Source organism: Passer domesticus, chromosome 6 (genome assembly GCF_036417665.1).
Source record: "Passer domesticus isolate bPasDom1 chromosome 6, bPasDom1.hap1, whole genome shotgun sequence".
NCBI lineage: Eukaryota > Metazoa > Chordata > Aves > Passeriformes > Passeridae > Passer > Passer domesticus.
In genome coordinates, this window is record NC_087479.1 from 19,625,693 (window position 1) to 19,697,781 (window position 72,089).

At 34.7% G+C, this 72,089-nt stretch overlaps 3 long non-coding RNA genes across 4 annotated transcripts; 1 reads left to right on the forward strand and 2 right to left on the reverse strand.

Moving 5' to 3' along the window:
- Window positions 1-3,338: 3,338 nt before the first annotated feature.
- On the reverse strand, window positions 3,339-57,979 carry LOC135302098 (uncharacterized). 2 transcript variants are annotated; one of them, XR_010363793.1, is made up of 4 exons: window positions 57,846-57,951; window positions 55,221-55,259; window positions 43,495-43,633; window positions 3,339-4,253 (listed from the first exon to the last, which is right to left on the reverse strand). It is a non-coding gene; the product is annotated as an uncharacterized LOC135302098 (long non-coding RNA). The 2 variants fall into 2 exon arrangements; XR_010363792.1 differs by lacking the exon at window positions 55,221-55,259 and having other exon boundaries at window positions 57,846-57,979.
- On the reverse strand, window positions 11,008-12,849 carry LOC135302096 (uncharacterized). The gene is made up of 3 exons (XR_010363790.1): window positions 12,751-12,849; window positions 11,823-11,870; window positions 11,008-11,735 (listed from the first exon to the last, which is right to left on the reverse strand). It is a non-coding gene; the product is annotated as an uncharacterized LOC135302096 (long non-coding RNA).
- Window positions 24,012-30,456, forward strand: LOC135302097 (uncharacterized). Its single transcript, XR_010363791.1, has 3 exons — window positions 24,012-24,254; window positions 27,037-27,109; window positions 28,525-30,456. It is a non-coding gene; the product is annotated as an uncharacterized LOC135302097 (long non-coding RNA).
- Window positions 57,980-72,089: the final 14,110 nt, after the last annotated feature.

Below are 72,089 nucleotides of genomic sequence, written 5' to 3' on the forward strand. Positions count from 1 at the left end.
AGCTCTCAGTCCTTCCAGATCCCACAGGTCAGCTCAGGTCGATTTTAAGTGCAACACATCTTTGAAGTTAGCTCAGTATACTCTACTGTGCACTTAATACACACCACAGATGAGTAGTTCCCAGTGGAAAAAAATAGCCTGAAGAACAAGAAAGCAAGCTGGATATGGCATCAAGAAACCATGGCGTATCTGGGATATTTTCAGCCAAATAAACAAGTTTCATTCTGTACCATGTGACTGTGTATATCTCCACAGTTTTTACATGTTTTCAGCCCACATCCTCTATTTTTGTGTCTGGTATGGTAATCCAGTTATCTCATATTTCCCATATTGTCCAACACAGAATCTGTTTCTTTTTGCACATATCATGGAAATGTTATTTTCTTTGTTTAGTTCCCACGTTTCCTGGTTTCCATCTCCTTTTGCTCCTAAAATGCAAGTTAGCCTCTTACTTAGATTGTCCTGTTAAATGATTGATTTCATGAAGTGGCACAGGGAGCAATAATGTAATCCAGTGGATAGAGGAAAAAAAAATCCAGCTGGTCTCAGCTATACTAGGAGACAAAAAGGAAAATATGTCGAATTCCAAAGCATTAATATCTGTCATTCCTCATGCCAGGATTCCAAAGAGGGGGGAACTTAATATATTTCAAAACAATTGTCTGCCAGTGTGGATGCCCATTGTTCTTCCTGCTCCCCCACACATGTCAAACACAAACTGCTCTGTAACTTTTTTTGATATCATACGTCTAGAATGTTTTTGTTATTAGTTACAGCAGGTATGGCAGCCCTGAGATTTACAAGAAAAATTAATTATTATTAACAATAGCATAAAAGAGATGAGTGAAATAGTAATGTGTACCTAAGGGAGGATTGGCTTGACTTCATTTTCATCATGAAGTTGGGATTTATGAAATAAATAGGTATAATTTTTGTGAAGTCAGCTAAAAAATGTTAATCTTTATTTTACTCTGAAGGCACATTTAAGAAAAGGGAAAAAAGCATGCTCTCACTTGAAGTTTACTCCCCTGCAGTGATATTCAAGGAGAGAAAAAGGCTTAATCACCAAGAAAGTAAAGCTTTAAAGAATTCAGTTATGTATGCATTATTCACAAAAACGCAGTCAGTGATTTCATAAGCAACCAGACAATTAAGGAGTTCAACAAAAACTCAACAGGGACCTTTAATGGGGTCAAAGATTGGATTTCTAAAAAGGTTCTGAGTCACGACTTCCTTAGCTGCTTTCTTCATGGGAAGGAGAAATAGAGAAGGTGAGAGACTGAGAAGGGAAGGCAATAAGAAAGAGAGCGAGGGAGGAATAAAAATATATATAAAAAGCAAAATTTACTTACTGGAAGATTTATATTATGAAAATTTAAAATACATTATCCTAATATGAGACTAATTGTGATGTTCTGCACCTTTAGTTATACAGCTGACTGAACTAGAAAATTAAATATTTCATAAATTTAAATTATTGACTAGTTTCTTGGAAACAATTTCAATGTTTAAAAGAAAATTGAGAGAAAAAAACATGCATTTTTTACATTTGCATGATATTTTTCTCTTCCTAATACATCAGAAAGAAACTCATTCAGAGGGATATCATCCTGTCATTTCTTCTTGCTCTGATACTAAAACCAATAGCAGTCTGTGGTTCAAGATTGCAAATTGTGACTGAAAATGTCCAGGCTGAGGGTTTGTAACTATTCTTTCTGGACTTTTCAGGTTATTGGTGACACATGCATTTTGAATTTTACGGAGTGTCGTGCAATAGTCCTCTCCTCTCTGGAGATAACTCTAAAGTAATTGGAATTGCTGCATATGACCTGATGCTGCTAACACCAGCCAGAAGAATGGAGCTCTACCTTAGAGATTAGACCACCAGGAGTACAAACAAGATAGAAGAATCAAAATAACTATGAGAAAGGAAACAGGTGAGCAAAATGTGCAATAGAAAAAAAACCCCAAAACTAAACAGACAAAAGATGCAGATGCCCTCTAAGGAATACTCTGAAGCATCTCTTTCCCTCCAGATTTCAGTCTAGCACAGTCTATGTAACGCATAATATATGGTTTGGAGGGTTTATTTATTTCTTTATTTAAACTTATTTTCAAATGCTTCATTTCAGTGATATATTACTATGACCGATGTGTCTTATTTTGATAGGCAGATCTAGGTATTTCCCATGAAGTCCCAGATAAGACTGGGATGATTTTTTAAAGGATATTCTGCCCATTTGCTAATTCTGCATGACTTTATCATTCTTTTGCCAAAACAGGTACTCTTAACTTAGGGTTCCACCAGGAAAACCTTTTATTTTATTATTTAGGTGCTTAACACTGAAGGTAGTTGGAGCTTTAGGTTTTTCTGTGGGATATGAATGAAGATTAATGGGCTACTAGAGGGATAATGGTTCTACTTCTGTGTATTGACTGTCTGTCAGATCTGTTTTTGAAGAATATTACTCTCTTATCAACATCATTTTCCCTTTTAGAAATGGAAAATTTAAAGCAGTTATCAGGGTGGCTAAAAAGGCATCTCCATATCTTCAGCTAGTACAAACTAGGGGTGTAGGAAGAAGAAAGAAGCATTGTCATGTAACCAAGGGAAATGTGCCCCCATGCCCCCCATCCCTTTCTGAAGCCACAGCCTTAATCAACCCTTCTTGAGGGATGCCCTGGAATGTGTCATATGCACAATGTCACATGCACACAGATGTCTGTCATGATGCCTGGTACCTCCAGGGACACAGAGGACAGCAGCAGGTGTGGTACCTCTTCCAAAATGAGGAATTAATTTGCGTTACTTTCTCTCCATGGCTGTGTTTCATATTTTGACAAATGGTTATCATTGGTAATCACAACTGCTTGTTGGCATTCATCTCAGAAAAATTACACCACATCGGATTTTCTTCATAACATGATGGTATCAGGCTGGCTGGTGAAACTGTTTAGCTAGCTACTGGTTTTGCTTTCCAGGCCTGTGCCAGCCATTATTTCATAGCAAATTTGTGAAGGTGAGTGATTTAAACTGGTGGCTAAGAAGCTGCTATTCCTAAAGCCACTGAAGCAAAGAATTCACCACAAACCTATTCTTTAATGACTTTTTCAAGGACCTGGATGGTTTTAGCAGCCCAGACTTCTGTACCTCCACAGCCATAATGCAAGCACTATCCAAAAGAGTTTGTTTGTTGATAGTTGAAAATCACTGATCAAACTGTTGTCCCTGTCAGTAATTGTCAAAATTTCAAACAAAACACTCCTGCCCCATAAGACACAAAAAAAAAAAAAAAAAAAAAAAAAAAAAAAAAAAAAAAAAAAAAAGGTATCACTCTACAGGGTCAAAACCCCCCTAATTAACACTATTGTCTACTTAGGGTTTTAAAAGTATGTTAAAAGGCAAAAGACAAACAACTGAATAGATTCTATATTGAAGATGATTATTCTGAAATTTGAGAAAATGCACTTCAAGCAGTGACAATGTAGATAACTTTACAGATTTTGTCTGTGGCTCAATTTAATATAAGAAATATATGCAATGGGAACTTAATATAAGAAATTAATATACAACGGCTCAGACCTGCTGCTCTTATTACAGGTGCATTAGTAACATGTTTTGCTAATTAAGTTTAACATTTCTATTTCTCTCCCAGCCCAGAGTATTTCATGTAGCTTGATGAAAAATCTGGTTATCCAGAGGTCAGCCAGATGGATTTTTAAGACCAAGCACAACAGTACGATGCAGACAGATAAACAGGACAATATTCTGGATGTATAGAAAGATTCAAATGTTGTATTTCACTACAGAAAAGCAAGCCTAGCCCTCTTCTCTCCTGGGAAACATACATATAGTCTCTTACATTACATTCCTCACTAAAATCAACTTAAGAATTGCATATGAAAGTAATATTAAGAAGATAAGCTTAAAAACACCAATACTTTGTACAAGACTTTAATGAAAGTATGAAAAGCTAAAAGTATTGGACAGCTTTTCTTCAGTGTTCATCCATAATGGCTTTGATGTAGGTTTTGATATGACAGTCACACATCATCACCGTTGTTCAGTGGCAAGTAAGGATATCTTAGAAATTAAAAACCTAGTAAAGAGAAACACCCATGGTGCTGTGTCTTGCAAGCAATCTTCTCTTGGCAAATGTGAGAGCATCTCACAAGCATGACTTCATCTTCTTTTTGAGGTGCTTACTTACATCTCCTTCCAGATCAGGTGAATAGTTCACTTTCAGTAATTGCTAAGAACCACAGAGATGAAAAGGAAAAAAGAGAAACAAAACAAAGAATCTGAGAATGGCATAAGAATCTGGAACAGTCATAAAAATGGTCATCAGAGCTGTAAACAAACAGTTTTACAGAGACAGCTTTAAGTTGAAGTGCCAAGCAGTAAAATAGCTCAGAGACACATTTGTTCACTCCGTTTTCTCTCACTAGGGCAGAATCTGAGAAGTGGTGAATGAATTCCTTGTATTGCTTTGTTTGCATGCATGACTTTTGCTTTATCTATTAAACTGTGCTTATCTTACCCTTGAGTTTTCTTACTTCTCTTCTGATTGCCTTCCACATTGTTACAATCTGGTTTAAACCCAGAAAAGCAAAGAAAGCTATATCTCTGTGTTCAAACAGGAAAGAACTTTGAATGTTCAAAATATACCCAAAAATGAGATTAAAACCAAATGAGGTTAGATCTTGGTGCCATAAAATTGATGTATTTAACAGTAAAAGAGGCATAGAGAAAGACTGAGAAAAGGAGACAGAAAAAGAAGTGTGCATGGGAGGCAGGGGGACAGGGAGAGTGACAGGGGTTGGGTGGAAGTATATCACCCACCTGAGGGTCCCAACGATGTCTCATTGCTCCACTCTGGTCTTCTTGGTGACCAGGTTCCCCAGTTGCTGCTGCCATACAGCACCACATGCCACCACACTCTGCCACACACTGAAGAGTTCAAATTCAGGACCAGGTGTAAATGACCTCGTGCCCCCCTGCATGGGGCCAGTTTGACACTGTCCCTTGCAACACAGAGGGTCTCTTGCATCTTTTGGGTGCTCTGGTTCAGGGTCTGGGGACCCCTTTGAGGGTCATGACATATCCTCTGTGGAGGATAAGCTTTTCCCAGGTGAAGGAACCCTCAGCTGGGTTGGTCTGCACAGGATTGGGTGGTCACTGCCTCTTACCAGAGCCTTTTCCAGCACCCAAAGTCTCTCACCGCCACCCTTTGGTGCCAGGATCTGTGTGAGCCTGGCAGCCGATAGCCCTGGGTCTGTCATCTCCTCCCTGAAGATGTTAGGCTTGTGCTTTGTTAATGTCCCCACCCCTGAGCTGTTACTTTATCCTGTCTTTATCCTATCCTATCCTATCATGCGCTAAAGATGTAGGGCCTCACTTTGAAGGCCTATTCAGAGTGTGATGGTATCCTTTGCAGCTTTTGTAATACAGTTCTAGTATAATAGGCAAAAAAAAAATCATTAAAACATTAAAGTCATAAACTAATATTTCAGTCTCTGACACACATTCCATCAAGGGAAGTGAGTGAGCAGCTGTGTGGCTCTCAGTTGTGGGGTGGGCTTAACCCATGAGTGTCTTATATATTTAAGATTTTCAGAGTTAGAATTATTTTTATGAGTCATAAAATCTACATTTTAAGACCCTGTTTCAGAATTGTACTTTTAAATATGTGAGAAGTTCTGTGACATTAACTTTTAAGTAAAATATGTATTATATTTGTCATTCAAAGTGCCACAGCATCACCACCTGATAACCACATTATCTGCTTTAAAACTACATATTTTTACCACAATTGCTAAACACTGGAATAGTGAAATCAAATGTGTTCCTCAGGCATTCAAATCTAACTCTTTGTCTGAATATAGAGAAAACCTTTCTGCCTCCACCATTTCAGAAAAGCACCACAATATTAAGAAGCCATGTATTCAAATTGCACAGTTTAGTCACTAATTTTATGAAAATTAGTGGGGTCAACAAAAGACTAAATTCTGATATTTGCATGCATTAAAAAAATTTCAATATTAAGTCTACCAATATCAAAAAGCATTACATAATTCATAAAGCAATGCTTAATACAATAGTTTTGAAACTGTTACAGAATAAAATTACTGTGTGCAATTTCGAGTAGCAGAAAATACCACTGGAAAAACCCCATTTGTGTAGCAAATCACTTGATATAAAATTTGTTTAATATTTTTAATGGCGGTATTTTTGTAGTGTTGAATCAGGCATAGGCCAAGATGTGAAAATGTAATAAATTAGTACTTGGGGATTGTAAGACTCAGCATCAGTTTCTCCTAAGAAGGTTAGAAGTGGGAAAGATCATGGGAAATAGTACTGGATAGGTTCAATTATTTTTTGCTGCAGTCCTATAATTGTAGCCAGCCTTTGAGTAGTTATAGATTGTCCAAGAATATCTGCACCCCCATACAACTCATAATCAACATTTTCCAGTAAGCTTACTAAAGTAAATCTAACAAATGTAAAGTACCATAAAACACCAGGTGTGGTGGTTATGCTGTCCCACAGAAAGACTGCAAAATTTTTCAAGGTCATCATTCCCATGTCCACAGTAGCTGAGAATTTGCTAAACCAGAACAGCTGCCCCCTCCCACCACATTTGGATTAGATTAATACAGGTCAAATCACAAACATTGATCCAGTCCTTTGTGTCTTAAACATAAACCTCCATAACAGCCAATGTAACCACTGATATCACATATTCAGTGATAATGAACAAAAAATCAATTACAAAATTTACTCCTGCAGCACTTGAATCTTAAAACATCTTTTATCTTTTTCAACACAAGTTTGAAAGATCTTTGTAGTTCCAGCTGTAGTTCCAGAGTTCTTCTAATTTCCAATTTTAACTTTATACCTGAGCCTCTCATGTACTTGGTCAGGTATCTGTACTGACTTTTAGGTTTAAGTAGTTCTATTCACATCTATGCCTTCACATCTGAATGAATTAGTCAACCCCAAATTTGGGGGGTTTTTTTGTTTTGTTTTTTTTTTTTTTTTTTGGCTGAGGCTGTGTAAGCCAAATTCTAAACCTCTCTTGCTCAGATAAATATTGCATTCCCCTAATTACCATAATAGCTGTTTCCTACACCTGCTCCTTTATTATTAATCTTTCTTGAAAATAGGTGACCAGAACTGTATGTGGCATTGTGAACAAGGTCTTAATCAGTGCCTTGTAAAATGAAATTAGTAATAACCTGGCCCTGCTTAAAACATCTTTTAACCTTTTCCAGAAATTCAAAATGCTCTTTTACTATTTAAGCACCACAGCTATTTGGTCATTTCTTAGGTCCTCACTTATTAGGTCCTCACTTGTTAGGTCCTCAGTTTAAAAAAATAGAAGTATTGTTCTTAAATTTATGTTTTATGTAAACCCATTGAATTGTCATTACTTAAGGGATAATGTTTTGTTCAAAGAATTGTTAATATATAACATAAATAGTACTTTTTATGATTTATTTATTTACTTGTCTATAAGATATGAAAATAAAAACTTACTCTCAATGTCGAGAAAATTGTGTTTTGAGGGTATTCCAGTCTATTTCCTGATGAGAGTGGAATTGCATCCATTCTCACAGAGTAAGATGCTGTTTTTTTTTCAGAAGAAACAGGGAATAAGAAAAAAAAAGTCAGGAATCTTCAAAATAATAGACAAATAATGAGCTATTAAATATACCACACCAACTCTTAATGCATTCCTAGACTGCAGAATCACCTCAAAGTGACTGCAGATATTCTACTGTTTTTGGTGAAATATGGATAACTTCATCTTCTAAGGGTTTGGAAAGCCTGTTAAAAGCTGGTGACATCGCAGGAATGACTTTTCTCACTTCTAGAGATCATGAAAGACAGATATATCTTGCTCTGCAAGGAAGAGGAGTACAAGCTTGATACTGTATAAACTTTTGAGCTAGAGTATCTGACAACTTAACGCTCCTTTGAATGACTGGCATGACACAAATGAGCCAAAAGAAGTACATGATTCATTAAAGGACAGTGTACATTAAAGCATGGCAAGATATCTGAAATGAGAAAATAAACTGTTATGGAAAATTTGAAATTTTCTGGTCCAGAATGCTTTCTTTCTCCTGACTCAAGCTTTCTTTTTTCTTCTCTTAGCCACCAGATTTTTTTCTTTCCTCCTTAAAAACAGACTGTATCAAACTGTGAAGGACTCATAAATCACACACATTTGCGTCTTCCATTCCTACCTACTCTTCTTCCCTCACATTAGAAGTTTGTGGATGTAATTTTTTTGAAGACTGATTCTTACAAGCTGGTACAGACTGATTTTTCAGTTCCTACTGATCTTTCTTCCAATGCAGAATGTGAGGCCACAGTTGAAACACTAGAAAAACCTTGGTCTGGTAGTTACTTTCTCACTTCTTCCTCATGCTTTGTTTAATGCTTTTCCAGCTAGCTTGTGGCTGTGCTACTTAGGAATTCATCACACAGTAAATATGGAAAAACAAAACCAGTCATTTGACAGAAAATACAAGCATACTCAGGAATAGCTGCAAGTGAAGAAGCTGCAGGGCCTTAACTGTCTTTGTTCCTTTTATTTACTGCATTTGATGAAAAAGCAGTATTTATATAGGTGTTGCTTTCCTACCTGTTCAAGATAACTATGATCATCTTTCCAATGTCAGCATTCAAAACTGTTATCAAGGTCCAGGTTAGCACATTACTTCTCTACAATGTTATGAAAAGAATAACTATATCTGATATTATAAAAATCTGAATGACAGATCCAAATAATGTCTCACAATAAAAGATAATTACAATCTAATGTCAAGCTCAGGATGTATGTAAATCTCAGGATGCCTTCAGGCTATTTCTTATTCCCAGCTATAGTCAAGGAGCATTTTCATTCTGCTGGGGCTTTTTTTATGAAAGCTAATGATTTGTCATAATTGATAAATGTGTCCTTCTAACAGCCACCTAAAGAATTTATGCTTATTCTTGAACCAAGGTAAAAAACTCTGTGCCATTTCAATCACTCAGTTCAAAACAAAGTATAGCTGGCATGAAACTTATTCAAACACTTTTATTTATCCTGTGTCATCCATAGTTCTACTATGCAAAACATCAACACTGATCAAAAAGTTTCATTTCCAGCATGCTTTTTTAGTACAAAAAGAAAGAACAAATTTTTTTAACAACGAATAATTTTCTCAAGTGCCTTCCTTCCTTCCTTCCTTCCTTCCTTCCTTCCTTCCTTCCTTCCTTCCTTCCTTCCTTCCTTCCTTCCTTCCTTCCTTCCTTCCTTCCTTCCTTCCTTCCTTCCTTCCTTCCTTCCTTCCTTCCTTCCTTCCTTCCTTCCTTCCTCTCTCTCTCATTGCTGTTTCCCTGTATTTTTACCACCATATTTGTAACTATCAGGAAGAAATGTCCACCCTTCCCCAAATAAAAATCTAAAGAGCTTGGGCCATTTTAAAGGGATTAGTCTGAGACAAGTCTGCTTATCTGCTGGACAAATGACTTGTGTGCTCTTGACGTGTTAATTAAAAATTATTCTCTGAAATGATTTGTGAAATAATCATCTTTTACTCATGTATCATACTGTAGAGTACATATTACAATGAAATCTCAGTCACTGTTTATAGCCAATAACTACATGCTTAAAATAAATGTTTATGTATTTAATTTAAATGTACAGGCTGTTGATTTTTTTGAGGTAAAAATAGTAGGAAATCAGGGCTAGAGTTTCAGCTGAATTAGATATCTATAAAATTACAGATGTCATTTCCTTCTTTGTCACTTGAACCATTGAAAGTTAGGTTCCAGGACTAGCTGAATTGTTCACTATTATTTTATATTCCACAAAAACTGATAAGCGTCTCTACAGGATGACTCATTCATCTACCCTCATGGTCTGGATAGCATAAAACATCTTTAAAAGTATCTATGTTTTTTCACTGAATATAGAATGGCCTTAAACTAAATATTAGAGTTCCAAAATTGTTTTCAGTTTATTGAACTCTTCCTGCATTATCAACCACATCAACCACATGTACAGGGATAATGACACCACTCCCCCATGATTTCTGATTGAGCATTTCAGCACTACTTATTCCCCATCTCTGCATGGAGACAAGGACACCATATGTTGATTTTGTTGATGCCCAGCAAAGTTTGTTCCTGTGTCAGTGCTCCAGACATTGATTCAATATGCCTAAAAAATGGTGTTTCTTCTATATATGCAAAATTTGAGAGGGCATGGCAGGAAAGCTTATCATTCAGGTTCACGTAGTTCCTTGCCAATAACATACTAAATAAACACAAAGATATTTTTCATCTCTTTTGCCAGTTGTTTCACTGGTATCAAATTTTGTTATACAATGCAGTGTCTTAACAATGTCACAGTGCTAATATACAGTGGCGGATAATCTGGCCTACTACATGAATAGCTAAAAATGGTTTTAGGAGGCTACAGAGCTATCATTTTTCACTCTAGATTAGACTGTTTTCCTCTAATAAGAAGTCCTTCAATGCAGGAAGTATGTTACCATCTTTAAATACACCTTGAAATACATTAGCTCAACACAGTCACTCAGTTTGACATAGATTTTCTCCCAGGATAGAAATTTTAAGTCTAATTGCATTACAGCTTTATTAATTTCCCAATGTTTCCAGCAAGGTTTTATTGGCATACTTTGCAAGTCATTAATTGTGCATTCTGCCACTCTAGTTTTAATGACATTGTAATTTATTCCAAGATTGCTAGAGAAATGAACAGTGTAGTTTTCATTAAATGGCCTGAAAAAAAGTAACAAATACACAAATAAATACTTATAATAAACTGATTATTTACCATTTCAAAACACTGGAAATATCTCTCGAGACAACAACAAAAGAACAAGAAAAAAATACAAGTGGAAGTTTGAAGTCCAAAATTTATTTTATGGGCAAAATAAAGCATCATAAATCTTATCAGGGCTTTCCATCAAATTATTTGACTCTTACTTTAAAACTATGGTACTAGTGGAAACCTGTAATTCTATTGTTAAAACTATTTGTTCATAGTAATTCCTGGCCTTATAAATACAAACAAACCCTTGAAAATCTCTCATTAAAACCTCTAGATTCCTTTCTCATGGCCACTGCAATATTAAATAACAGTAATACTAATTTCAACCTTTTTCTGAGTGTGGAAGTCATTTGAAAGGAACATTCAATAGAAGTCCAAATAAAAAAGCAAATTTTCAATGGTGCATGGAATAATCCAGGAAAACATAATAAGGTGCATCTCAAGACCTAATAAGTATGAAAAAAATGTGGGTAAAAAATACTCAAGAGAAACCTTTCAGGCTACAATGAAAGCAAACTGAAGAGTTGGACTGGGAAAAATACATTTAACTGAACAAATATAGTGAAGCATCTGCCACCATTTAACAGAAAGGAGAAGGTAGGAAAAAAATTAAAGGACCTGAAAGCCTTAAACGACTAATTTGCTTAAGGGATTTAAAATGAAAGTTTACATAAGAATTTCAGCTTGAATACTGCTTTATTAATTATTTTATTTAGTTATACTCCCTCCTTCTCTTTTGTCCTTCTTCCCATCCTTCCTTTATTTACTTCTTTGGTATGGCTTTGATCTGGAATAGATCCTCTTGTTGCAAAGTGTCTCTTCACAACATAAATTTTTGTCTGAATAAAATCAAACTGGACAGCACTATAGCCATTCTGGAGGCTAAGCACATTTGGTGTAAGAAAAATTACTATACATGTCAGCAAATTTCCCAGAGTCAGTGTAGCAAAGTAATTTTGTGGTTATTACCTTTTCTGGATCCATTTAGTCCTCTACAGAAAGAAGGTCTACAAACACCTTCAGAGAAAACAAAATATAAGTTTCAGACTTTTAAATGAGATAGCTATTTTTGATCAGTAGAGAAAGAAAGGATGGCAAGATGTAATAATTCTGTGGTACTATTTTCTCTTGATTACAGACAGTTCTTTTATAATCTCTCTATTGATTTTAAAATAAATAAACAAACAAATAAATAAATAAAGCCTCTGAAGTCTATATTTTGCATAAGCCCTAGAATTGTGAAATCTTCCAAATGTCTGGATTCTGCCTGAATTTGGCATTGGCACTGCTCTGGTCTGTAGGCTACCTATTGCTACACATTTACATGATTACGTTAATATTGCATGTTTTTTCTATACCCTTACTGTTTTCATAGGCACAACATGATACAGACATATCTGGCTCCACCAAGATTTTAGAAACATAGAATTATTGTGTCCAAACATAAACTTAACACTGCCAAGTCCAGCACTCAACCATGTGTCTAAACACCACATCTACATGTCTTTTAAATATCTGCATGGATGGTGACTTAATCACTTCCCTGGGAAGCATGTTACAATGCCTGACCACCCTTTCAGTGAAGGAATTTTTTGTAATATTCAATCTAAACCTCCTTTGGTGCAACTTGAGCCCATTCCCTGTTTTCCTGTGTATTGTTACTTGGAAGAGGAGATTGGCTGGCCCCCTTTCAGGAACTTGTTGAGAGTGATAAGGTTTCCCCTGAGACACCTTTCCTCCAGACTAAACACCCCAGCTCCTTCAGCCACTTCTCAGAAGATTTGTGCTCCACACACTTCACCAGCTCCATTGCCCTTCTCTGGACACACCCCACCACCTCAATGTCCTTGTAGTGAGGGACCTAGAACAGAACACAGGATGCAAAGTGAAGCCTCACCAGTGCCCAATCCAGGGTGACAACTCCTGCCCTGGTCCTGCTGTGTTGCTGATAAAAGCCAGGATGCCTGCTGTCCACATGGGTACACTGTCAACCAACACCCCTGTATTACAAAAACAGTGTATTTCTAAGAAGTCTTAGTAGCATGTTTCTGGCCTAGAACTTCTTAGGTGACATAATTTTGACACCATAATGATTTTTTTCACAAAAATTAACTGTCACTATCTTCAGATAACAAGTTGGAAGGACTTTTATTTCTTCTGAATTCTGAAATGCTGTGCATTAAATCCATCAGTTTATACGACCATTCTACCATTTCTACCTTCACATTTATTCCCAGTTTAGTGCCTGAGATTTTTTTTGTAAATGTCCTTCCAAAGCCCTGATGTCTAGCAACAGTAGCATATTGTAAAGTTTTTTCTTGACACAACACACAATATCACATTATGTCTGTATTCTATTTCCTTTGGGCTTTATCTGATAATGTCTGAATTGCTTTTCACACTTGATCATATCTTTCAATAAACTTTATTGTCTACCTTCAGCATTTTGTGATGCTTCACAAAAAGGTTAATTTTTGCTGATTGAGCACCTATTGAGCAGTAGAATCTCTTCTGTCACTTGCATGACTTCTTCACTCATCAAAATTTCAAAATCCCTGAATTCTTTCCTGTCAAGCTACATCTTATAATTTGTTTTATACTGTTCTCAAATTTCCATTTCCCTTAAACTTTTTCCATGTCTTTTTTTTTTTTTTTTTTTTGCTTATTCTGACACTGGTTCACTTTTCCATATCTATTGTTGCTAGTATTATCAACACCACTGCTATTGTAATTTATTCATTTTAGCTATTCATCCCTTCTTTCTTTTTTTTTTTTCTTAGACATTTTTTGATAATCTGCAAAATCCTGCAAATCACTTTGGAAGGCACCTACTTCTCACTAGAATGAATTTTATAAGTTTGTAGAAAGAATGCATTATAAATAAAATGCAACATTATTTATATTCTTTTTCCTAATTTTGTGCAGGCACCAGCTGCTGTTCTTGTGAATAGAGTTATTAGGAAGCTAGAAGTGTCAAAAGACAAAAAAGCAAGAATTTTCAATAGGAAGCTATTTTTAATTCATCTAAAAGGCCAAGGCATAAAAAAAAGCAACCAAAAACCAAACACTAAAATAGATTTCTAGCTACTCTAAATAACAGACATCCAAGCCCCTATCTAAATTTTTAGAATTTTGGGGAAGAATTAATTACTCAAAGGAAGCCTGTATTTGATGAGTTGTCTAATAACATGCTAAAATAATTTCTAAAGGGGTTATTTTTTACCTCCTATCATTAATTCAGTTGCAGCTGTCACCCTCCTTTGTAATATTCAAGCTCTAATGTTTTTCATCAGAATTCTATGTTTATAGGGATGACTTTTGTTTTCAGGAATATTGTCTCATTTGTGAGAAGAAAAGAGAATATATCCAAGAATTTTCTGTTCATGCATAGCGCATCAATCTTTCCTTGTTTTATGGTTACTACTTGTGCTTCCAGAAAGTAAACGATTACCAGACATTTCAGAATTAAAATATCTTTTACGTTTTAAATAATTGCCAAAATTTCTTTCAATCATCAAGTTTTGTCTTCATAAAAGGCTTGCAGGTTTACTGAAAAATTAAAATTTCACACCATTCATTGAAATGCTTTTGAGAAAGACAATATCCTGAAGGTATAAATCAAATTACATAGTTCCCAAGAAATTAGCATAGTTAAAGTTATTTTGGTTCCCGAAGGGATATTATTTTACATTTCTGAAAAAGGAAAAACATGATACAGTAAAATTTGCAATGAAGTACGAGGAAGGCAAATTTCAGATACTTCTGTTCTGGAAAATCTCATAGCTGTAGTCAAAATTTGTGATAGTTCCAATAGGATCAAATAGAATTTCTGATTGTTCCAAATTTGTATTTAACCGCTTTTTCATTAGTAATTTTTATTTCCTTAGAACAAACTGAACAGTGTATTAGTTATAAAGTAGAACATGATCATATGTTATTCCAATGGAATATTTTCTAGGAATTAGGAAAAACTAAACACCAGGACAAATCAATCATAAGAGATCAAACAAACTGTTTTGATGTAAGTAAATGCTCATTAAGTTCTCCAACATTCAAACATATATATCCAGACTAACCTAATTCTCTTTCATGCAGTTTTTTGCATTCATATCTGGAAGGCCAGGTATTGGGATTTTGTTGAAAGGTATGTGATGGAGAAGATTTTGAAAGGAAAAATTTTCAAAAAAACAATACCAAGCTAAACTGATACCTGATTAATTTTTAGTAAGTATCAAAATTCAACTCTTCTTTCAAAGCATAAAAAAGAGTACATAATATGGAAAAAAAGAGTACATAATATAGAAAATTGATAACTGTTCTTTCAGCTTACTGTAGATAACAGTGCGGTCCCATTTGAGCGTCCTCTTCCACTGGTTAAACAACTCCAATTCATTTGATTTTTCCTCATAAGCATCTTTTCTACAACTTTCAAAGTCTTTACTGCCCTTCTCTGGACATGAGAATACATGAACATTTTTACAGAAATGCAGAAAAAAAACCCCCAAAGATTCAGCTGGAAGATAAGAAATTAACAACTTTTAACTTTTGAAAAAAAATAAATGCAAGATCTGAAAACAAGTCATAATAGGTCATTTATATTTTAGACATAGAAAATGAGAATAACTTAATATAAACTTCATATACCTGCAATGCAAATTCCAACATCTAGTCTAGTCTATCTTGTTTTCTATTTAATTTAATTGAGTGAATAAGGCTTTTCAGGATTATTTCGATAAATGCTGCCTGAGATATCTTTTTTAAGATGAAGCACACTATAGCTAGATCCAATTATAGCTCACGTAGTAGCTGATTATGATTATTGTATGAGACAGTGCACCTGACCATTGTCCAAATAGCTTCAGGAATGGCTCATTACCATAGTAATCTTTGTGTAAGAATATCTCCATTCTTCACAATATATCTGTGAAATCTATTATAGGAACATATGGTAAGTATATCAGTTCAAAATTAGACTACAGATATTCCTGAGGCTGTGTGGAGAGAATGGTATTAGTCAATGGTATAAGTTTTTGGGAAAAAAAGCTGTAGAAGAAAAGCTGTACAAACACTTTATGGTTTGGTGTAGGTCTTTAACAAAAACTCCTGATTTGAATCTGAAACACATCAAAATGCAGGATTTTTGCAAGGTCTGTCTTGTTTATGCTGAGACCCCTTGGACGAGGACACGAGGCTTGACTCCATTTTCATCAGAAGGCTGATTTATTATGTTATATATTATACTAAAATACTACATTACTACTATACTAAAAGAACAGAGAGAAGAAAATCAGAAGGCTACAAAGACAAGAATAGAATAGGAATGAATAACAAAAATCCTGTGACTGCTCACAGCCTTGGCACAGGTGGCTGTGATTGGTCACTGATTGAAAACAATCCACATGGACCAATGGAAGATTCACCTGTGGCACTCCACAGCAGCAGATAGTTATTGTTTACATTTGTTTCCTGAGGCTCTCAGCTCCTCAGGACAGGAAAAATCCTAGCAGAGGCTTTTTCACTAAAATATCATGGCAACAGGTCAGATTTTGGATTAATTTTATTGTCTTTAAAAGTTAACCAAAACTAACTATTCATGCACTAAAATTGATAACTTATGATTTATTTTTCTGTAAAAGGGAGAAACAAGGAAAAAAAAAATCTGTACTTCTTTGGAATCTCTGAAAAACTCATAAGAAATAGTTTTAGATGAAAGTAATTTCCTGTTTTGTTTTTTTTTTTCAGAAATTAAACTTGAGACAGAACAGACAATGTTTCATTTTATCCTAAAAAATTGTGACATTTTAATAATTATGAGAACATGCTGACCATGACTCATTGTAAGGGTTTTCTTTATGTGCTAAAGCTCTTTCTTTCCTCACAGTTTATAAGGCCATTAATCAGCTCTTGAGCTGCTGCTTTTAAGTTTAGTCCATCTTAGAAAAACACATCATGTAATTTAAAAGAACATGATGGATACAGATATGTAGATGAGTAACCTGGACATTGTACATTAGGACAGAAATTATTGCCTCCAAGAGGCAATTTTAAACAAAAATATGATCAAATTCAGACATGAAAGGAAAGGAGAAAAACCCTCAGCTTTTCTAAAAAGTATTTAAACTCCAGATCTGCAGATCAACCAACTGATCAAAGATCAGCACACATCCAAACTTCTCCATATAGTACATCAAAATTACTCATTTTTCATATACATATCTATTCCACTTCTGTTAAGTGTGATCTTCATTTTTTTACAGTGCTTAATTATTTTTAAAGGGGAAAATATTCTGTAATAAAATTTGGACCCCTCTTGAATCATAGGGGTGGATATAACTTGTTAATGATGCAAATGTTCTCAAACAAATTTGGTGTCCTAATTAAATATAAATTTTAATGGCAGTATTTAAATCAAAATCTATCTCAAAATACCTGTATAAGAAGCAGGAATTCTAATACAGTGTTTTATAAGAGATAATACAGAATTTTCTAATTTCAGAAGCCAGGAGAGAAATTAATTTCTTACAGTGTTCTTTGCCCTAATTTAAGGAACACGTACTATGGTCTCCTTCATGCAAACTTATCAAGATCCATATTTGAGCTGACTTCCCTATTAGAAGACTGTTTCAAAATCTCACTTTTCTGATAGTTAATAGTTTCAAATAATTTTTCAGTCTCAATTGATTTGTATGTAATTGACTTGCTTTTGCTATACATGTACACAAAATAAGCAGGTACTTTGGTCAGTACATTCTCAGGGGCAATAAAAAGTCAGACAAATCTGTGTACACCAAAACCCTAGAAAGTCTTTTTGATGTTGAAGGAGAGGCATGAAGAACAAATTATCAAGTTAGTATGCATGTTTCCAACTGTGCAGCCTTTTCCTAACCATCTCATATGCTTTGTTTCACTGGCAGCCAGAGACTAAGACAACAAGCTATCCCTTTTTCTGAGACAATGTTCAGCATAATAACGTGCTCTTTCTGTAGGAATATGTGACTCCTGCTGCAGCAAATGTTGCCAACACAGGAGACAATACACTGAGATTATTATTTATTTTACCATATGATTGCCATATTCAGAAAAAAAAAACCCAAAGAGGTACTTTATTACCTTTCTGTAGTTCACTTGGATGAGTAGGTCACTAATGATGTATCACAAATTATTATTGGCAGTGTGACGCCCAATTTTGCAAAGTTAATTTATACAATATTATATTTGCCTTTGCAGTATTGCTCTGGTTCTTTCCGTTTCTCTCAAAGAAAGCTCTTCTGAAATTAAGTTTTAGTAACATCAAAGCACCTTGTTCATCATGAAATAATTTTGCAAATTAATAAATCATTCAGTGGTAATCAGTGTCTTTATAATGGGTTTTCTTCAAAATGGACAATTGAATCACCTTTCAAAGTATTGAGTATGAGCCTCAGAACATATTAATATTTCTATTATTCTGAAAGTTCTTAATTTTAATCTTAATGAGGATAGAACTGGATCACTAGAGTAACAAATTAATCAGCTGATAACTTTTTCAGTTAGAATGACTTTCCTTAGAGAAAACATATCTAAAATTTCAATCAACCAAATGCATGTTTTGTTAGATTGAAGGTTAGTAACTCAAGGAAAGTATGACAGGTTTTACAATCTGCTATTTGCTTTGGGTTCCTAAATGTCAGGAACTGCTGGCAACAAGATGTACAGTTGTTCTGTGATAGATACAGTTCTGTAGCATCAATGTCAAATTAACATTACAGCTCTTCTGAACCACCAATTCTTAAGGACAAATCTCAATCAATACATAAAAAATTAGTTGGAATTGGGAGTGTTTGGTTAACCTACCCTGAAAGTTATGTTGCAGATTATGAAAAGCTATACAGACTAAAAAAACCCCCTATTTTTGGGTTTTTTTTTTTGCTTTAACTCTGCTTTTCTAGAGGCATTCTTGTTTGTCATCCCCAAATTTCTCTAAACATAGTGGAAGGAAGCAAAGTGGAGACCACCCCAGTCACTCCCAAAGTACGGACTCAGGCTTCAGAGACAACATATGCTCAACAGGCCAAATCAAATCAGACAACTTTCCTAAAGTCAAGGAAAAAGAACAGAAATCAAAGTTAAACACTCCCCTTGAAGGTACAGAAGAACAATGTGCTCTGGGGGCTGGTGAAAAGAATGAAAAAATAAATGCTTTAACTCTGAGGGAAGTTTAGGTTTAATAGATTTGAAACAGTGAGATCTTGTGACACTCTAGAAGTGCAATATAACAAAAGTTTTCTCACTGGGCATACAGTTCTCAGAGGTCGGGTGAAGGTAAGCTCTTGACACTCAATTGTCTGCTTTTTTTTTTTTGTCTAGCAGTAGAAAATCAAAATTTTCAGTGGTGTAGAGGTTAAACTACTTAGTAATCAAAGTACACTAAAATGTTCACTGAGAGAAGTTTGAAAAAAAGGTAATGTATACGACTGAAACATCTTGATAACAAGACACTCTTGATCCTAAAAAAAATATTTCAGAAATAGTATCCTTGAAAGGAGGAAAGGACAGGGAAAATGGGTTCTGATTCATTGCAATAGGAGAGATGTCTGCCCACTACTTGGCTCATTGTTGTAGAACTAACTCCATATATTGGGAACATTTAATGCATATCTAAATTCAGTATAGTAAGAAAAGACTGATCCAGACACATAGGAAAGACAGTCAAGTCTCTTTTCTGTCAGCCCCATGGTGATATCACTCCCTAGACTGTAACTGCTCAAAAATAAATGATGTGTGTCCCTGAAGTTTTACTGGTAAAATAAAATAAAATAAAATAAAATAAAATAAAATAAAATAAAATAAAATAAAATAGCAAGTTACTGTAGCTTGAATGTAATCATATTGTATAAGTATAATAATACATAAAATTTATTATATGCAAATATTTGATAACTCCATATAATATAGATATGATTGTAATATATGTGCACAATATGTACACATGATATATAAAATACATATTATTTACATATAGTTATATGTATTTTATAATAAGATATAATGACAAGTTATATTATTATGCAAAATTATGTTACGAACTAATTTTTTATAACGAAATAATATATAATGAAATACTTTAAATTGTATTTAAAGTGCTTATATCCAGATTAGAATAACAGAATTATATAATGGAATGCAAGTTTCACTATAGAGGGTAAGGGTAAAATATTGCACTAGGAAGAAATTTCCAGTGGACGTGGAAATAATCTAGGAAAAACAAGCAACCAAAATTCTTGAGGATACTGTGAAGTATAGTTAGCAATACCCTGCTAGGCTTACTCAGTTTTAATTTCCACAGAAATGCCACATGCTGCATTTTGGAACACAAGCTCTCTTCCCTGAATTGACTGGTTTCTTTGCTCTTCATTTATTTTGGCTTAGATTAGTCCGGGGTATGGTTCTTTATAAATTGGAGCTCTGGACAATCACCAACCATATGAACTTCTTCACCCACAGGGTGATTGGGCACTGGAACAGGGTCCCCAGGGATGTGGTCACAGCACCAGCCTGACACAGTTCAGGAAGCATTTGGATAATGATCTCAGGCACATGGTGTGACTCTTGCGGCTGTTCTGTGCAGAGCCAGGAGTTGGACTCAATGATCTTTTTGGGTCTCTTCCAACTCAGGATATTCTGTGATTCTATAATTATATGATTCCTCTAAAGTTTAATTTTCACTTCAAAGAAGAACAGCTGAAAGAGTCCCCTGTTACAAATATCAGAGCTAATAAAACTGCCTGCCTTATAAATGAATTGTCAGTTTCAAAAAAGACTTTTAATATTCTGTGCATTTTGACAGGAACTGACTGCTACCTTATTCTCACTTCAATTTCTGATAGAGTCATAAAAGGAATTTCAATGAATCATAATTGTGAGCACTAGGATAAATATTTATGTTTTAAATGTAGGATTTTGGTCAATTAGCTTTATTTGATTTGTGGTTTTCAATGTTCAAATTGGGTACTAATATCACTGTTGATTTTTGATATGTTATTACATACTAGATCTACTAGTGTCCTGTTACTCTTGATCCATAACAGAAAACCTGAATGGTACAGCAATAAAGAGCAGCTGGAGGAAAAACTGGTTCATATTTCAAGCAAATGTAATTGTCACTAACAGCTGGAAATCAGAAGATGCACATATTTCTAATAACTAATAAAAAATTAAATAAATTCCAAAATTTCCTTATATTTTGAGGCCATAAGTAACTCACAATATTAAAAAGAATAAATGAAGAGAGTTCTCTATGGATACTTATATGAATACTTTTGAAAGTATTCATACAATTATCCATACTTTTCGTCTATGGCTTTTAATTAGGGCTGAAGTTAACAGAGTGCATGGAAACCCTTTGCACTAGTATTCTGTTAGATACTTTGTTCCAGGTAATAGTTAAAATCTTTTAAATCTGAATCCCAGAGAAGATTATTCCCACTTTAGAATGATTTTTTTCTTGTTCTTTGCCACTGGTTTCTCCACTATGAGAGTACTTTCTTTTTTTCAGGGTTATAAGCACAGAACTATAGTGAAAATGCAGAAAAGAGGTTGTGCAGCAGCACTTGTGAAGTAAGTTTGGTGATTTTAGCACTGTCTTGGTAATTACACGCTTACACTGATTGATACAATGGTCTGTGCAAATTTTATCCTTGAGATAGCTGAGTGACCGTGTGTGCTTGAAAGAAAACTTTTCCAGTAAGAGCAGGCTACTCAAGCAATTTTTTGTCTGCTTGTAGTGGTACATCATCCCCCACCTCTGGCCTGTTCTGTGATCTCAGAAGCTCCTGATGAACCTTAACAAACCAGAAGAGCAGTGAAGACCTCCTTCAAAAAAAGAAGGAACTATATAAGAGGTTTGTCTCAAAGAGCGATTCTCTGCAATGTTACACACTGCAGGTGCAACTACACAGCTCATATACTGAGCAGCTGTCATCACAGTGAGGAAGAAACAGAGAAAGAAATAAGAAAACTTAATAAAGATTAATACAATCAGAAATTAAAATTAAAGTATGTATGAACTATTGATTTGAAGACAAAATTCCATGAACATGAAAGAATCTATTTTAATTGACCCTTGTTAGATGTAATTGTTCATAAAAACAGATGAACGTATAACAGCTTTAACTCCTGACCACATCAAGGGTTTATGGAGCCACTAGATGCTCACAGGATGGTCTCAGTTCATGAGTAACTTCATTAACTCTTTGGGGATCCATTTTCTCCAAAGTAGTAGAAATTACTATGGAGAGGAACACGGACTGCTATTCCTAACTTGTGGTGGTCTTTGCAAACTAAATACACTAAAAAAAAAGTTTCCATATTTCTTACCATTTTACTTCTGCTTTTTACTGACTTTGAGTTTACAAATTCATGCCTGGTATGTGAGAACTATGTTGCTAATTTTCTTTTTTTATTTTTTTTCACTTGAAAATTCATTTATCATGATTAACACCAACCTTCTTACCAACTGTAGCAAGCAGCTGATTAATATCTGCTATTGTTGCGTACCATAGTTCTATCAGTGCAAACCTATATGAACCATATAGGTATAGAATGTTTCCTCCCATGATTCATAATACCGAAACAAATTAAATTAAAAGTGAAATATAATAAGCATACCAGTATTTAAAAAGAAATACCAGTTTCCTTATTAGTGACCTGGTTGCTTACAGAAATGACACATAATAATTTGAAAAAAAATCCACTCAAAGATTATTTTCATACCATGAATGAATATGCAAAAGTGCAATCAGAAGACTTCTTGTGTGCCTCTAAATATAATAATGCTTCCAATAGAGGTAGGAAAACAATCTTACAAAATATCCTTGAGGTTTGATTTTTTGCAAATAAAACACAAATGGCCTCTCAGTACAGTTCCAACTGAAGGGCCAATTAGATGTATTTTAGAGATGCTTTCAAGATATTTTAATTTTTGCTAACTTTGTCAAATGCTCTTTCTCCAAAAGAGCCTGATTGCAGTTCCAGCTAAGGTTGATAGAGATGTTTCCTTCAAGATATTTTTGACAGACATTTTAAAGAGAAATATTCCTTATTAATACATTTTTCTTGCTGATTTACCACTATAACTAACCACGGATTAGTAAGATTAGTCACCTACAGAAGAACATGAGTATTAGTGGTGAGAGTTTTCATTTGCAATCTTACTTATGATAACCAAAATATGTCCATTTCACAACTAAAAATCCATGAGATGGAAAACTGCTCTGATACCCCTCATGATTCCACGATACCAACACAATCTTTACTACCTGCAGCCTGCAGATCTCTCTGATTTTCTGTGTGTATTACAGCTCATCCCTTTCTTTCTCCCCTCACAGAGGAGATGTAATGATGCAACAATCATTATATACCCTACAGTAGGAGTGTACTTTCTTCCTGACTAAGGCCATATCCATCAAGAGAGGAACCTCTTTATTCTAAGTCAAGGAAAAACCTAAGCTTTCTGCCTTTTGTTGTTCAACATGAGGAAAAGTAAGAAAGATAAATTGAAATATTCATGCTTCAAATAATTATCACAGGGGTTAGGAAAGGACTAAGAGTAATTTAGGCAGATTTCCTTAAACTATGTGCTCTTTCAAGCACATAGTCCTCCATATTTCCAGAAATGTGGTAAAGAACCTTGTGCAACCTAAACTTGCCCTAGCACAACTTCAGGCCATTCCCTCCTGTCCTGTCACTGGTCACTAGAGAGGACAGATCAGTGCCTGCCCTTTCTCTTCCCCTCATGAGGAAATTGTAACTGCAATGAGGTCTTCCCTCAGTTCCCTCTTCTTCAAGCTGAGCAGACCAAATGACCTCAGCCACTCCTCATACAGCTTCCTCTCAAGACCCTTCACCATCTTTGTGGCCCTCTTTTGGACACTCTCCAACAGATTGATTTCTTTTTAATATTGTTGTGCCAAAAACTACACACAGTACTCAAGGTGAGGCTGCATGAGCGTGAAATAGAGCCGGACAATCCCTGTGGATAAACGGAATATAGGAGAATAGAGATAGTGATGAAGGTAATCTCACCCCTAAGGAGTTACAGCTGAATTAGGAGCAGGCCTGCCCTTAATAGGCCACAGCTATATCCAGTTAGGATGGGTATTGTAAAAGAGTAGGTTGGCTGCTTGGGAAGTTAGATGGAGTTTGTTGGCTGTGCTGTGAGGAAGAAGGAGTTAGTGCTGTGAGGAGCTGCCCATAAGAAATCACAGAGAACATATGGAGCTTTTGCAAAAAGATGACAACAAATCCCCTCCTGCACCCAGCCAATGACACCAGGACATGGTTGGCCCCTGCTACCAGGACTACTGCTGACTTGTATTCAACATTCCTCGGTCTGCAAATACTTTCAGGATAACCCCATCCCAGGTGTGAGATTTTTTTGATATTAGGCTCAGCCGTTCTGACAGGCTAGATCATGAGCTGACTGGGTCTTTTCTCTTATGTGTTAGTGTTATTTCTTATGATCTGTGATAAAATATTCAAGATTCCAACCAGGCTTGGTCAAAAATACCTTTGTTCTGTTTCTCAGGAACTGCTTTTATAGATTTCAATTGTAGCATACAAAATTCCTTATTATTTTGTGATGTTTTCTTCCACTTTAAGTGATTTTGTCTATAGCTTTTCTTTTTCTTTTTTTAATCTAGCTTTTTCTCTGTTAATCCAATACTGCTAAATTATTGATGACTTTATCTTTCTGATTCATTCTCTGAGACAGAGTCAGAGAACAGTAGTGTCCAAATGAATTAGCTATGGTCAGTTTAATTTTGAAAGGCTGCAGAGCTCTCCTTCATCTCTATTTCAAGAATTAAGACAAAACACTGATTCACAGTAAGTGGCTGCTGAATACCCACAAAAGACCCGTATCAGGAATACAAAAAAGGGAAAACTGGAAAGTACTGACAAGCTGTACAGCCAGAGCTCAACTGAAAGGTTATTCTCAGACATCTGACAACATTGAGTATTGCAACAGAGTCCCACACCTAAGACACATGGCCTGCAGTAGTAATATTGTTTGTTCTTTAATTGACTTCTGGTTTTCTCAAGGACATTCCTCTTTTGAAAACTGGACTGGCTCAGGATTTCTGTAGCCAGATTGTGGAGTACCTTTGCCTTTATGACTGTGAACATCTAAGTGATGGCCACATATTTATTTTATTTAGATGGAACCTTTTCTTTTGTATACGTAATTTTTAAAAAGGTTAGGAATTGTTCTCTGAAAACAGAGGCAGAACATTAATCCAAGGAAGTTAGTTGGTGGATGATATGAAGGATGATGGATCTTCTAACCTGGACTTCTCAGTCTATGTCCATGGCAGCAAAATAGGGTAAGTCCTTACAGGAATCTCATTTACTCAGTGCTAAGCCTAAAAATGGCTACCTCTAAGTGGCAAAGTATTTGTAATCTTGAAATAGATGTTTTACTTTCAAGAGAGAATCATTTGTAGCACTAAAAAAAAGTACATAAATGCACAAAGGCATTTAAATACTCTAAAAATTCATCTTTTCAAAAGCAAGAGAGAAGAGTGAGCCCAGAGCAAACTTCCATGAAACAGAAGAATGCTTCATTTAAGAATCAAAGCTTAGTAAATGCCATGCAAGGGGCCTACTACTGCCCTTCCAAGTGGTTTGTGCTACAGGAAGCATCCTTGTTTTCACAGAGTATTCTTAGCTACAAGGGACCCACAAAGATCACTGAGTACCACTCAAACTGAACGGCCCTCATGGAGATGTAACCCACAACTTTGGTGTTGTTAGCATCATACTGTAACCAATTGAGCTAATCTCAGGGTATGTAGTCCTTCCTTATGCATTATCTAACATCTATCAAGTCATTGTGAACATCATACTGCCTTTGCCATCACAGTTGTGCCTGTGTGTGTGCAACTTTCTTCAGAGATAAAGATACAATACCAGCTATAAATCAGTGCCCAGTGTCAGAAAATGGCAAAGCTCATGTAAAAATGGACAGTATAAAACAGGATGAAATTAATAATTAATTGCATAGGGCTCGGAAGACTTACTGTGAATTCTTCTCTTTGTGCCAAATAGCTACTAAAAGTCCTGGATGCTGCTATTAGTTATCTGCAAGCTGTTCTGGTGGTTTCCAAATGTTTATGATTCCCAGCTATGTTTCTAATGTACAAAATAATGATGTCTGGTGAAATTGAAATTTTTTTAAAATGCCAAGTTTGAAATAACCCAGAACCCTCTTTCTTATATGTTACACCTCCATTCCCAAACCTACAAGCAGTATGGTTATGTAATTATCTTTTCCCCTACACTTTACTTTACTTCAAGGGGTTTTTTGTGAGTTTTGAAAAATATTGATGTCAACTTTCTTGTCTCTGTATTCTAGTACCTCACACTACTGTAATGTGGTGTATCTTCTCAGATGTCAGTTTTGTAGGTATTGTTCTGTTCTTTCTATGTCAACTTGTACAAAACTTTAGTCACAGACTCAAGTCTACTTTATATGTGAGGCTAGTGACAGTCAAGAAAACTAAGCCAGTAAAAGTAAAATAAAAAAACTCTTCAGTAATACATTGTTTTTAAATTTGAATTTTATTGGAATTATTTTATATATATGCCTCTATTTTTATTTTTTTTTAACTTCAGAATGATTCTAAAAAAAATAATTTTGCAGAATCTGAAATGTAAAAATAAACCTTTTTATAAACCTTCTGTATTGTATGATGCTTCTTCCAGCATGAAAAAGTTCCTGTAAAACAGTTAATATTTTAATGACTGGATAATTGGAAGATAAGTATTCATGAAATGTTGCTTGTTATCAAAACTGTATTGTTAGTACACTCTCAAGTTTATTCATAAATCTCTGCAAGAGACCCAAGTTCTGAACCATGGAGCTATTTATATTTTCTAGTTGCACTATTACCAATTTGATAGTGTTTATTAGAAACAATCATATATGGAAAAACCTAAATAATTTTCTAAGTCTGAAGATACGGCTGTTTCCAATGAACAAATAATTTTCATCTGACCAAATTTTTCATTGCTCTATCAATTTACTGCAGTGTTCATTGTTAATAGACAAGGGTTTTTTTCAGATTCTGTGCTAAACTGGGAAAAAAATTGGCTTAAATTAATTTCCCTAATCAAATTATTATGTCTGTATCTTATGTCTTAGCAGAGTGGCTGCCCAGGAAATTACTGCTCCAGAGCCATTTCATGTGGCAAACTAAACAAAAGAAAAAGAATTTCAAGTGAGTATTCTGATGCTCTGGTCTTTCTTTTCAGATGTGTTATAGTACTCTAAAAAAAGACCTTTAGATAATGACTGTCAAATAAAGTATCTGCCATTTATGATAATCTACCATAATTAATAGTTGTTGTTAAAACATTACACATTAAAATGTAGAAAAGAACTTCAATAACAGGTATAAATCCAAATGACCAGAACTCTTGAAGATCATCTTCATTCAAGGTTGCTTTTTAATTTAGGAATAGAAGATATATCACTATGTCTGTTTCATGAATACAACAAATCAGCTCTTCTACTGGAAAAAAAAAATCTGTTTAAAAAATATGAAATTACTGAAAATGCCATAAATTATTCAAACTTCCATTTAAAACTTAAACCAATCACAAGCCAATTAGTTCAGTCAATGAGAAATAAAACCCCCTATTTTTAATACTTCAAGCATTACAAAGTTCCAGATAAACCAGCCAGTTATCATTAAAATATCAGCCAAAATGTGTAACAGCTCGAGCCCATTTCACACTAACATTACTCAGGCATTTTGCTTAAAGCATTTTCCTAAACTCCCTAGTAATAGAGGTATTGGCTGATAACAACTTAGATCATGACTTAGGTGTTTATGTCTTTCCAGTCATTACAGAGGAAAGCAAATAAGCAAAGTAACTTAGATGAGATGTTTAACTTTTGATGATTAATGCTAAGTACGATTAATCCTTTTTTCTATTATCTACTGGTTTTTTTCCCAGATATTTCTTTCTAAGAAACTTATTACTTTAGAACTGACTTTGTACTTTCTATGAGCTTGAGGTATCGGCACACTGATGTATAGTGATATACTGTCTTCTACCTGCCTTCTGCCTTATTTTCAGCAAATTAGAAATCCTTTCACAAAACAGTCTAGAATAAGATGCTGGAGTAGCTACTCCCAATGGAGTTATATCAGTTTCAAATATGAAGGGGGTTTTTTAGTATTAAACTCATTTGGAAGCATATTAGCCATACCAGAATAAGCCAAGCAGCATAGTAAAAAGCTTCTCAAAGCCAAATTAGCTAATGCCTGAATTAAGAGTTATAGAGAACTCTCAGCATGGTACTAATTAGTGCTGCCTAAATCACCCACATACATCTATTGTAATTTTAACTGATGCTACACTAGCAAGAGCTACAATTCCTTCAAAGCTATTTGAATGGTGTCTATTCTGCATTTTGCAGTACAGAAATGCCCACAGGCAAGCATTTTAGAATCTAGACTGAACCTATGAGAGGGGTGAGTTCAGAAGCTTTCTACTGAACTAAGCAAATTCCTTCTTTAGTTTCTATTCTGAAAGGCTGTGCAGCCTTGCTATGCTGTTCTGTCACTTGGAGATCTTTCTGCTTGGAAAACACTGTTTACATTTAAGTCATTTTTATCCCTTCCAGAGTTTTTCCCAGACAAAGGTACTGCAACACTTCAGATGCCCTCAGGGATCTCCAGCTCTAATTATTTACGTGAGCGAGATTTTAAGATCCTAAGAAAGACTTTACATCTCTAAGGAAAGTATATTGTAAAGGTTTTAAATGCAATGCTGAGCGACTTCAAAAGAATTCCCACTGAGTGAGACTTGTCTCAGTCAAACTAAAGTGGAAAAAGCTGGAATTTTAACTCTGGGTGCTCTTGCTTTTGCCTATTTTTGCCTGGATCTTTAATTTTACTTGTATCCCATTATTTAGTATTTTATTTAGACTCCAAGTAATGAAAAGCATTTGGACCTGAAATCTCATCAACATATACAATAAGATGCTATTAAATTCTGAATATTTCAAATATCAAATAGTTTAGGAGACTTATATGCTTTTAAATATATAAATGTGAATAGGTAAAAGTATATTTTTGAAGTTTAAGGCAAACTGTCACACAACTGAATTATTTTCCATGTCTAACTCTTAATCTGCCTGTTCCTTTTTACAAAAGATTTCATTTTGGCTATTTTATAGATATAAACATATAGTTCTGAAAATTGTTTGAGAAGCTAATTTGTTTATCAAGCTCTTTTGGGGTGGGATAACCAGGTTAACTGTTTGCAATTTGACTAAAGTATATTTTAAAAGAGAACTCTAAATAAAATGTGAACAAATTGCATCTACGGTAAAATTATTAAAATCACTTAAATCATGGGAATAATGACTACATGTGTGAATTCAACTTAACCAAGTATACTTGTTCTAATTCGAATTTGGTTGGAAAGAAAAATGGAGTTCCTCAGTGGAAAAAAAAAAGTCAAAACCTGAACTTAATATGCTGGTAACACTATACCCAGATTAGATGTATTTTTAAAACGTTGAGAAAAGAAATAAAGCTGATCAAATACTTTTTAAAATAAAAAATTGCCAGGGTCCAACACCAAAATGTTTTTCTCAATAGCTTATTCTAGACCTATCTTCCCAGACGTGAACCTTTAATTGCAAAAAACCCACCAAAAAGTCCCCAACCAACCAAGTAACCAACCAACCACACACACCAAACCAAAAAAAAAAAAACCAACCAAAATTAAAAAAAAAATAAAACCACCAAAAACCAAACACACCAACCAAACCAAAAAAGAGAGGACCAAAAAACAGACCAAAACCAACAAAATACAAAGCAATGGAAAACACTCTTTTCAAGGCCATGTAAACATATCTTTGATATCAACTGTCTTAATGAAATTGCAGATTCTAGGTCTGCAGACAAAATATGTATCTCAGAGTCACTGAGATAAGTATCTATAGACATTAAAAGTGAAGAATAGCTGTTCAAAAACAGGAAATCCCCACTTATATTGAAGCAATACATGAATGTATAAAAATACTGTTAGCACTTTTTGAGTCCATAAAAGATTACAGTGCTCCCTCTGTAATGTCATTCTGGGAAGTTCGTAGATAAATGTGGGAGAGAACTTGATGATTAAATTAGTACTGAGAGGTATAACAACATGAGTAGGTCTGCTGTGGTGTGTTGTGTAAGAAATACATAGGTACTTTACTCATCTTAAAGTGACATGCATTATTAATTCTTATTCTCCACACAGTTTATAAAGGTGATTTAACAATCTTCCTGTGCTATGCATCATAATTTTTACTTTACCAAATAACTCTATTAAATATATCAGGGGCAAAACAGTAAATATTTATGTATGGTCTGATTGTGTCTGCCAAATACTATTCCAGAAAGTTTCAGTGTAACTGACCAGACTGAGATTCCCTGCAATGAGTATGTTATTGGATAGTCAGAAAAAAACTTTCAAACTTTCCACCTATTTTTACATAATTTTCCTCTGTTAATTTGTTAGGGGTCATATTTTTAAAAGTATTTTTACATTCCCTTACTTTAGGAAAGGAAGAATTTTTCCACAGTAAACCAGGGGAAGAAAAGAGATTTTTCCTTCATGGCTACATTTCAATTTTTTTGCTTAAGTAACAAGAGCATGAAAATTTAGTTAATAGAGGGCAATATCAGCACCATATCAGTGGAGATGTTCCCAGAGATATCAAAGCTGGGGGTGGGTAGCACAGACTGAGACTCATTCCTTTGTATGACTGCATAGCACTGATTAATCAGAGCAATTTATCAATCAGGAATATTACATACCAGCCTTTGTTACTCACAGATTATAAGATTTCAATGCCTCTGAACCTGTATTTTCAGTAATTTTTAGTCACTTTGTGATTTCTGCATAAAGATATTGGCTTCTGTTTGTCTTTGTTTTATGTGGAAATTATATATAGTGGCTCAGAGGACAGTAGGCAGTTTTAATAGTGCCTCAGATAATACATCTCTGAGTGATGTAATGAGATGGCAGCCATGTCAAGCCTCTGAATGAACATCATGGCCATGTCCACCACCCTACAAGGTTTTCTCAGTGTTGTTCTCACAGTCTTTTAGATTCTCTATAGACAATAGTATAATGACGGTTTCTTCTTCTATTCAGTATTATTTAAAGGCCAAGAGAGCAAAATTTTAATATAGTGAAAATGTATTTTTTAAATGAAGAAAAATAATTTGCTGCCTTTAAATGTGATGTTAATTCTCCAAGTATGGCACAATAAAATGACATTCCATAAGGGTAAGAATACAGCTTAATCTGATTAAATACTTTAGATAACAGGCTCTTCAACTCTACAATCTTACGCTATTCAGGCAAACCTAGTGTTTCAGTCAATGAACTAGTCAGGATTTTGTAATGCAGATGAAGTTTTGCACACTTTCAATAAAATTCTCAAGCAAGTGTAAACAGTTTCTCATTCCTTGTTTTCTCTTGCAAGCAAGTTGCACTTCGAGCACCAGTTGAGGAAATTCCAAGTTTCTTTTAGGCTTTAGAAAATGAAGTAAGTTGGTTTCACTTTATTTCATTTTTGTTATCATAAAGTGAGATACCTATTCTGACTAAGACAAAATAACTTCTCTCTGCAATCAGTGGTAGCTGATAAACTTTCACATGGGTTTACCCATGTTATCCTGGAAAAGAGTCTATGAAAGCCTTAGATTTTCCACTTATAAAGCCATGCCAAAATCTTAGTTCAAGCTGCTTGAAGAATAAATTTGTACTTGTGTTTGGTCTTTATTAATCTTTAATTATGTTTCAGTAACCTTTGTTGCTTATTTATGTTCCTGAAAAAGAAATAATACCTTCTTTAGGCAGTATTTAAAAAAAATTATATGGTGCACATAAATATAGTTTAACCAGTGACAAAAATTTCCCAAAATGCTACACTCCCTTCATGCACAGTAAACTTTGCATTAAAGTTCATGTACTTTATTAAAAATGAACAGGAGCATAACTTTGTTCCTTTCTTCTAAAAACTGCTTTTAATGAAATGTGGATTGTTTTACTTTTAATCTCTTTCAGAGCAGGCACTTCAGGGTGCATGCAAAACATGCTACTCCAGAGGGGCAGATGTCCTGCTTTCCTCAAACCTTCCTTATGAAAACAACACTGAATAATAGCTAAAGGTTTTCATTAGTGGGTCCAACTACATTAATGAGGTCGCTGTCTTCTCTGCATTTAACCCAGAAATAACAGCACTGAGAACAGAATCAATTTGATTAAGGCTAGTCAGTTCAGTGACGGAACAAGAAACATGTTTTCCCTGAATCTCATTCCAAGTTTCTAAACTAGGCTCTTTCCAAAAAGGAAAATGTAGGACAGACACAAATTCCATTTGATTCTTACTTTCAAATATTTCTTTACAGAATAGTGGTAACTTTTTTTTTGCTAAAATAATTACATGCAAACAGAGATACAAAGTGAGAAAAGTATCTGTAACTTCTGCACAAGTACATATCCCGAACAGTTCCCTGAATGGATCTTTTTTGAAAGGTTTACCTGTTGCCTTAAGAACTGCTAATATGTCATAGAAAATATTAAGGAAGAGGTTACAGGAGATGTAAGAAGATTTTAAGTAATTCTCTCATATATACAGATTTTTTTCTGTAATTATAAGATCTTTTTGGGGTTCATTCCTCATAAAGATTGCATACTTTCACAAAGTGCTTGAGTTTTTTGTTGGGGGTTGGATGGATTTTTTTTTGGTTTATGCAGTCTTTAATTGCAATGTGATGTAGACACAACAGAAGCTGAAGAAAAGTTCAAGTTTCTGTTAAACTGCTATGTCCTAAGGTTTTGTGGTTAACCACACACCTCTAAAGTATCTTTCAGAAAGTATTTTTTTCAGTTTCCTAACAATTGTGTGCACAAAATAATAAAAATAAACCCTGGTTTCTGCTTCTTTAATAACCTTTCAGCTCTGAATGAAAGTTAAGTTGAAAGTTAAGTACTTTCAGTACTTGAGCATTTCACCAGCAGAAGCTGAAGAGTGAGTGGCTATAACTGAGTCAATGGAAGACAATTTCATATGTATCGATTCCACATACTGTGCTGATGAAAGGTATTTTTTCATACAGTTTCCTTTCTTCGAAGAATGTTTCTGTATGTTTAATCAAACGATAGGGGTGGTGTTTTCCCAGATGTTACCAAAAAAAGATTCATCAAAAGTTCTCCAACTTCACATTTCTCCTGGGAACCCTCAGAATTCTCATATAGGTAAATATCTGTCCATTTCTTTTGTCATTATGAGGCTTTTAAGTTTAAACGTTTTGATTATTGACTTGAATTATATGTTCCCAAAAATTTTTTTTAAGAATTAAGCATCTGAGATCTGTGGCCTATATAAGTATTTTATTAAAAAACCAAAGCAATGTTTGAAATAAAAGGAAATTCTCTAACCTGTAGATTTTATTGGAAAATCCTTGAAATGTAGTGTAAGTAACAGAGATGGTACCACTTCTCAAAGAATCCCATTAATCTTTTATAAGTGTTGGGAAGTTAAATGCAGTTGTCATTTTCATCTGTTTCTATAATAGTTCTTTTCACCTCAAAGTGCTTCACAAGCTAAGCCTACTTCCCTTATCACAGAATAAGGATCTTCCAGTTTGAAAAAAATCAACTTCTATTTTAAAGAAATAGAAACATCAGAGATACTTGAAGACAGAACTTGAAACAACTTCTTTTTAAAAGAACAGAAGAAATTTCTGTGATACTTTTGCCACAGAAAAAGGATATTCATTTGTAAAATTATAAGACATGAAAAAGTATGCTAAGTATCAGTATCTTTCAATTATGTCCTGTAAACTAGAAAGCAGTGATAGGTGTATCTTCTCTACCATTTATTGCTTAATTGGTATGATAACAAAGCTGTTCTATGTCTAGATAAACTGTATTATTCTTTTCTATGGATTAACATACAGTGCTGCAAAATGACCACCACAGAGAAAAAAACTGTGAGCTAAGAGTTCTTTGTGTTTCAGGGATTTTCACCTCCAAGTATGTGTGAGGAGAGAGAACTGCTCTAATTCAAGTTCTAGTTTTCAAAGAGGGAATAGTGTGCTAGAAACGTAATATGTCTGCTTCCCTACAGTTGCCAGATTAGAGACAAAATAATTAAACCATTAAACCCAAGCTTTCAGGATGGTATTTAGCTGCATGTAGTAGGTCAGCAAGTAGCGGATTGTCTTTTAAATTAATTTTTGCTCCAAAGTAGTTAGGTTTGCAATATTTATTAGGGACAGGATTACATCAGTACTGCATAATATTTAGCATAAAGATTCATATAGATTTTCAACCTAATTGGGGTTTTTTGTGTTGTCTTTTTTTCATATATACTCAGACACAACACTCTAGAGACAAATGTTCAATATTGTGAATTCTAGAAATTACCTGCTGTGTAAAACTGATTTGGTTTTCAGGTTGTATCTAAAAGAAAAAATTAGTTCCTGACTAGAAAAGTCGATCTGGGCTTTTTGGGTTTTCAGTTGTTTTGTTTTGGTTTTTTTTTTCCTGTCAATTCTGTTATTTTTTGTATTTACAGAAAGTGCTGTCATCACGTATTTCACAGCAGTTCCCATGGAAACTCTGTTGCATTTCTTTCTGTTTCTGTTTTGGTTTTTGATTTGGTGCAGTAACAGCTGGTGGTCATCCTTCAAGTTAAATTAAATAAAGAGTTCATTGATTTTACTGCCCTCATAGTTTCTTTCTCTCTCAAACATTGACCTTCTCTTCATATATTGGCTAAGAAGCACATCATACTAAAGGACATCTGTACATCCCCTATGCATCCACTTATGGCAGATGAGCAAGATACACCAAGGAATATTAAATTATTGGTAGGATGTGGAAATAAACTGAGCATTGAAAATGACATTATGAGAGGGGTGAACTGGTACCTAACAAAAAGATATGGACTTTGCATGTGGCCAAGCATAAATAAATCAGCTTGGGCACAACATGAGCTTCAACCAATGCTTAGATTAATGTCATTTTCATTCAAATAATATTATAAAACACTGTTTAAGTTGCCATGGGCAAAACAGTCTTGATACCAGGATTATCACTTCATTTATTTCCAACGAGCATAAATTTTTAGTTATGATCTCAGGTATTGTGAAAGAAAACAACCCTAGGAAAAAACGCTACACTTGTTTCTCAGGTTTTCTCCAGTCCACCACCTTCCTTCCCCCTTTTCTAGCCTCAATTTCCCTTGCTTTTATAGCACAATACATGCAATCCTTCCCACACATTTTTGGAGAGGCAATGGACAATGCAAGAGGTTGAGGTCAGTGCTCAGCCATTTCTTTCTGTTGCCCTTTGCATCTTACTCTTTTCCTCCACTTGTCACTTCTTAATCATTTCTTGTGCTCCAGTGTGAAGCATTCATGGGCTGCTGTACTCTTCAGGGTTACCCTGCCTTGGTAGGGGTCGCTTCACAGGCCCCAGTCCCTCTGGGATTGTCACTACCCCAGTCCCTCCACAGGCTGCATTCTCTGCAGGTCTGTTTCTGCCCTACTGTGGGATCATCCCTGGACCCAGTCCCCCAGGGCTATGTGTCATCCAGCATGGGCTCTCATGGACAGTGCCTCCTCTGCCAAACCTCAGCTCCTTCCAAGAGTGTGCTTCCAGCATGTCTCAGTCAATGTCCCCTTGCACATTCCTCTTCCATTTCATTTCTGCAGACAGACCTCTTCACATTTCTTCTCACACACGTCCTGTTTTTGTATCTTCCTGTCTTCTCTCACACCTCCTACTGCTTCCCCCATTCTGTGGTCTCATGTGCATCCTGCACCAGTGTCTACCACCCTTTTTAATACATGTCTGAGCCAGTGCTCTTCTCCAACAGGTTGGTTTTTCTGCATCCAGTGGGACAATCTGTGTCACTGGGATTCCCTTACTTTCTACATTAAGTACTGGTAACACTTGTCCCTTTTCAGATGCTTTCTTAAAAATAAGAAACTCATTTGGTGGAACAGCTGAAGACCTTGGGATCTGGAAATCAGCAGAAGTCTGGGCATTTCTAAGTCATAACCATGCCAGACTAAATTAAACTCATAGTGAATTGAACTTAATTTTTATACATATGGTCAATATTGGTTCCATATGCCTTCTACAATCTCCTGTGACACCTCTAAAACAACATCTTGCAGTATTCTCCGCTACATGGCCCTCCTCTTCTCCCCCTCTCAACTGAGAGGTGGAACTTGGGTAGATAGAGCAGGCTGCAAAAATTAGGCGTCCTTATTTTGAACTATTATGAATTAATTTATTTATGATCCAGAGATTTTTTTTCTGTCATCCCTGATACATATCTGTGCACATGGATTGGCACAAAGTGTAATTTGTAAGGAAACGCCTGCAATAACCTGGTAAAACTGAAAAATAAATATCATTTTGGCACGTGAGGATTTTGCACGATGTCTCCCACACTCCAAGCATTGGATTTTTTTTTAATGTAAAATTATATAAACTTTCATTTGCTAATCCCCCACTGACTTTCTCTCAATCACCCAAATAGTGGTTACAATATCTTCTTTTATTTTTCTCTTGGTCTAATTATGTTATTTTGAATTCCACTGTCAAACATTTTAGGCATAATTCAGGAGCACGTTTCTATCTCTTCCCTCACCCCCATTTTTCCTACAGATTAACACCAAAGCAAAAAAACCATGGGAACAAGAAGAGCTAGGCAATTTTGTTAGGCGTGTTATAACTTCTTTACAGGCATCACGACGCTCAGGAGGAATGAACTCATGACCTTTTACTCTGCTTATTATAGGAACATCTTTATTACTAGCTGTAATATCAGACAGTAAAGTAAGGATATAAATTCTATACACCGAGAGATAATATCAGGTCTTATATTCACAGAAGACTAGATTAAGCTGAGGGTGACATTAGTTACTGCAGTAAGGTCTGAAGATCTTTTACAGAAAAAAGAGTGCACTTTCACTCTCTCCCCTCTTGCATGTAAGCTCTCCATACACATATGCCACAAGAGGCAGAAATTACTCCTGGCTTTTCATTTGCATGCACAAAATTTATTTACTGTGTCTCTGGCTGCTTCAGGAAAAAATCTTACTAAAATTATAATAATATTCATTGTAACCACTGTTTAATTATAGTCAACTAGCTTTTTACAAAAGTATGTTTCTTGACTATGAGAATCGATCAGAAAATATGCTTTCTTTCTCTCCAAATTTTACTTGGTTTCTAAAAATCTAGTAGGATTACATGGGTAACATATAATATGAAAAAAAATATGAAAAATTTTAAAAGTAAGTATATAACCTGAAAAAAAGCTTAAGTTTAATTTGTTGTTAATGATGTTTTATTCTTTTAAGAGAATCTTTCTCTTTCAAGGGGCAAGTTTAAAAATAATTTTACCTTGTTGGAAACAACAATTTTATTATATTTACTCTACAGGGAAGCAGGCCATACACATGCTAAGTACTGAGATCATTACTAGCCTGAAAATTTATTTTTTAATTATCGTTTATATTTGAACAGATGAGATAATTTTTAAATGAAACAGAGATTCTTCTGCAGACATCTCTCTGATATATTTGACTTTCTTGTATTATAAGGATGTAGAAGTGCTCTTAGAAGTGGAGAGTAGTAATAAATGTAAGTTGTCTGCTCTGAATTCTCTACTTTGAAGTTTTACTTATTAAACCAGAGATTTTACACATCTATCCTATTATCAGTGGAGAGATAAGTTATAACATACACAGGTTTAAAAATTATGGCTGTATAATATTTAAATGAATATGTGTGGAAATGCTGCTTGTGTGGATATCCAGATGATTGCATGTTTTTTGGTTGGTTTTTTTTTTTAATAATCAACTATGTCTGTATATCAGTATAAAAAGCATAAAAGCCTTAAATCTATTGTTGTCATTCCTTCTTTCTTTGGCAACTACAGCCATGAGAACCAAACCTCATTCCACTCTAACACAATTTTTCTTCAGGACTTCTTCTCTTCCATTTCAATGATTTATTTTTCTCCAAAATACCTCAAATGGAATTTTTTTTAAAAATTGACTTTTTGTTACATGTGGTGAAAAGACTGCTGCTCACAAAATATTGAGGATTCTGTACTATAGTTGTTAGTGAGGATTGTATTGTTGCAGTATAGCTAAAGCTGCTTAATTTATTTTCTTCTCCTTGTCTATGAGAATGCTTAAAAAAAACCCTACTGGTGCTACAGATATAACAGTCTTCCTGTGCAAATCATATAAAAAAGGACTGGAAGTCCAAGAACTGTCAGTGATTACATCTATCTCACGCTCCTTTCTAAAAGATTTCCATGCTAATTTTTGTACTTACTAGATACTGTTTTAGATGCACAGATGCCCAAGTTTCCACGTGTCTGGCAAGCAAATACTGGACACCCACAGGGAGACTTGAGGTGAGCACTTGGTTCAACTGTGTCACCATGACTCTGCCCACTGGAGCTCTGACAGAGGTTTTGTGCCTTTCTCTAATAGAGAGACTAATAATTTCTCTTTTTTTCTCTCTTTTTCTCTTTTCTTTATTCTATTTATCTAATAATTTTTCTTTTCATCTTGATCTCACTCTAGTGTATGTGAATATTTCCTCAGATATCTTTAATTTGCAGCTGTGTAAACTACATATGGGAAGAGCAAGCTTTAGAAACACTGTGCTATACTCTTCCATGAATGCTGCCATTGTGCTCTGATAGTGTCATGGCCTGAGATTGATAAATGCTGTGTATTTATCTTTCTAATTTGAAAAAATAGTCTTATATTGTAATAGCTGTTTTTGCATTTGTTAAAGAGCACAGAAACAGAACAAAAAGGATTTATCCTTGTACCAAGGAAATGTTAAGAAAAAACATAAACAAAAGACCACAAAGAATTTTTAAATAATAAATATCTTTAATATAAATGTCTTATCAGCAATTTAGGTGTTTGTGAATCTCTCTGTTGATGCACTGGATAAATGAAATTATATCTTTCTGCTGAGCAGGTATGACATGATTTATTCTATCTTTTAATCAAGATCATGATCTTTTGATAAGAGACAATGTTTAACAACTGGAAAACCTGACTGGAATCAGCTAGCCATCTTTTTTAATAAATTTTAATTTGGATCATAAATTGCAATGGGAGATAATTGCCTAAAGATATAAAGAGATGTGCATAAGATGAGAGGACAAAATGTTCTATTTTCTCTCTGAAAAAGGCATCTCACTCTATTACTGTTCATTTTAAAATGCTTATTTCTGCACTACTCAAGATTTAATGTAAGTATCTTTTGAATGCTGTAATGTGATCCACAGGCACGAACTTTCTGTAATCATTCATGTCAAGTGATTCTACAAAGATTTACAGGTTTCAAACCAGGGTTGGAATAATACTTTCCTTTGTAAATAGGTTTAATTCAATAAACTTAGGTTATTTCAGATACACAATGACCACTCTCCAGGCTGGCATAAATCTGTGTAGTTCAGCTGAAATCAGTACATCCACAATAGTGCAATCAGGGTTTTACAATGCATTAACTGAAATCCCTACTCCAAACTCTAGAGACTAGACAACAGTGCTAGAGAAAGTAGTCACTTGGGAGTTAAAAGTGTGGTGAGAGAAGTAACAGAGGCAGCCTGAAAATGTAGAACATCAGAAAAGATGTGAAAGAAAAGCACAAGTAATTGTTTAATGTAGATCAGAAATGCCTTTTACAATGAAAGACAGAAGGCTAGAACCTCACAGCCCACAATACAAGAAAAAGAAAATGGGAATAAACAGAAATACAGGGAGCACAGGAGTGAATGGAGGAGCATTAGAAAATTAGGTAAAATACAATAAATAATGGTATGCTTTTAATCAGCCATAATCTCATAGTTTTATGATGTGTTCGAGGTTTTTCTTTCTATTTCTTGCAGAAACTATGTGGAAATATCCTTAAGTCATCCTAATATTCACCAAGACAGCTTTTGACTCAGATACTGTCTTTTGAAGTTATATGAAAATGACAGGGTTTTGTTGCTTGAATTACCCTATTTCCTCTTTTATGCTCATATATTGTTTTTAGTTCCAAGGTTTCTGTCTGCCCAGATTAAAGAGAACTCCACATGGAAATCTGACCATGAGCTGGCTCCCTTTTTATACCTTGGAGCTTTATGTTTTGGCCAAACTTTCCCTTTATACTGTGTGATTATATTTAATTACATATCTGCACGTTTTTGTATTCCCAAATCTATTTATGTTCTATGGTTAATAAGGAACTCATTTGCATAATTTATCCAATTACCTAAAAGAAATTCTGTTAAACCAATATTCCTACAATAGCTTTATTGGTGATAAACTGTAGAATAAATCTACCTGCAGGAATCTTGCCGTGGCCTCTCCTGTAGGTATTTGCACATGTAATATCCATTACCAGTTTGATCTCATGGTCTTTCTGGCAGTATCCCCACCATACTCCTGTTTAGGGAACCTTCTCTACAGAAACATAAAGATTTTTTTTTCATACATGTCAATTAACTATCATATTTTGCCTTGAAAGAAAATTGTGTAAACCCCCCAAACTTAAAAGAGAAAACAGTATCATGTTAATTTCTGGTGTTTCATTTAAACTAAATCTTTCAAAGATCTCCTTGGTACTGTAGAAATACAGTCCAAAAAATATCCCTCCAATTAAAGTACTAGAAATTCTCTCAGACATCCCTTGAAAGCATTTAGAGTAATTTGTTTCAACATCTTAAGCAGTGGAAACAAATTGTAGGGGAAAGTGCATTCACAGATTGAATTTTGGGGTGATAAAAAGGCATCAAATTAAATTTTTAAGAAAAAAAGGCATTAAATTAAAATTTTAAGAGAAAAATAAAATCTGAAGCAACTCCCAGCAAAGCACTTAACCACTGTTTAGAGTTAGCATTTGTTACAATTGCCAGAACATTTGAGTTCCTTGTTAGACAATCAAAACTTTACTCTGTGCTTTCAATTTTTATGTAACCATTTGCTAAATGTAGATAAAGAGATACTGAGATTCATGGTTGTGGGGAGACAAATAGAACACATGTATTACTAAATAATATCCTTTTCCCAACTATTCACTATATTAGCCCTACTCACTCCTTGTATATAATCTGACAGCTTTTCGTGTTAATATTTTCCAGAAATATTTGCCATTACTTAGTATTTCTTCAGTACTCCAAAGGCACAAAAACATTTGGCTTGTTAGTAGTTATCATTCACCATAAGACTGCAGATGAAGCACAGAAGCAAACCTCTTGTAAGAAATATGCATCTTTAAGAAACTGTCTGGGTGTAACGGTACTGATGATCTTATTGGTGGTTTTTTTAAGGCCTTCAGTCTTTTATACTGGGTATACAGTACAGTATCCTACTCAAACTAACTACCTTGATACAACTCGAAATATCCCAAGATTCTAAGAGGTATCAGGCTAGGAATTTTTTATGGTTTCATAGCTGAAATAAAAATTATGTAGAAAATAACAAATATATGTGGGCACACAGGTTGCAAGAGAGTAGTGAATATTTCTTTAAAAGTCAGTCCCTTCAGTTGAAATGTTTGCTTGTGTGAAAAACTGTTTGCATATTTGTAAGTACTTCAACAGGATTTTCCTCACACTTAAACTCTGTTACAGCAATTTACTCATGCAGTTCTTAGGGAGAGGAAGCAATAAAGGCCTTGAAAGGTATTTACTAAATTTTCCTCTGCAACAAGAATGATTTATGGCTTGCTCATACATCATTTTTTCATAGGCAGCTGTGGCAACTGATGTTACTGTCTCATCCACTGCCAGCTGTGTGTTGTTGCCTCCTGCCAGAGCTTGCCATGCCCTCAGATCTGCCAGAGCTCTGCTTCTCAGCTCTTCCCTACCCCACTGCAGACAGAATAAGACGGCAGCAGATCCCTATTTAAGGTATTGCAGCCCATATGGCAGGCTTTTACTTGAAAATGCTGAGCAATGCAACTCGAAGGAAATCATTGCCCTTCAACTGGGACGTGCTTCAAGGAACTGATCAGTTGTGATGGGCAAATGAAACTGGTTCATAAGACCTCAGAGGTCCTTTTGAGCCTGATTTTCTACAACAATGCAGTGCTCAGGTGCAGCAAAACAGAAAAGGATTTGAGATTTAGGTTGATAAGTATGGTGCATAAAGAAATAAAAAAAAATTCCTTAGCTTTATATTAAATGAATTGTGTAAATTTTTCCATATAAGAATAACCTGAAAATAAAGCAGGACATTCTGTGATGAATGAAGATTTCTATAAATAATCATTATGATTCAAAAATCATAATTTTTCCAATGTTTCTGTTGCAGGTAATACATGCACAAGGTGTTGTGTGCATGTATATGAATAGGTGCTGTGTTTCCACATCAGTGGTCACAATTCTGTGAAATAATAGTTATCAGCACTTACAAAAAATGAAAAATTAAAATTACAGTAAATGAAAAAATATACTCCAATATTCAATGCATAGCTGAAAATTATGAAACAAATTCTTAGTGCTAGAAAAATTGACATTTCTTTTTAACAAAGGGACTTTTTCCTTCTTTTGATTTATATATAGCATTCTGAACTATCCAGGTTTTTTTTAGAAATTCATGTAGCTTTTTTTAAGAGATAAAACCAGATAAGCTATGATACATTAAGTTTTGATTAATGTATTTAATTAATTAATATTGATGGAAATATTACAACTTGGAATGTGAAACAGAAAATTAATTTACATGTTTTTCAAATTATGGCTAAAAGCCTTTGCAGACACATTGCGCAATGGGATTAGAACTCAAACCGATTCTGATAATTGGAGAAGTGAACAAAAATTAACCAAAAGAACTTAAATATACAGAAAAACAAAGAACTACACTCAGGAGAATCAGATGAATAAATGCAAAACAGAATACTTGGAAAGTCAGACAAAAATATTTATATTGCAGTGGAGAAGGGCCAAGAAGAGAAGACCAGTATAATGGGAAAAGTATCTTTTTGGATTGTATTAAGAAGATAAAGAACAAAATAAGAAATTGTCGTGTTCTACTCAGTAGTGTGAAGACCTCTGTCAGAGTATTGCAGCCATATATGGCAGAGACTATTCTGAAATATTTCATCATGAACACACAAAAAGTCATGTAGAGTTTGTAAAATAAGCTGTTTCTCTATTTCTGGATAGATTATACTTTTTGAATTCCACTGTGCATGAAGAATAAGAAAATTAGTATCCTTGGTAATTAATTCCTTTAATTTTGCCATTAGGAACACTTGGAAATCAAATATGAACCCCCCCCAAAGACTGCTACATTACAAGAATAAAACATGAAAAAAAACCATGAAAACATTTTTTAAATTTTTAGAGGCTGCTATAAAAAAAGGGAAAATTTCTGTACTCTGCTCAAGTAGATAAGAATTTTCTTTAATTTTTAATTTTTAGATAAAATTTAAGATACCAAAAACATTTTACCTAAAAGGTCAAAGAATGGAAACGAACCAAGGAGAGAGGTTGAAGAATTTCCTTTATAGATTCAACTGCATATTGATAAGTACCTACCTTAGGCAACCCTCAACCATCTTTGAACAGGAGTCAGGTTGGATGTTCTTTTGAGTTTCTTTATAGTCCTCCATTTTTTTTTCCTTTAACTTCATGAATATGATACAATATATAAGAGATTTAAACATCTTTCAGATTCCTGTAGGGACACAAAAATTATCAAAATTTTAATGAGTTTATATGACTATAACTTCAGAATTGCCCAAGGCTTAGCTGAGGTTATTACAGACTGAACTACTGTTTAGCTTCAGAAATAAAAAATTATAAGTGAGGTTTTCAAGTGGAACTTTAGTAATTTTAATTTTTGCCTTGAATGGTGCCTAGAAGAGCAAAGAACATGAAATTAAAAGAAAGTGTAAGGAAACTCTTTGCAAGTTCAAGCATAAAAGAGAAGTTTAACATAGTTAATGTCTATGTGTTACACAAACCCTTAAAAATAGGTATAAATTTAGTATTTAAGTATCTGGTAAATAAATCCAGTAAGAACAAAGGAATGCCAACACAATGTATGCATTTAATGTAAGGCATAATAGATGTGCTATGTAGAACAACAACAAAAACTATAGTGTCAAGGCAAAACAAAAAAATAGAGCATCCATGTTTATTGTAAATAAGACTTTGACCCAAATGCAGTGATCATGCGAGACGCATTCCATTTAAAATAATTTCTTACAAAGATTTTGCTTTGCTTATAGTACAAGTACCCAATGATTTGCCAGCAGCAAAGCAATAAACTAAGTATTTTCATTCAACATGTTTAAAAAAAGCTGTATTAAGTTTTATGGCAGAAGATTTACTAGAGTAGGCTTACAATTATATGAGAGTAAAAATGATTATGAGGTGTCTCTCCAGTATTTTCTTTTTTTTTTCTTCCCTACTTCCTTTTCTCCATTTACTACCCCACAATACATAATGGACACAATTACCAGAGGCTGTGTCTATTCTTGAAGTTATTAAGTCTCAATTATTGTTTGCATGGTTGTATCTATGGCTTCATAGAATTGCCTCAGAAAGGCCTGATTTTTTCTTTTTGTACAAAAGCAAAATTTGAAGTTCCTTAGCATAACCTGTATTTTGAGGAGGGGGTTGGTGCCTGTTCTAAGTATTTTTTAGAATTTATTTCTAGGAATGATGGTTCCAGTTACTGGGAAACTGCTTAGATCTAATGGCATTTAATACATAGAAGACCAAATATAAATGTGAAGTGACATCATTATTGTTATTTAAAATATTGTATATTATCTTACTTCCTTTTTTTCTTCTCTCTGAGGCCATTAAGCTCTAAGTTCACTATCTCCTGTGCTTCTCTTGACAAGCAAGGTAGCAAGCAGATTGGCTATGTCAATAGGTGTACATAGGTGTTTAATTAAGTTTTTTGGCCGTAGTCCACTTCTAAAACTGAGTTTTGAGTTTTTTTTAGAAAAAAATCTATACGTTTAAAAGATGAGAACTTCATATTTTATGAATATAATGGTACCTAGATAGGAAATTATTTTGACATTTCCCATCCTCTTCTTAGTCCTTGTAATTTATAAGAGTACAATCATATACTCTCAACAGGTAAAAAAAAAAGGATTAGTGTCAGGGATTGGTTTAACTTCTTCAAATTAAAAACAGAAATGCAGTTTTGTTAGATCTGAGATATGTAGCTTAACACACCAAAAACACAGCAGTTATCTTTGTCAAAAAAAAGTGTCAACTGCTTATACACATTAAAAAATTATCCTTCTCAGATAAAATTATCTGTTTTGTGTCTTTTAAAACTTTATGTCATAGAATCACAGAATAGCCTGGGATGGAAAGAACCTCTGCTTCATCTCTTCCCTGCAGAAGATCATCTGGTTCCAACCCCACTGCCATGTGCAGGGACAGTTTCTGCTAGACCAGGTTGCTCAGAGTCCCATCCAACCTTGCCTTGAACACTTCCAGGAATGGGGCACTGACAATTTCTCTGGGCAACCTGTTCCTGTGCTATACCATCCTCATCATAAACCATTTCTTTCTAATATTTAATCTAAAACTATTCATTTTCAGTTTGAAACCATTCACCCTTGTCCTGTCACTATATGCTCTTAGAAAATGTCTCTCTCAATCTACAATGTTGCAGACTCACCTTGAATATTGCGTGCAGTTTTGGTCATCACAATATGAGAAAGATGCAAAGCTATTAGAGAACATCCAGAGGAAGGCAACAAAGATTGTGAGGGGCTTTCAGTGGAAGCTGTATAAGAAGTGGCTGAGGTCAGTTGATCTGTTCAGCCTGGGGAAAAGGAGCCTGTGGGGAGACTTCATTGAGGTCTTCAATAGCCTTTCAAGCAGAAAAGGAGGGGCAGAAACTGATCTGTTCTCTGATCAGTGACGTGACCCAAGAGAATGGCATGAAAGGAAATTTTCAGGAAAAAAAAAATCAGGAAAGGTTCAGGTTGGATATTAAAAAAAGGTTTTTTCACCCAGAGGGCAACTGGGCACTGGAACAGGCTCCCCAGGGAAGTGGTCACAGCACCAGCCTGACAGAGTTCAACATTTGGATAGTGCTCTTGAGGATGGTGCCATGCAGGGCCAGGAGTTAGACCCCCATCATTCTTGTTGGTGCCTTCCAACTCAGGTTGTTCTGTTTTTGTAGGATTTCTCTGTGTACTGGAAGGCCACCATTAGATCAGCCTTTTCTTTTCCAAGCTGAATAAACACAATTCTCTTAGCTTTTCCTCACAGGAGAGGTGCTCCATCCCTCTATTGAGACTACTAAACCAAGCTAGTTACTTTGTGTGAAAATACTTTTTTTTACCTCAGTAAGGATTTATTTACAATCAATGCAACTGTGTGAGGCTTAGGCTATCTGAGAAGTTAATTCATCATTCTTTGATAACTAAAAATCCCAGATGAGATTTTTAAGGGCCTGGTCGAAGCCTATAAAGGATAATTACTTAATTTATTAATGAAAGTCACCAAAATTTTGGATAGATTGCATGGCATACGGTAGAACTACAACTGGAATGCAGTTTCTAGATAAAAAATAGGAAAATTGACATAACCAGAGCAGCTTATCACAAGCTAAAATGAGGGAAAAGTCCTACAAGCATTCCACACTCTTTCAGAAATTGCCTTGTGATATTTATTAATCCATAAACACTGTCAGCTATGCCTAAATCAAAAAGCCTCATCTGGCTTTCCTTGATGTTTCCTGTGACAGCAGTGTTTATTGCATCTTTCTGCACTGTTTCCTCTCTTCCTACTGTTATCCTCTGCTTCACCTCTTCCCTGCGGCCAAATATTACATTTTTAATTATAGGATCTCAAAATTCCAGCTTTCCAGAAATACGTTTACCACAAGTCAAAATTTTTATATAAACATAAGTTTTTACTTTTTAAACCTGAAATTTTGATAACTCATGATGTTAAGAATAAATTCAGTAGAAGATTGCATTGGCATCAGTCTTGCAAGTTGGGTCAGATGAATACATTAACATATACAAAGACTTATATCTTTGTTTGGTCTATGAATATTATAACCCTAAATGCAATAAATAATAGAAATGTCTTTAATATTAAAAGTCTTTATTCACAGATTTTTGTGGACTGATTTTTCACTCATATGTATGTAGTGCCTCCAAGTCAGAAGTCTGAAATATGTATAGAAGTATAAAAAAATCAAGGAAAAATATGCATGCAACGATAGCCAAAGCAAAAAGAGTACAGATATCACTGACAAAGCCAGTGAATCTAGTCATACCTCACAGTTCCAGAGTCCACTCTTCTCCTCTTAAGCCAACACACCCTGGACTGCATCTAAAGCGGCGTGGCAGAAGGGCAAGGGATGAGGTTCTGCCCCTACTCTGCTGTTCTGAGACCCCACCTAGAGTGCTGTGCCAAAATCTAGGATGCCCAATATAAGGATGGCAACCTGTTGGAGCAAGTCCAGAGAAAGGCCACAAAAATAATCAGAGGACACCTCTCCTTTAAAGACAGAGAGACCTGAAGTTCTTCAGCCTGGAGAATAGGAGGTTTTAGGAATAGGTCTAGAAGACCTTGTATCTGAAGGGAGCAACAGGAAAGATGAAGAGGAAATTTATGGACTGACAGGACAAGGGAGAAATGGCTTCAAACTGAAAGAGGATAGTTTTAGATTAGATACTAGAAATAAGTTCTTTAAGGTAAGGGTGGCGAGGCAATGGGACAGATCCCAGAGAAGTTGTGGATGCCCCAATACCTCATCCCTGGAAGGGTTCAAGAGCAAGTTAGATGGGGCTCTGAGTAATGTGGTCCGTTGGAAGGCATTCTTGCCCATGGCAGGGTTATTGGAACTAGATGTTTTTTAAGTTAAACACAAACCATTAAATTATTCTCTGGTAATTCCTCCAAAAACTGTATTTCAGAAGGAACAATAAAGGTTGTTCACATTTTAAGGGAGAGTAAAGTCTGCATAAACAACACTCACAGCTAGCAAAATATCACAGGATATGTCTTTGCTTCAAACTATTATTTATATCATTTAATACAGTAGAAAGGACTTTCGCTATGCTATTCCCCGAAACAATGTTTTTTGCACCATGCAACCAACGAATTTCATGTCGTCTTTGTGATGTTCTTCATTTTATTTTTAGTCAATGTAATTAAATGTTCCCCTCCATTTTTATAGCAATTATCTTACTAAGAGAAATAAAATGACCCTAAAGTGAATTCAACAAAAAAAGTGTGAAGCATCTGAATACAGTATGTTTATGTTCTTCCGTGTGGTGGAGTCCCATTAGATATATAGACAGCATCATAAGAGCATCCATCTCACTTCCTTAGAGGAAAAGTGTGAGCAATGAATCAATGATATTCCAAATAAGGGAAAGGCTGTTACACATTGGAACATTTCACAGTATGCAAGATGATTAACAGCATGTTAGGTAATGATGTAAGTGCCATAAATTAGTTTATATTGTACAATGTAAATACTCAGCACAACTGATGTCTGAACAAAGAAATCAAGACAGAAAATGAGAATTTGGACCAAATCCAGTGTGCTTTCCAATTACTTGGTTTTGTTTTGTTTTGATGAGTAAGTCCAGAATAATTTCTTGTATGTATGTGTAAATATATAATGCATATTTTTTATATGTATATATATTCTTTTTTGTAATCCAAGTCTCTCACTCTCTCTGAAAAGTTCCTCTCCCTTTGTGCAGGTGAATAAAATTTATAATTATTTTTACCATTTTTTAAATACAAGCCTTGAAAACCAATTTTGATTAAATACCACCAGGTTTATCTTTATAATGTGAATAACTAAAAAATAAAATATAGTATATGTAAATGTTTTCTGTGAATGTATGTTCATAAATAGCACTGAATGAAGTCAAAAGGTCAGAAAATAATTCTTTAAACGGTGCATGATTAAGCTACTGACCATACTGAAACCAAGGATTCTAACAAGGTTTAGATATCAAATGGGATAATGAAAACACTTACAGAAAAATAGCATAATTGCATAATATAAAAAAATGGAGAAAAATATACTCACAGTTCTGCTTATAATTCAAATGTTATTTAATAGGTGTTAGGAGGACATGTCTATAATTACACACTCTGAGGGTTTTGGAATGTTTTTTTCAGATGAGGGAGAGTAGAGAACTGGTAGAGAATACAGCTAGATGCATATCTGTCATGAAATACTTTTGTCACACTTCTCTTGAGATTTAGTCTTATAAATTTACACCTCAAAGGGTGACAGGCTTGTAAGCATTGACACTGTATATAAAAAAACAGTCTAGCAGACTTACAAATATGGTACCAATGTGCAATAGCAACAAATGTGCAACCAGGGAAAATTTCTGGTTATGACAGTGGCTGCTGAATTAATTTTTTGGTGTCTATATAGAATTTCTTTTTAGTTCAGTAGCGTGCAAATTCCTATGCCTTGAGCATGTTTTGCAGGAGTTTGAAAGAGAGTCATAAACCTTTTTCAACACTGTTCAGAAAGGAAAGGAATGTGCTGGAAAGGAATGGCTTTTTTCTGAGCAATTCTCAGACACGTCTGTATGAAGGGTCCCCAGGTAATTTGTGTTTCCATGTCCATGTTTTAAAGTTAAAACAAGGAAATTCCACATTTGAATAATATAACATTAGTGAAGGAAACTTATTCTGCTGTGACAAAACTCATACAAATCTATTATTTGCTTCACTGTAATGGTCCAATGTTCTGAACTCTTGAAACAGTCTGCCTCTAGAAATATGGAACTAATTCCAGTTCTTTCAAACCCTGATTCTAACCCTGGACCTCTTACATCTTTCAAGACCAAAAAACACTGATTACAAACAACATAAGTTATTTCAGTGACTCAAATGTCTTTTAAAAAATAAAGGTTATAACTATCTGCAAAAACAAAAGAAGGCCTTGAGCTTAGGTACTGTTACTTTCAAAATGACACTGACATTTTTTCTCAACTTGTTACAATATTTTTTTAGAAATGCACTTTTCTTCATTGAAATATGTCACTTTAAGAAAAAAAAATTAATTATGCTGCTACTTAATATATTTTATTCTGCCCTCTATGTACCAAGCAGCTTTATTTTTTAAGTGGCTTAAGGAAAAAATATTAAAAAAATAAAGCAATTTTATTCTCCTTAGCATAACTTTCAAGTCTATCTTTCATACACAAAATAGTCATTGCATGTTAAATTTTACCAGAGATGTAGGAATAGATTAAGAAAAGGTCATTCAATAAAAAAATGACATTCATATTTATAAAACAAGAGAAATGAAATGGCAGGAGACAACAAACATTACAATGAGAACAACTCAAACACAGGAAAAAACCATATATTCATGTGATGGAAGCCCAACTTGTACAGGAGTGCAGGGGTTGAATAAGTCAGCAGTAACCAAAATTACTTAGAAAAATAGAAATCTGTCTGAACATACAAACCTGAACTCTATCAACATAACTATAGTACTTCTGCCAAAGCTGAATAAAGGAATAAAACCCATTTGCAAACTGGTTAAGAAAACAATAATTTCTGTTTTCAACATCTTTACACTGGAGCTGCTATAAAGCCATGTTTACATCCCTTTGTTGAGAAACTCTCATCAGGTTAATCCAGGGATTTGATTTTATCAGAAGCTCTGCAGTTTCACACAGGAAGAGAAGGAGCTTTTTCAATAAAATAAAGAAGAATGCTAGATAAACAAATAAAAAAAACCCCTTAACATTCACTTGGATGCAAATAAGACACAAATATCCAGAATAATTCAAGAAATCCAATAATATATTTGTAACATATTATTGTTCAGTAGGTGACTCATTGTACACTTCCTGGAGTTTCCAAATCCTCCTCATTTTATTTATTTAAATCAAGAAATGTCTTTATCTTTATTCCTCACTCTCTTTTATCTATTCCATCATGTTCTTTTTCTGTCATCTAGAGTATACTGGGCAGGGGTCTTTTTCCTTTTTTCTTCTTGCTCCTTCCCTCCTACTGTCTCTCTTTTTCTAGTCAGATAATTCAGTTACATTTTATTAGTGCTTGTTGAATTGAACTCTGCTCTTGTCTTTCTGCTAGAATACAAAGAGGTCATTCTTAAAAAAGAATGCAAATTGAAAAAGCTTAATTCTCAGAGTATCACTTCCTAATAGCCTGTTGCAGTGTTATATACGGAAATTTCTGACTATGGCAGTGGAAGAAAGAGAAGAAAATGATAAGACCTAGGACTCAGGGAAGTTTTTCAACACTGAAGACAAAATAAATAGCAAAATGTTTAGGCCTGTGAAAGAAATATTGTTGATAAAAGTTATGCAGAGATTCCTTTGAAACAGTATTTGCCTTTTTGAGAAGTTCTGTCTCCTTGTAACAAAAACACTCCTCAGCTGTGAGAAGCAACATGGCTGGTGAAATCATCCCTTCCAAAGGACTTCGCATAGCCTCTGTCACAGATTAGCTCCTTTAATTTTAACTATCTCTCCCTCATAATCAGGAAATATCATGACATCAAATTTCATTTTATATAGCTTTTACTTTGTTTTTATTTTGATATCATAAATACATTATAAACCAGTATTAAAAAGGCAACAAACCCGAATGCCATGATATCTGGGGGTAATTCATGTTTGTCTAATTTACTGCCATGGAAAATCTGTTCCCTTTCTGGCTTTAGAAGACTTTTTAAATGAGTGTTTTATGATGTTTCTGTTTACACAGTATTTTTACAACTGTTGCAAATAGACACAAATATCATAAATTACAGGAAAAATTATCCTCAGCTTCCTTCAGGCTTAATATGAAACAGTTACTAAAAGGGGAAATGTGTAAGTGCTGCTAAAGCCTGTTTGATGAATTCCACATGAAGATTCAAGTTGAGATCTCAAGTCATTAGAAAAATATGAAATTCCATACCCTATCTCCATATCTTATTTAAAAATGAACAAAATCCAACTATAATTATTAACATATTCTCATGAATTAAGCTGGATTATATTTTTCTAGGGAGACTTTGATACTACCAAAATTTTGTGATATATGGGGATTTAGAAAAAGCCTGCTGATTTCTTTGTTCCATAATACTGGACTAGTCTTGCTTGGGAGTATAAGACCATGAACAGTACTCCTGAAGAATGGAGAGGCCTGAACCTAATGCAGGTAGAAACACATCTCATTTTCACTAACTGAATTTAATAAATTTATGTCCAGTAAATGTTCAGGTAAAAACAGTGAAAAGGTAAGTAGATAATAATCAGTAAATGTTGCTGAATTAGACTGTACTAGAGGAAATAGAAGATAAGGCATCAAAGAACATTTAAAGGATGATATCAGATGAGTGCTGCCCAGAAACTGCTCAGAAAGCAAGATGAAAAGTCTTTATAGGAGAGGGATTCAATACTTCAAGTAGTTTCATTGCAGTTCCTTTGAAGCTATTAATCACTCTCTGTTCATACAAATGGCATAACAGGGCACATTTTTTCAATGTGTTTGTACCATGAGGTTTTTTCCAAAGTTCTGTTATTAGCACAATTTCCCTCCTTATGTTCATCAATTACTTTTCCAATGTGATTGACAAGACAACTCTCTGGGAATGCAAGCTCTTATTTCTAATATTCAACACTCTTGTTGCTGAACAAGGGTGTGTTCAAGCTCAGCTTAAAATCCCAGATGTGATCCATAGAGCAATTCCAAATCTGGAAGTTCTTCCTATTCCTGTTATTTGAAAAACAAAAAAGTCTTTAAAAATATAACTTTTTCTGGCATGTTTTCATTGTCAAAGATTCAGTATCTATGAGCACTATAGTTGTAATACCTTCTGCCAAGTATAATTTGTCCCAAAAATATTCAGGTTTAAGTAATCTTAAATCCCAAATATTCAATAGTTTTTACCACTTAAAGCTGAACTTCTTATGCACATCAGTCCTGTATCTTTACTAGCCACTATAATTCAATCATTGTTGCTGTGGGCAGGGAATAGAAAAGAAATAATAATCACCTTGTCTCCTTAGTAATCTTACATATTGCATATAATGAGCTCTGCAAGTGTCCCAACAGAAGTGTGTGATCGGAGAGGTGAGACTGTCCACGACAGAAACATCAGTTTAAAGAGTGGTGCAGAACAGGATAGGAAGTTAAAAGTCATTGACTGGCATAGCCACAACTATCCCAAAGAGCACTCATCATGCATTCTCATTCTTCTCAGAGCAAGCAGTTTTAATGCATTTGTCAGTGCACCTTTTCTTCCCACCAGCTGCAACCTTCCTTATTTTGATCCCTATCCATGGAAGACACAGTTTTACAAACTAAATTGCCAGATTCAATTCACCACTTTGATAGAAAATTCAGCCATAAACCGGCAGAAAACTCATAGAAAGTTGAATAACAACCAGCTAACCAAATTACATGCATGTGTACTTATCAGCTGAAGATTTCTGTAAGTGAATTCAGTTATGAAGTATTATTCCCTGCTTGCTGATGCTGTATTTTTTTTAATTTTGAAGCATTTCAGGGGTTTGACTCCTTTTACTTATTGGTTTGACTCCTTTTATTTATTGGTTGTCTCATTTTAACTTTGATAGTCTAAAAGCTCCATTGCTCATATATGATTGAGAAGCTGAATTAGATATTTTTACAGTTTGCATATAAACCAGAAAAAAATATGGTTAGACTTTGCATAAAAGGTGTGTCCCACCACTTGAAAATTTGACATACTGATCAAGAAAACAAACTAATAATTCAAGAGAATCAAAAAACCTGTTCATTCAAAAGGCTGCAGGCAGTGAGTGCTGTAGCAAAGGAGGGAAAAATGCTGAGATGGAGAAAGAGCAAGATTTATCTTTTTTAATAAAAGGTGTATAATGGGACAAGTATATTCCTAGAATAAAAGCAATTAAATATTCTGACAAGTTAAATATTAGAGAAATGGGTTAATTAGGAGCACAGAACTTTTCATTCAAATTCTGAAAGCTTTAAAACCTTAAGATATATAACCAAGAAACCTGAAAGAATATTGTATTATTGATGCATTCATACCGTGATTGTAAAATTTAAAGAACATGATATACGTTGTAATATAGCAACTTTCTGAATCATTGCCTTAGAATTCCATATGTCAGGTAGTTTACTTCCCTCTCAAAACTGTATGCAACTTTGAAATTTTTGTGAATGGTTGGAAATATGATTGTCAGCAGACAGAACAGTCTTCTCTATAACATTTCTTATTCCTATCCAAAAGTGATTCACAACTCCCATTATCAAAATCTATCATACACAAAAAACTCCCTGAGGTTGTTCATAAAATTACCTATGAAAAAAAACCCCAACATATTGAGAAAAAAATAAAAGACCTACAAACACTACGGAAATGAGATATGACCAAATGAAACACAATTGAAAAAATAACAAAAAAACCCAGAAAATTGGGACATTTAGTGACTAAAAGAAAATGGTCTAGGAGGAAAGCAGATGCAGAGCAAAGGACCAAAATATACCAAAACTAGCCTCACAGATGCCGAAAAATCAGGGGAAAACATGAAGAAGGAAGACATAACTTTGAGAGGAAGATATGAGTAACATAGCATGGATACAGGAAAAAAAACAAAAAAACCCAAAAAAAAACAAACAACAACAACAAAAAAAAATCACCCATAAAAAATTCTTCGCCAAAGTGCCTTGAAGTGCAAGGACATGGACCAAAGCTTGCCCAATTGATCCCTATTTAAATTGCAGGATTTCATGCCTGAAGGTTTTTATTCATGTCTGAGCATTATTCATAAGATACTGTATGACAGTCTTGTATTTTTACCTGCTATGGCAAATGTTGGTATTAGAGAATGTAGAGTTGGAAATCCCTGACAAAATTTTTATTTCTCTATTTAGAAACTGACAAATAGGTACTCTAGGGGTCATTCAAAGTACAACTGGTATCTCAAAGCTTTTCTCACCTTTTTGGTCAGAAAAATAATTAACAGAAATTAAAATTAAAACCAGGCTACTAACCAACAGGCAAAAACCAAATTCTAATAATAAAACTAGAAATAAAATCATCCTTTCAACTAGTTTCCTTCAGTGCATAGATCTTCTTTAAATGATGTATAAGTTACATTATAGGCCACTATAAACAGGAATCTTCCAACCACAACTAAATAATATAACAGTATATTTAGTATATTCAGATCAGTTTGTTTTCCTTCTGAACATGAGAAACATTTCTTGAACTGCAAAAGTCATTTATACTTTAGCATGCATTAAGGTCCATTACTCACATTCTTGAGAATTTGCACAAGATAGACCAGTATCCAATTCTAAATCATACAGAAAAGACAAGAAAAGAAGAAAAGAAATATGTAACTTAATGCTCTATGAGTCAATGAAGTACATTCTGCACTTTAATTTGTTTATGGAAAACAAGGCTTTGCCTAGAGGCAAATTTCAGTTTTTGTCTTTTTTCGGTGCACTGTTATTTTTTTGTTTTATCACTGTATGAATTACCATTATAAACTACTGTATAATTGATGCTTGCCTATGGCTATCCAGAGATCTCTGCTGATGGAAGGACATCAGGACTACATTAGAAATAGCATGTTTTATTTAGGGACTATGTTGATAACTTAGTATCATATTTCCTTTTGCAATTTGCTTACCCTAATTGTCATAACGTTTCCTTCTTTTGCAAAAGTGCAGCTGTTACAAATGCCTACAGATGAGGCAAAACAGGCCCTACTAATAATACCACACTTGCATTATTGACTCGTTGATAGCTTTTGCAACTTTTTGTTTTGTCCAATTGATTTCTTTGGTTTCAAAAGTTTCAAATACCAACTCTAAGACTGTATGACTTGTGAATAGACAAACCATTCTGAAACAAGCAGAATTCCTTAAATCTCTTAATTTTTAACAACTGAGGACATTCAAATGACAAAGATAGAACCAAGCCTTTGGAAAGCATAACTTCTTATGTGGCCTGCTTGAGACTGAATTACATAACTGAAGGAAAGAATACATTTTCTTTCAATTCTTACAATTCAAAATGTTCTTAGGTTGTTTGTTTGTTTGTTGTTTCATGTTTGTTTTTTTTTTGTTGGGCAGGGGTTGAGTCATAAATCCTTTCAGTTCTGTTCAGAGACCCTACATGAACTCCTATCTGACACATTTACTAGGATTAAATATTTATTCTTCAACCAACACTATAATTGAAGTCCATATTGGCCTCAACGCTCTACCTTGCAGTCACTGGAGGCAACTTCATCCCTTTCAAAAACTGACTTTAGCTCCAGTGATTTTTAATCCGACAGCCGATGAGAGTTATGACAAAGCTGTTTTTTTATTTTGAATACTTGCTGGCAAAAGTTTGGATATCTACCCATTGCCAGAAACTTTACAGATGTATTAACATTGGACTTGATACAAAGTGACATCTTAAGAAAAAAATTAATCCTAAATACATTTTTTGCATGAACAGTGAAAAAATCAACTTAATGAAATGATAAACTCATTGGCATGAGATACACTTTTATATCTCTTGAGATCAATGGCCTGATGTGGAGGAACATTCCATAATTAAACACAATTAACTACTTGAAAATTGCTGAAACTTTCACTTGTTTGCATGATTCAAAGATGGATTATACAAATCTCTAGGAAGCATACTCCTTGGAGTAATCCCATGTATGATAAATGGAAAAAGGAGGCCAGGACCAAATAATTTCATAGTTATAAGATATTAAAACATCACATAATTTTGCTATAAATGGAGAGAAAAAAACCAAAAAAATACACAGACAAAACCCAACAATTCATGCTAGAAAAACTTCACATTAGATGTTAGCTGCACATTCAAAAAACAGCAATTTTTGCACTTCAGATAAAATTAATGTAATAAACATAAATATAAATAAAAGAACTGTGCTCAGTTTTTGTTAAAAAAATCTCATTTTAATTTCTGCTTCCCAACTATCAACGTGAAACTTCAGCATGCAGTGGAAGTCCATCACTCTCAGATTATTATCAGCTCAAAATTATCTTCTGCTGGTATAAGCTGTTCAAGTATGCTTTAAAAAGCCATAGCTACCAGCAAAAATTTGCTGCACATCAAGCTAATGACCTACTTGTGTAAGCTGTACAGTATATATGACTGTTCTAAGACAAACAGAACTTTTGCTACAAATATAAAGAGTCATTCACCTCCATAAACAAGGACACATTTTATGGGCAGAGGGTATAAATTTCTGTTCTCATCACAAATTATATAATAATGATAATATATTGTCTTATCACTATGTTGGTTTTAATCCACCACAAAAAATGATACTATACCACCTGAATGAAAAGACTGGTGTACCACCTGAGACCACAAAAAAAAAGGTGGAGCATTTCAACCAGTTACTGGCTTTGTATTCAACTGTTCTAACATGAATCAGAGAAATAATAAGCTAGGTGATGTGTGATTTTACAGTAAAGACTATTACAGGTGCAAGTAAGGATAGGGAATTTTTTTCCAGTTTGTGAGTCCAGAGCAAAGCCAATGAGAAATGTCACCTATATTTATATAATTTTCTAAATGCACAAAATATATGAGCTTACAGTATTATTATATGGATATGAGAATTGCATGATGTGCAGCAGAGATACCCTTCACCACAACAACCTTAAAAAGAAATGCCTTGTTCTAGGTGATATGGGAAACAGCTTTGCTGACGGTGTTTTTGAGGAAATAATGTGCTAGGTAAATATGTCATGGGCCAATCTGCTAATATCTACACAGATCCTATACAGTATATTTGAGATTAAAAATGAAGGAAATATTGTTGTCAGAAAGGTGTAGCATGCCATGAACTCTCTTGCCTTGGTCAACACCCAAGCCCTCAGCCCTGGAAACATTAACTACTTACCACAGAGTTAGCCCTCCCAAAGGGAAAAACAGACTACCCCAGGCACTCGGTGTTGCAACTTTGTCTGGTTTCTCCTTCCCCTGTCACTGGTTTGGCATCCCTGGTGGTCACCCTCCTTCCCCTGGAGGCCAGGCCCCTCTGCCCAGCCCTTAGCTCCACCCCCCAACCCTTCCCCTTATAAGCTGACTGCTCCACATGGTTCATCCTTTTTCCCCGGGATTTGCTTCTGGGATGCTGTGTTATTCTGCTGGAATAAAACCTTGCAAAGGAGCCTGTATCGCTGAGCCAGTCGTGATGAATGCTGAGTGGAGGTTTAACTGTGTTGACTGAATGTTAACTCAGCTTGCCTTTCGACAGGAGAGGCTTGTTGGGGAGAAAAATAAGCAGCAGCACCTACCATTCTAACACCCACATTTTTAAAAGGTAGCTCAAGGAACACCACACCAAGTTGCCTATATACAGATATAGGCTGCCTCAAGGAAAAACAGCATGGACTGGGACAGGAGAACATGAGAAACATATACCAAACAGTCACAAGCATCAGCAACCCAGGAGCAGTTCACCTGCTGAGTGACACTAAAATTTTTCCAATGTGTAAGCACCAATTCTACTTCACCTGAGAAAGTAGAAATCCCAATTTCCATATTCTTTCTTCCTTACCATTATCTTTAACTACAGCTGGCTCAGGATTAAATGGGCCGACAACCTGAAAGGTGGTGAAATTTTAGCACTCTGCAAGAACAGGCAAAAGTTAAGAGAAGTGAATGTATGGAATAGAGAAGGAAACATCATACTAATAAATACTGCAAAATAGGGATAGTATCCAACAGTAGAGTGACTACCCTATTTTCTGAGTTGTTTTTGGTTATAATTTTATCTGAAAATTCAGTAGAAATGCTCAGAAAATTTATAGGCTTTTTTTTCTTGTTAGAAAATAAATATTTGTTATTATTTTTAAGGTGTATCATTATTAGGTACTCCTTGTCACAGAGTAGTCCAAAATAAATATTTAGTAAAAGCTGAAAAAATTCAGTTCAGATTCTTCTCTGTTCTTTATCTTCACTGTTTCATTATTATACAAGAGATTTAGGATTGCCTTACTAGTTGAATAAGAAAAAAAAAAATCTAAAGAATTTCCAAAATGAAGAATAAAAAAGATTTGACATAGTGCTATTATTAAATTTTTATTTTTAAAATATACACAGAATAATTTCTACAGGCAAAACATTTTCTCAATTATCTCTTGAGAGTAAGTAAAATTTAAGTTGTACTGCTCACAGTTATAGAGTATACTCTTTTTTCCCCCCTAATAGAATGCAAATAGTCAAGAATTCATGTTTTCCTTTGAGCTACTTTACATTACTTTGCAAATTGCTTCCAGCAGTTTTTCTCCAACAGCTATTACTGCTGGGTATTGTCTTTATTTTTTGGTGTGTAATTTTACTGACAAAAGTATTGTCAGTTATGAAAATAAGAAAGTTATGTGCACTAAAAAGTCATACTAAATGAGTCAATGTGCTTGCTGAATAATGGATAGGATTATTTTCCTTATTTAGATATCTCTTTCTTTTCTTTCTTCATGATTTACACAATCAATAGAAAGCACCTCTGCAGCTTTGCTTAGAGAAGAATAGCTTACTGCAAAAAAAAATTGTAAAAATTTGTGTGTACTTGTTCACATAAGAATAAAAGAAATGCAGTGCTGAGTACCTTTAATGAAGAGATTTGCTTTGAAACTGCAAGTCAAACCATAAACACACAGATGTTTGAAGGTTTGCCTCTGTGACACCTTGAAAGATAAATGATTTATATATTTTCATTTTAGAACCCTCTTTATGATGGGAACAGAGTGAGGTGAACTGTTCTGTAAGTAATAAGTTATGAGATGTTGAAACATATGCTGAAAAGCTCAGTTTCTCGAATTCCAAACTCAGTTGTTCTGGCTTATTCTTTACAGTTAGGCTCACATAACTTCTGTTTAATATATTTTGCATTATCAAATATTCTTATTAAACCCTTAAGAAGATATTCAGAAACAAAATCTTTTACAACTTCTATACAAGGACAGAAAGCTGCACAAACTTTCTTAGCTCTATTTCAAGGGAAACTGGTGACATAAGGAAATATTAAGTGCTAGTAAAAGCAAGAACTGGTTAGAAAAGTTTTCACAGAAGTATGTAGAATTTTGCACACATCCAAAATCTTCCAAACTTTAAAATCTCCACATGAATAGACTTTATAGTGCACATTATGCCAAGCCAGATGATTGCAGTGTCAAAAGAGCTTCCAGTAGCATTAGAATATTTTCATTTTCTGGTAGACCAATAAGTTAGTGCAAGATGACAATGTTGCCAAACATGTGTCATTACTTTGATGTAAAAACAAGAATAAATTCTATAACCTGTTTCATTAGAAACACCAGCTGTTTCTGTCTTCTATTACTGACCATGAACTTTTTCTTTCCATTTTTCTTTCCTTTTTTTAATTTTGTCAGTCATTTCTCCTATTTTTCTCTGCAAACCCCAGACTTACACCCTACTTCAGTAATGATCACTTATCTGTGGAAACAAAGAATATAATTTTCCAATTTTTTTTAATATCTTTGAAATATATTTCATGATAATTTTACAAGTATATCTTTCAAAAATTAATGGAAACAACAATTATTTTTTTTTCCAATTGATTAATACATGTATATTTTCCTCAATTATGAGCACAATAAACAGAACAGGACAAGCCCTCTGCTAAAAGCCAGTAGGATAACTCCAAGACCAGTCATGTCTGTTAAATACTTAAAATTCTGTACTTAGGAAACTCTTTCAGCTCACTGAAGTAGGGAGAATTCCCAGAGAAGGATGTGGTACCCATCAAAGCCGAAGAAAGCATCATAAAATCACAAAAAACAGTTAAACCTGACTTAGAGGTATTTTGCAATATGCTTGATGTCCTCCTCAGAAATTATATGGTACTTTAAAAGTTTAGGAGCAAACAACAGAGTTTTTCAACTGAAACTAACCATATCAGTTCTTCACCAGCCTCTTGTTCTCCAAGGATAACAAAGTTTGGTTCTCGCAAGGGGCAACCGTTCATGAATAAGTGAAGCAAAGTGTGACCGGGCTGTTTTCTGTTTTGATAAAGTGCAATATCTATTCACAGGTTTCACTCCACAGTCTATGGAGATATGGTCCTCTAGAAGGATTTCTTCATTTAAAAGAAAAGCCAAATTAGTGTATGATTTCTGGAGTATGAAATACTGATGATTCACATAGACCATTCTATAAGTTTCCTAAGATGACCTGCCCGGTAAATGCAGGGAAGGCTGTTGGATGTTATATACCTAGGCTTCAGCAAGGCCTTTGACACTGTCTCTCACAGCAAACTCCTGGAAAAGCTGGCAGCCCATGGCTTGGACAGGAACACTCTTTGCTGGGTTAGGAACTGGCTGGATGGCCAGACCCAGAGAGGGGTGGTGAATGGTGCTGCATCCAGCTGGCAGCCAGGCACCAGTGGTGTCCTCAGGGGTCTGTGCTGGGGACAGTTCTGTTCAATATAGTCATTGATGATTTGGATGAGGGGATTGAGTCCATGATCAGTAAATTTGCTGATGACATCAAGTTGGGAGCATGCGTTGATCTGTTGGAGAATAGGGAGGCAGGCTGGTGACGGGCTTGGGACACAAGCCCTCTGAAGAATAGCTGAGAGAGCTAGGATTGTTTTTCCTGGAAGAAAGGAGGCTCAAGGGTGACCTTATCACTCTCTACAACTACTTGAAATGTGGCTGTAGTCAGGTGAGGGTTGGTCTCTTCTCCCAGGCAACCACTGAGAGAATGAGAGGACACAGCCTTAAGCTGTGCCGGGGGAAGTTTAGATTAGATGTCAGAAAAAAAATTCTTCATTGGAAGAATGATTAGGCACTGGAGTCATCTGCCCAGGGAGGTGGTGGAGTTCCTGGATGTGTTTAAAAAAAGACTGTACATGGCACCCAGTGCCATGGTTTAGTTGATAAGGAGGTGTTAGTTTAGGTCATAGGTTGGACTTGATGATCTCAAAAGGTCTTTTCCAACCTAGATCACTCTGTGATTCTGTGGTAAGAGGATGGTGTCCAAGTGTCACCAAATGTGGTATATTAATTCTATGGGGAAGGTACTAAAATGTGACAAAGGCAGGCACAAAGGGTGTTGGGTGATGCTGGAAACAAAGAGATCTTCGAAGCTTGAATTTGACATAATAAGGAAGGGAATTCAGTGAAAACAGTATAAAGATCAGAGTGATGGTCTCAGTGCAATCAACAAAGAAGACAATTTGACTGCAGCTTCCCTTTAGGTTGTTGAAGAAAGAGTGAATATTGAACAAAAAAAGTAACTCAGTGGGATGAAACAGAATATTCTGGGGATTCTTAGAGAGAATGACCAACAGATATTAATATGGCTTTGATAAACCGGTCAAGAGAAGTGTGAAAGATAGGCAGAAAAATTCTTTGCTGTAGACAGAAACAATCATAAGAAAATCCCTATTAACTGCTTCGCACATGTAAAAGTGGTTTTTGAATCAGGTTCTAAATGACAGTTATATATATGCTAACCTAAAAATAAAAATCTCTACAAAAGAAAAAGTAATTAAGCAATGCATTTGAAGAGAAAGTCTCAATTCCTCAGCTCATCATAATATTTAAGCACAAAGGGAGGAAAAGAGCATTAGTGGACTCAATGTCGTAAAATGTAATATAAAAGTGACAAAATCATAACACTCTTTTTCATAAGTTCATTTATCATATTTATTTTTTTAAAAAGAAAGCAAAACTTCCTCAGCAACTGCCAAAATATGATGCTCTAACTGATACCTCTTAGTCTGACTTGAAATATAAAATGTGAGTTTAACTAATTTTGGGGAGGATTTTTTTCAAATATTGATTTGAAGATACAGAGACAAGGAAAATCTTTTGCCTCAAAGAACGTCTTAAACATGTGGGGTGGTGTGAGGGACAAAGAAAAGCTTTAATGTGGACTGCTGAAAGAAGGACAAAAAGGTCAACGCTTGTAAAGAAAAGAGAGTATGTAGGGCAAAACAGGTGAATATAAGCTCATTTTACTAATCCACATGACCAGGCTAACACCTGGGGAGAACTCAGTCCTCTTCAGATTGCGTAGGACAGACAAAAGTTCCATGATTTTCAGAATTCCTCAACAAAGTGAGGTATGAAAAGTGCCACAGAAGAAAAAGAGAATTACTCTGAACTGCAATCAGATACATCAAGTTTTTGGGCCAGTTTTGTCAATGTGATTTTAGAACAGCTTTTATTTTTAAATGGCTCAAGAAGGACTACTTCCTATTTTCCTAATAATAGTGATATTTGCTTTTAGAAAAGACAAATAAATTAAATGAAATAGAACTTTATTACAAAAGTAAATGTAATTACCAGTAAAAAAACAATCATGGGTTGCTCATAAAACAAGCAATTTATATTCTGAATTGTCCTAATCACAAATGAAAAACTCTTCATTTCATACCTCTGCTGATAGCAACCTAATTTCCAATCTAAGGCACTCTCTCTTTTTCCTGAAATTTATATATTATTGTCAAGATTCATCAGTCCCAGGTGATTAAATGCTTCTGCCTCATTTGATTATGATTCGCCAAATAAAACTCTCAATTGAACCCAGGCAACTATCAAATTTTGGTTCAATATCTATATGTATTGTTAAGCTACAATTTTAAATGAAATTAGCCTTTTTTATTTTTCCAGCAGAAGAGTTAAAATATAAATTTTGGCACTAGCTTTACCTGTTGCTTTCTTTGTACAAATAGATTTTAGGAGGAAAATCTTTCTGTGCAAGATGAACCAAAAGTGAAGTTTAGACACATGAAAAATATTCAGAGACCTGTATTTTGCAAATATCTCCGAAACTTTAAATTTTCTTTGATTTTGGACCAAATGAAATCTTTAATAACAAGTATGTCTCATTAAAATACCAAACACTGTACCCTATAATTTTCTCTTTTGATCAGAGATAAGTTCATAGTTTCTTACTGACTACTTCACAGTCTCTTGTAATCCAAAATATCAACGAAAGTGACAAAAGTCTCTACATTGTGCAGAAATAGTGATCTAAAAATGTCAAATGCACCAGAAAAAATATTAACACTCAACAACAGAGCTAAAATTTTCCTGTAGCGCTCAGGCATTACTGATTATAAGTTGAAAGCTAAATCAATCTAATCAGTCCCTTCCAACCAAAACCTTTCCATGATTCTATGATTTAGAATATAGAATATGCTATTATAAAAGCATATTATACATGCTAGTAACATCACACTCATTTTTTTGTGACTATCATGTTAGAACAAAACTTCTTCAGAAGTCCCTCAATACGATCAAATTAACTGACTACTAATTTTAGCTGAATTTCAAGTTTCAAAGTAGAACTTTGTAATATCAAGTAACACCAGAAAAATGCTGCAGTGGACTTTTACTCCCTGATAAATTATTTCCAGTTTGTGGTGTGATTTGCCAATGAAGAGAATATTTTGTTTAATTGTTTGGTTGTGGGCTTAAGTCTGTCTTGGTAGTAATAAGAAACACTGAGATGAAACCGAACATAATACATTTTCTCACAGGTATAAAGAAACACCTAACAGCATAGTTTATTAGGACAGATATCAATTACTCTTTAAAAGAACAGACAGACAGAAACCCATTTGTAAGAAATCAAAAGTAAATGTATTGACCAACCTTTGTTTTGGTGAAAGAGAGAGGTAAACTCTCCCAATGTCTGCCAATATACCTTTCAATCACTTCACACAGTCAAATTGTTCCAAAAGCAACATTGGAAAAATAGTGCTGAAGAAAAAAAGAAAATATTTATTTATTTGTCTTTAGATATGCCTGAAGCAGTAATTACCACATTAGGTAAGCACTGACTTTTACAGGTATTTCACATTTTTCCTCCCAACAAATTTCTACAGGTGGGCTCTGCATTTTCCTAAATATTTGAAGATGACTTTCTTTTCTTAAAAGATAAGAAGACATACCTCAAATTGTGCCAGTAGAGGTGCAGAGTTCAGGAAGAATTTCTTCATTGAAAAAGTTGTCAAGCATTGTAAGAACCTGCCCAAGGAAGTGGTGGAATCACCTTCCCTAAAAGTGTTCCAGAAAAAAGTGAACATAGCACTTAGTGCTCTGGCTTGATCAGTCAAGGTTTGGACTCAATAGTCTTGGAGGTCTTTTCCAAGCTTAATGACCCTATGGTTCTATAATGTAGGAACCCTATTGCATAATTCTGAATCTTTTTTTCACTAAATTTCCTCTACTGGGAAAATGGATGCCTTGTATGAGTTGTATGGCTTACCTGGTTATGAATATCAAAATGATAGCTTTAGATCATATGTATAACATGACATGTAATATAACAAACTAGTGAAGACAAACCTTTAAAGTTTTTCAGATGTAAAGGTGATGTAGTAATTTACAATTTATAGAAAAATAGAAAAAAAAAGGCAAATTAATATTTCCTTCTAAATATAAATAATATTAAGAATGCTTTTTAATTTGGTGATCCACATAGTTAAGCTCTAATTTCACAGCATTATTTGTTTCAGTTTATAAACTGCAGGATAAAATTTTAGTATGTTTTATACAAATTACTGGAATATAAACATCTGGAGAAATAAACAGCCAGCACACTTGGCTTGATTTTAAAATTAATAAAAACTTTTTGAGCACACAAGCCTGAGGAAGTTGTTTTTAAAATATCCCATAATGGAGTGGAAATTAGCCTATACTTAAAAATATCACAATACTTTTGAAAAATCAACGGAATTTGCTGTTTTCATTTTAAAATACTGATTTTAACATTATTTTCTGTCATTATATATCTCAGGTCCCATCTTGAATGTACACCATACTGGTGCTTAGAGAAATCAATAAGGGCTTTTTCAAATATATAACAAACCATTTTTTTCTTTATGTTTTGTCCTAAAGGCTTTAACCTGGAAATAGTGGAATGGTTCACAGTCTGAACCAAGAACCCAGTTTCCACAAAGTATATACAATAAGTCATTGCCATGATTACCTTAAATGATTGTTACAAGACATGGAGATCTCAGTTCTAGAAGACTTTACACATCCACACCTTGTACTGAAGGAAAATCATAGAAAAATCATTAGATCTGTTTTGCATTACCTGCAGAGTTTCCTGAACAATTAGTAAAAGAGTCACACAAAACTAACTTTGGCTACATCAGAATAGCCTTAGCTGTTATTTCAATGAAGTGCAGTTCACTAAAACCTGGAAACTAGTCAGGAATTGAAGAGACAATTAAATAGAACAATTGCTCTAAAAAACTATCAAACAACAGTGACAAAAATAAGGTGCATCAGATGCACTGTTGGAGAAGTTACCCAATGTTTTGAATACAGATACAAAGCTTTTCATTCAGGAAAAACTGAATCAAATTAGGTCAAAACTCCATGTTTAAGGCAAAGACAGCGTGTTTGAATTTCAGTTTGGACTTAACAGCAGAATTTGTGTAAAGGTTTTTCCTAATGGTGAGAGGAGATGCATGGGCATCTGGAGTTGATCTTTCTCTACTTGGAAATCCCAGAATTTAGTGAGGGGAAAAAACAGTAGTAAGTAGCAACTCACATAACATGATCAGGTAGCATTTTGTCCAAAGCTATCCTGGAATTAAAAATTATCCACTCAGAAAATTTGTTTTCAGTCTAGACATAGAAGCCAGTCCTAAAGTTTTACAGTTTGAGTAAATATTATGCCGGGTTGAGCATGCTATGCCACACTAGCACAGCACTTAAAATGTGCAGTGAGTCTAAAGCTGGCCTAGAAGAAAGGAGATACAAATTTCCACTTAGACTCATTGATGCAGTTGTACTTCAGGTCAAGCAAAATGCAAGCAGAGGAGGGAAAATGTTTGTGAGTGGGGTGTATTTGACAAATAACAGGAATCATGTCTGGCTAGTAGAAAGCTTGTTTGCTAAAGTCATTATCCCTTCTTTCTCTTACTCCTGTATCTAAGCTTTCTGCCATTCTTCCTCTTAAACCTGAAACACATGCCTTAACACAGAATGTTCTCTTTCAAATCCCTCCTATCAGATGCAATTAAATAGATTACACATATTTTATGATAAAAACCAGTGGAAAATTAGTCTCAGACATGCAAAAAATCACATATTAACTTTCTGCACTCATCCTTCCAATAAGTTTTTATAATACTATTAAGTGTTGCCCACAGAAGATTTTAAGAGTGAAAGCAATGAGATGGAGAAAAAAAAGAAAAATGCCAACCCACATTTTCTCTAAGTGTTTCTATATTTCAGGTTAAATGCATTTTATATGGACAAAATGAATTTTATTTCTTAGCCTGGATAATTTTTTAGAGAGAGAGATTTTTAAGTCAATTCATTGTCTTTCCATCAAAAGCCCATTTTTGTTATAAAATCTTCAATTAAAATTTTTTTGGTGTTGCAGAAAATATTGCTTCATAATTGAATGACACTCAGCAGGCAAAGAAAGCCTCCTTGTGCTCATGGCTGATTTAAGAGTTCTCAAATCCACCTGTAAATTCTCTTCTAGCTCTATGTCTCCATACAGGTCAGAATAATCCAGAGCACTATTCAGCTTCCTCCATCATGTACTGTGACGTCTTGAAATCTGGTTGAAATTTCCTACTGGGCAGAAACCTTTTAGAAAACTTCAACCGAAGTCCTACCTAGCAGATTGCAAAATTAGAAAATGCCTGACTGGGGGTAGTTACATCTCACTTTATATCAGGCTGTTTGGTTGCATGAGTAATTTCTTTTGTAGAACTGTGTCAACAGGTAATTCATTTTGTTCAAAAATGTCAAGTCAGCTTTAATATGAAAGGATATGTAAATATACTTCTCCAGAAACCTTGGATGCAAATGACTTTTGCCATATTAGTGACAATAACACGATTGTATCTTTTGTCCGGAACTGCTGCCATATCTGAAGCACTGTGTTTTCAGATGATTAATATCCTCTAGGTTAAAAGAATAAAAGAGCTTTGAGTCCCCCATTAGTCCTGGAGTTTGGATAAAAAGCAGGGGAAATCCATGACCAAATCTACAACAAGTAATAACATAAAACTAATATGCTGAGGAGTTTCTAGGAATATTGCTAATTCAGTGATGCAGTATAAAACTTGACTCAGTGTTACTTACCTCCATTTGCAATGAAATAATTATTACACAGCTGACTCTGTGTCAGCTGAAATTCACTCAGCAAATGGATTTTGTTCAATGACCTCAGTGAGCCCTAGAGAAAGAAAAAAACTAAATAGTTTAATAGTTCTTGATATGCCAGTTGCTGTCAATGTCAAGAAGCAGAGCACTCTTCATTCAAATAAATAGAATAGAACAAATGTAGATGATATTTTCTGAGAAGCACTCTTAGTGCCTCTTTTAGGTCCCTATTTTGTTCTGTTAAGGTTGTGAGTGGCTGATCTTAAATGGAAATCTGGCTTTTTTTATAGATAGAAGAAAATTTAGATCCATGAAGTTAGAAAGGTTGCAAACATCAGCTGAAATCAATGAGATTGAAGTGTTAAATATTTCTTGTATGCTGTATAGATTTACACATTATTTTTTACTTAAATTATTCATAAACATATCAACAGATATATAAATGATAGCATTGTTAAAATGAGACAAAATGAACATTTTAAATTAAAATATTATAATTATTTTATAGAAGAAAAATTAGCAATTTAGAGTGGTATTTCTTTTGCAGAGAAAACAAAAATTAGGGCATAGCAATATGGGGATCAACCTTTTCTCCCAGGCAGCTAATGACAGGATGAGAAGAAATGGCATCAAGCCGTACCAGGGGAGGTTCAAGCAGGACATCGGGAAGAAATTTCCTCATGGAAGGGATTATTAAACATTGGAACAGCCTGCCCAGGGTAGTGGTGAGGCATTCAAGAAAATGCCACATTCAGTTTTTTCTTCTTGGCTCAAAATTCCTTACATTTCTGTGTGCACATCTATGTGTTATTCTGAATCAGTTAGGAAGATTTAGGCCTGACACCTGTCTCTCTGAGCATAAAGCAGTATGCTACCCATGAAGTCAACCAAACTTAGAACACCTGAAAATACTCTCTCACCAATGACGTGAAATCACATTTGTCTTTGTCTTGAAATACAAAAGCAAAGAAACAAAAATCCCGTTCACAACAAAGGAGATACTCGAATTCTTCAAATATGCCTAGAAATGTAAGTTTTTGAGCATGGTTTTTGTCACTACCAGAAAAACACGCAAACCCAAGAATATACCACAAAACCAACAGGCTGCCTATACATATTTCATCTCAATTATGTAGCTTCCAAAGATTAAATACCGCACATTGACTTACTTCCTGGTGATCATAGAGGTATCATAACCTTTCTATATGTGTGAGTAAACCACATATTTAAATAAATAGTCACAGTATGTGTAAATATACATGATTTGTTTTAAGTGAGGCTCATGGCCAAAGATGTTGTCTGTTTTGTTGTTCCTGTCCTCCCCCCATGGCTATTGGGCTGAAGAGTGAAATTTCTCTTTCAATGGAAAAAAAAATCCCCAGCAAACAAAGAGGCTAACTAATTAGGCTGGAAATTTCGGTCCGTTGATTCATATGGCCTGAACAATGCTACTAGCTCCAGCACGGGAGAGGCAACAATGACAAAAAAAGGAGAAAAACTGAGAGTATAAGAACACAGATGCTATTTTTGACAGGATTTGGATATCTTTCAGCAGTAGGTTCTGACTTCTGACTAGGAGGGGAAGAGAAGTTTTGTTAAAGTAGAGAAAAATTATGGGAAAATATTGCAACTTGAAAGGCTTAGCAGCACACACCTAAGACAACCCATTCATCTGTTGTTTATTTCAGATAATACAGTATTCTCCTAAACTTTTTGTACGTATTTCAACATACTAAGGACATTGATAAAACCAGAAACTCCCAGTAAATATTTTGAACAAAACTGGTTCTATCACTATCACCCCTCCATTAATTTGCCAAAGCTACCCTTCTGGTCCCATATTTGTGGCAATACTCAATACATCTTAAATTTCCTTTATATAATCATGTAATAGGTAATTAGAATTCTATTTCATCTGTGAATTTGCCATTATATTTAAATCATTGAATCCATAATATACCATTCTTTTCCTTTATAATAATTTAAAGAATTTCAAAGACTAATTTAATTTAATTGCAGTTTCTTATGGTAGTGTGGAATGGATAAAAGATCTTGATTCTGTGTAAGTACTGCTCGGCAATAGTGAAAACATCTCTGTGTTAGCAGCACTGTTTTCAGCACAAATACAAAACAAAGCCCCATACCAAGCACAAGGAAGAAAAATAACTTTATCCCACAGAAAACCAGTGCACAGTTTAAAGTGTGAAACACATTAACCACCAGAGTGTTTTCTGTGGCTTTTCAGTTGTAAAGAGGATTTCTTTTTCTACTGTAAAAAGACGACACTTTGAAGAAGAAGCATTTAAGCCTTTGTGGATCTATTGAGTGCTACAGAATACATTTACTATGCCTGATTACAGCATGTTTTAGAAGTACTCTAATAGATAGTGAGGTTACTTTGGGCATTGCTGTCAACTTGTATCGCAGAGTGCATCTACCATAAGCAGCGCAGGAAAACTGGGTAGAGGAAAACAGAGCAGGTGTTGTGTCAGTAACACATTACCATGCTCACTTCTGGGGCCAGGGATGACTGAGGAATTTTAAAAAGGATGTTTAGTCTTTTGGAGCAATAGGAGGAAGATTGGAAATTTGTATCTTCTTGACTTGCAATTCTTCTTGACTTGAAATATAAAATGAACTGTGCCATGATGCATATATTTATGCATTTTGTTTTATGGGTATTCCATTAGAAACAAAAATTAAATCCATCAAACCCCAATCCTTACAGTTGTGTGATATTGCAGAAAGAGAGGATCATACAAAAATATTCTTGTATTTCTCTTGTTGAAATGGGAGGGTTCCTTGTTTTATTTGAGGTAGATTAAGTAGAGGTCCTGGACCCAGCTTAGTGGCCAAAGGTCTAGAAGAAGATATTGCTGATTTTTGCCATATTTAGATTAGGACATAAATAGGATGGTATCACAGAATCACATAATGTGCCAAGTTGGAAGCGACCTACAAGAAGACTAAGGAGTTGTGTGTAGTCTAGACAGTCTGCACTTTGGGAAAAATTGCATTGCTCCTCTGTGCTGCCCTGTGTGTTCAAGCAGCCATCCGGCCCTCCTCTGCAGTCCCCTTGTCACTGTTTCTCCAGGGCACTGCAGGGTTGGGGCCTTCCCCTTGCAAGACTGAGGATGAAGTGTGGTAGAGGGAAGCAGCCACTTCAGAATTTCCCTCTGGTCCCTGAGATGTGCAGATCCTTCTGCTCCTGTGTAGGCTAAACTCCCTGAGTCCCCAGGTGGAGAGCCTGTTTACGGGGTTATGACAGAAACTAATGGCTGCTCTCTGGTTTCTGGTCCCAAACAATCAAAAAAACAGCACAACTCTTCCTGTAGGGTACACCTCTGGGCAGCAGCACTATACTAAAATCTCCTAAATTTGTCCATTTTGTGAGCAACATTTTCGGGATATTTACCAGCCTTGGTATTTGTATCAAGAACTGAAAAAACAGTCAATATTAACAGCATGTAACTTGATTTTTTACCAAATTAAAAAAACTATTTATTGTTTGCATTGTTTTAGTTTTAGAAGAGTAAAAAATCAATCTCATGGAGTGAAAGGTGAGAAGCAACTTCATCTGAACTCAGTCATGGCTTCTCCTCAGAATAGCAACACTGCCATTATGTCCTTATGCATGCCATACTGTGAGCTAAATGAGAAGTTCCTGGTTAGAATATTTGTGTCTGTGTAAAGGATTTATATGCTTCTCAATCATTACATATTAAACGTCACAGTATCACATGAATTCACTCAGAAAATTCTCTTGTATAACATGTTTTATGTTTAATAAAATGTTAACTAAATGTATTTGAATTGTAAATAAAAATGCAGGAAAAAAAATGTTATTGTCAGAAATACTTGTAATACAGTTTCCATACATGAAAAAAATACTGATTAATTCTTATTCAACTTGTCAAGTTATCTAATTTTGACAGTGAGGTCTCTCAGTGGCATTCAACATACCACTGCTCACTTTGCAGTGAAATTAAGTATCTACTCAAAACTAAAGTGCTTGGCTGTTATTTGAC